This window comes from Sorex araneus, chromosome X (genome assembly GCF_027595985.1).
Source record: "Sorex araneus isolate mSorAra2 chromosome X, mSorAra2.pri, whole genome shotgun sequence".
Classification (NCBI taxonomy): Eukaryota; Metazoa; Chordata; class Mammalia; order Eulipotyphla; family Soricidae; genus Sorex; species Sorex araneus.
This window is the reverse complement of record NC_073313.1, coordinates 223,376,798-223,448,886: the sequence shown is the minus strand read 5'-3', so window position 1 is coordinate 223,448,886 and position 72,089 is coordinate 223,376,798. Positions and strand designations below refer to the sequence as shown.

The following is a 72,089-nucleotide window of genomic DNA, read 5'->3' as shown; positions in this document are numbered from 1 at the left end:
GACTGAAAGAGAGGGACAGACATAGTAATGACTGTACTCATTTGTGGAATGTAAAATAACATATTATGAGACTAATGCCCAAGGACAGTAGAGACAAAGACCAGGAAGATTGTTCTGTGGTTGGAAGCCTGCCTCATGAACTGAAGGAGAAGGTAGCTGGGATAGAAAAGTTGTCACTAAGTCGATGATGGTTGGAAGGATCGTCCGGGATGGGAGATGTGAGCTGAAATTAGATAAAGGACCAAACATGATGGCCTCTCAGTATCTGTAATGCAAAACATAATGCCCCAAAGTAGAGAGAGACTAATAAGGAAATTGTCTGCTGTAGAAGCTGGGGTGGGGGCGGTGGGGGAATGGGAGGGATACTGGGGACATTGGTGATGGAAAATGTACACTGGTGGAGGGATGGGTGTTTGATCATTGTATGACTGAAACTCAAACATGAAAGCTTTGTAACTGTATCTCATGGTGATTTAATTAAAAACAAAGGCACTGACTGAATGGTAGTTATTATCATAGAGGACATTGCCTGAGACTCTATAATATAACATCTTCATATTATCTTATAAATTCTGAGAAAAATTGAAGACAGTCAAGATATGCATGGTTATGTCTCAATAACAGACAGTTCCTAAGTCTCAGCCACTTAATAGAATCAAAATTTGTGTCTTCCTCAAAGATTTGTTTCTGTCAAATATTGACTTGGGGCTCTGCTCTGTGCCAGCGAAATTCCTAGGACTCATTTAAAGAGCTAATATGATCCCTTCATATGGCAAAGAGAAAAAAGAATGGGGGAAAAAGAATGCAGATGATTCAGATATATGCTGACAGAGGACAAATGTTACTTTGCTTCCATTTCACTAGCTAAATAAAATCACATGGTCTTACCCATCTCAAAGGGCTAAGGAATAGCATTTTAACACATGTGTAGAAGATGATAAAACAACATTTTTCAAAAAGTTGATAATTACCATGCATCATTATGAATCTTTTTCAAATAAAGAATACAAGGTATAGAAATACTAAGTACTTTCCTTCAGCTGTATGACTAAGTAATAGCACAAGAAGTGATTCAAACCCAGATTGTTTCATGATCATTCTAACCAGGTTCTGAAAACTGAAAATATTCCACTACAAGGATATGTGACTATGTCTCTCTCTCCACATTCATAGAAAAATAATTGTGCACTTTTCTCTTGGGAACCTATTGGTACTGTCTTCTCAGAAGTCAATTTGGAACAAAAACAATGAGAATCATAAACTGTTCACACACCCTTTGACCTAGTAATCCTAGCTCTGGGAATTTATCCTAAGGGAATCATCTCAAGAAGATGACAAAATTATACTTTTGAAAAGATCTATTGTGACATTGCTTATAAAAACTGGAAAGAATTTATATTTTTAACAATAGGAGCAAAATTTATGGATTATACACTCAAGTAATTATTATAAAGCAAACTATGTATACTCATGAATACCGTGTCGTAGCACAAAATAATAAAAATTTTGATATAATGTTAAGTAAAAAGTGAAATTGAATTGCTTTTACTAGATTGCAAATATGTGATATACTGTTCTGCAAAGACTGCTAATACATACCATATTTGTCACTCCTGTCTACTTTATAATAATATCCTGACCTCCACATGGAGACCTAACTTCAGGCCACATTTTCCAGTCTCCCTGAATTCTATCAATGAAATATGAGCAGCAGGAATGTATGTAACTTCCCAGTTTTTCCAGAAAAACGATGAGGAACTTGAATTTTCGCATGTTTTCCCTCTCTGCTAAAGAAATGGTAGCTCGAGAAGAAATTTCCTTAGGTCCAAAGAAGAAAGCCACAGGTTCACGAGGAAATTTCTTTTTTAACTTTTTCCTAAAATCTTCTTAATATCGTTTTATTGAGTGAAGGAGGAGGAAATATTTTAACTATCAAGTCAATGCAATTTACCATCAAAATTTTACTTATGTATTGTTTTTCTTAAAGGAAAAAGTATCCCTCATGTTTAACTATAAGCCAGGGGTTGGAGCACAGCAGAAAATGACAGAGATGTGTATGTAAATGACACTTTGCACCTACCTGGCAGTTAATGATTTTAACTTGTCAAAAATTATTTGAGAGCATAACTGGGTAGGGTTATAGGCAAGCCTTCTGTCATGTTGGGGATAAAGACCCAGAGAATCTAGACAGCCCTGGGACAATAGGGGATGGGGTCAGTGGTATCTCAGAGCAGTTTATTAAAAGGAAAAAGTGGGAAAAAAGAGTGGTCAGAGAGAAGCCAGACATTGTTCATTTTTATCAGTGCTTAATTCCTTTCCTTTTCAAAATGCAATTGTGGTTCTTAACACTTACTAGTCTAAGGCTGTTATGACTCTTAAGATCAGCATTTTTCAGGATGCACAAAATGTAAAGCCAGGAAACTGTTGCATACCTAGAAATTGTTAGTAGAGAATCAGGTTGTCACAACTACCTATGATCTTACAGAAAAAAGATTTTGAATTTAAGTAAATAAACGTCAGTAACTAGCATATGTTGTGCACTTACTATATGCTAGACAGCATTGTATGTTTATTCCTGTTTTAATTCATCTATCTATTCCTTCAAAATCCTATTAGAAAGTACTATTTATATCTCCACCTCACACACACACTCACAGATTTCTATGGCATAGAGCACTTAGCAATGTTCTCATGGAAGCCAACAGTCTGCTTCAGAATCTTATTTTTTAAGCCTGTTTGGCTTGCTCACAAATTATTAAATCTAGCAAAAATATGTACTCAAGTCATAAAAATTAATGTGCTATGAGACCTTCTGTGCTCGTGTCCATCTTTTTAGAATTACATGTAATTTGGCAGATTTTGTTTAAAATTAATTACATGGCAGCTAAACATATTTTTGAAACTGCTGTCTGCCTACAAAATATCCATTCTCTTCTTTCAAATTCATAAAACTTCTATTTTAAGCTGGACACATAGCCTTCAAAATGAAAGACCAGAATCTATAACCATAGCTATGTGGTCATGTGTCTCAATTCCTTACAATGAGATGAAAATTAGAAATCGATGTTAATTTCTGCAAAATCCCACCTACCCCCCTTCCCCAAGAAAGGACACACTTCTTCATCCTGTTCTCTGGAGATGGAGGGAGGAGGTGTTTGTTACTCATACCATATCAATAAAAAAAGCAAAACCCAATAGAGTCCTACCTATCTCAGATGATGATGAAAATACCATGTTCCACCATGCCAGCCTTGGACTACTTTTTCCAGAGTTCTTTAAATTTTTTTTTTATTTTAGGTACCACAGTTAACAATACTGTTAATGGAAGGGTGTCATGCATATAACATCCTAGTGCCACATTCTCCAGCAAGTGTCCACTTTCCTCCACCATTATCAAATGTTCCCCCATGCAATTCCCTCCTTCCGCCCCTATCCTTTTCCCCTCCCCCCACCTGCAAACTTCCTATTGAAGATCAGTTCTCAGGTTGGGCATTATTCTCTTACTATTTATATTCTTTATGTTCCAGATATGAGAGAGATTATTTTGTGTCTGTTCAGCAAAACTCTTTTTTTTTTCTTTTTGGGTCACACCTGGCGATGCACAGGGGTTACTCCTGGCTCTGCTCTCAGGAATTACTCCTGGTGGTGCTCAGGGGACCATGGGGGATGCTGGGAATCGAACTCGGGTCGGCCCTGTGCAAGGCAAACGCCCTACCTGCTGTGCTATTGCTCCAGCTCCTGTTCAGCAAAACTCTTAACTTCACTCAGCATGGTACTCTCCAGATCCATCCACAAAGCAACAAATTGCATGCTGTCATCTTTTTTTTAAGCTGAGTAGTATTCCATTATGTAAATATGCCATGCTTTCTTTATGCAGTCATCCTTTCTTGGAAACCTAAGTTGTTCCTAGATTTTGACTACTGAGGCTAATGCTGCAATGAGTTTAGGAGTGCAAGTGTTTTTTCTGAATAGAGTTTTTGGGCTCTTGGGGCAGATGCCAAGATGTGGAATTGCTGGGTGATATGGGAGCTCAATGCCTTGTATTTTGAGGACTATTTATATTGTTTTCCAAAAATGGATTGACCAATCTACATTCACACCAGCAATAAATGAGGGTCCCTTTATCCCCTCATCCGCACCAACACTGGTTGTTTTTGTTCTTTGTGATGTGTGCCAGTCTCACTGGTGTGAGATGATATCTCATTGTTGTTTTGATTTTGCATTTCCCTGATAATGAATGATGCCAAGAATTTTTTCATACACCCTTTGGCCATCTGTATGTCTTCTTTGAGGAATTTTCTGTTCATCTTTCCCCTCCCCCACCACACCATATTTTGATGGAGTTTTTTTTTTTTTTTTAAGTTTTACCAGTGTTTTATGTGTCTTGGAGTTAACCCATTGTCAGCTGTATGGTGGGCAAATACTTTTTCCTAGTCTGTGGGGTGTTTGTTTTGTTTTGTTTTCTGGTCATTATTTCTTTGGCATTGCAGAAACTTCTTAGTTGATATAGTTCTATTTGTTTATCTTTGCTTCCATTTGCTTGGCAGTGGTACATTGAAGATAACTCTAGATTCAATGTCATGAAGTTGTTCTACCTATGTTTTTACTGGAAAGAGAAATGATCTAATTGCTTAAATAGGTCTTTATCAAATTACTTGTAACTGAACTTAATCCAAGCTCTATAAACTTTCGTGTTTCATAATTGACATTCAGATTTGGAAACATCAAAAACACATTGCAAGGCATCAAAATTTCTTCTCATAAATCTAATAAGTCAGTAACTGAAAAATAATTTCCTAAGTAGTTCTCAGTCCTATACTGAGTTTTATGGTTTTAGGCAATGCTTCCCAATATTTTTATGACATAGAACTCAAAAAAATCATAATACTTGTACAGTTTTGTATAAAATAGTTTGCTTTGTCCAGCGAGTATTGATATAACGGGACTGCTTACTCTAAGAAATGGGGGGATCAAGTTCTGAGTTGCCTATTCCTAATACATTGCAAAAACCCTGCTTTAATGGCAGTCCTCAGGAGGGTTGGGCCTAATTAAAGTCACTGTATCACTGTCATCCTGTTCATTGATTTGCTCAAGTGGGTGCCAGTAATGTCTTTATTTGTCCCTGTTGCATGCTAGTGTAGCCCAATGACATCTGCTCACTCCAGGAACATGAAGAGCATGTTGTTATTACTGTTTTTGGCATATCAGATATGTCACGGGTAGCTCTCCAGGCACTGCCATGCGGGAAAAAAACTAATAATAATAAAAATTTTTTAATTAATAGATAAAAATAAAGAGGTCATGCAGTGGCAAATGCGGCCACGCACTCCAGGAAAATTTTTTTTTCTTTTCTGGGAACTTTGTTTTATAGTTTCTAGATCTTGGCCATTGATGAGATTACATGGTGCTGGGAGGAGTTTGTGGGTGTGACTGCCAAGCTACTGGAAAACTGGGGATCTGGGTGGAGGAGGCCCAGTCCTGATCTGAGCAAGCTTGGAGATCTCAGACACAGGTCCTGCATACCTGGTTCCTCTGTCAGTTCCTTCATGGGTGAGGCTCGTCCGAGTGTGTGGAGAGTGGCCTTGGGCATGGCTGTGGCTGGGTTCTGGAGGTTTTCGACTGCTGGGGCTCTGCTCGGGGCAGGGAGGGAAACTCAATGCCCCCCCCACCCCCGCCACCGCCGGGGGGCCCGGTAAAGACAGCCTGGCTCAGGGGCAGGAGATTCTGCATCACTCTCTTCTGGGAGCTTTGCTTGTCAAGTGAATAAACTATATAAACTATTGCATTTAATTATTGGAAAAATTGTCTCATTATAAGGCTAGCTGGTCATATTACATAATGTGCATTTTATACTTCATACAGAATTTTTGTTTGTTTTTTGTTTGGGTAACACCTAAAAGTGTTCAGGACTTACTCCTGACTGTGCTCAGAGGTCACTCCCAGTGGTGCTCAAAGGACAATGTAGTGGTAGGGATCGAACCAGGGTCAGCAGCATGCAAGGCCAGAATGTTAACCCCTGTTCTAGCTCTCTGACTCCCACACAGGTTATTTTTTAGAATGATCTCTTTACTCATGTGTAGATGGAACATTCCATGGTGTTACCGATGAGTCTTATAAATTTAGGAAAAGAAAGGTTTCAGAGAATGGGTTTACACTGCTGAAAACTATTGTGTACTGTGTAATTTTTTGTAAATGACAGAAAAGAAGGGGGAAAACTGCAGACATTTCAGTCTACCAGGGGCTTCATTTTCTCATTTACACCTTACCCTCAAAAAAAAAAGACGTTAAAGATTGTAAGTATTAAGAACCTATTAACAGCAGAGCGCAAGTTCAAAGCTCTTTACAAGAGTCTATATGTAGAACTCATTCCTGCAACTTACATTAATTTGAGTGAGGGAATGGGGTCATATCCCATGATTCTGAAAACTATTCCCATCTTCATAACGGAAGTTGCTCTTAGTGGTACTTAGGGGACCAGATGGTACTGGGAAATGAACCTGGTTGGCTACATGTAAGTCTGCACCTTAACCCCTATCTTATCTCTCTGGCCCCATGATTTTATTTGAAAAAAAATTTTAGTATAATATTCCCACACATCTGTTACTGTCACTGTCACTCAAGAGATCACCAGCAATGTCTCCACTGTGAGACTTGCTGTTACTGTTTTTGGCATATAGAATACGCCATGGGTAGCTTGCCAGGCTCTGCCATGCGGGCGAGATACTCTCAGTAGCTTGCCGAGCTCTCCCACATGTCTACAAGATCAAATGATTTAATAGTGTTTATAGTGAAGATCCACTCCTGTCCCTCTCCCCCAAACAACTTTCAGGCTTTTCCCATTTGCTTTCAGAAAGGTCACTTTCTATACCTCAAAAAAAAAAAAATCTCCCTGAGCTGGGGGTGTGGTTCACATGTTGAAGCATGAGCTTTGCATGTTCAGTACTCTGAGTTTGATCCCTGGCCCTGCAGGTGCCCCCTTCCCTATCCCCTGACCCCTTAGCATTGCCTGGAGTGCCCACCAATACTACTCCTACATTATCACTTTTCTTCTAGGATTCTTTAGAACCACCTGTTATAAATATATAGAGTTTAAAAGTCAAACATTTCTTTGAAGATTGAGATTAAGAAGTAGCCCCTTTTCCTTAAGATCTGCAAGTTCTAATTTTATTTTCACTTGCCAATGCAACCAGGCTCAATTCTTTCAGCAATTTCTCTTGTTATCTTCATATTTATACTTTCTATTCTTGATTTGTTAAGGTTCTACATAATATCAATGAATCACTTGTCTGGAAGAGAAGGAGTCTTTATAGTTTTACCCTATTTTCTCAATATAGTTAGGTTTTGGTGTTTACTTAGCTCACTATTCATTTGACCTCATTAAGATAAATTAATATTTGATATTGAGATATTAAGTCATCCTATATTAGACATATGTTGCCTTTTCTTGGTACAAATTAACTTTTCCTGTGCAATGTATGGTTATCGCACTGTCACTGTCACTGTCATCCCATTGCTCATCAATTTGTTCAAGCGGGCACCAGTAACGTCTCTCATTGTGAGACTTATTGTTACTGTTTTTGGCATATCAAATAGGCCATGGGTAGCTTGCCAGGCTCTGCTGTGTGGGCGCGATACTCTCGGTAGCTTGCCGGACTCTCCGAGAGGGGCGGAGGAATCGAACACGGGTTGGCCTCATGAAAGGTGAACGCCCTACCGCTGTGCTATCGCTCCAGCCCATGGTTATCTCACTTTCTTTATATGTGTAATTTTCTATTTACCTGTCACACATTCACTTCGCATTTTCTGCCAGAAGTGTAAATTTCCTTTTAAGACATTCACATTCAGGAAGCATTCTACAGTCTAGATTTTCTTGGAAACAACATTCTTGAAGTTGTAGTAATTTATGCTGCCTACAGAGCTGCTGTGTTCAAATCACCTTCGTAAGGATCATGTGGATTCCCTTTTCATTTTCAAGGTGATGCTCTCCCAATTTCTTAGATCTGATGTCCTCTTTCTGGTTTACTCCCATTCCCTTGTTTTTCTAGATCATATCCTAGAGAAGCTTCCTACATAAGATATATGAGAAGTAAATTTCAGACATCGTCTATGTCTGAAAACATCATTATTCTGGGGGCTGGAGCAATAGCACTGCAGGTAGGGCATTTTCCTTGCACTCTGCCAACCTGGGCTTGATTCCTACCATCCCATATGGTCCCCTGAGCACCACCAGGAGTGATTCTGAGTTCAGAGCCAGGAGTGACCCCTGAGCATGGCTGGGTGTGACCCAAAAAGAAAAATATATATTATTCTGTCCTCCACACTTTATTAGTAATTTGGCTGGATATTGCATTTTGGGTTTTTTGTTTGGTTTAATTATTTTTCATTAATTTGAAGGCATTAATCCATTGCTTTCCCAAGTGTGATATTATGGTTAAAAGTGTATATAAAAGTATATTCAGCTTCCACCTTTTTAGTGCAAGATTCATTTGCTTTCCTGTATCTAAAAGCTTTGGGGAATCTTTTATTAATCCTAAGGGCTAACACTTTTCTCAGCAAGGTACCCTTTTCATTTGTTTTGCTTGCTGGTTCTTGTTAAGCATTTTCAATTTTGAGAATTATGCCCTTCAGTTCTGAGAACTTTTCTTATCAATTTTTTTTTTTGCTCCATTTCTTTTACTCAGCCATTGCACTGACTGAACTGAATCTCTAAATGATCTTGATGATCTTTTGTTTCTTAATATTCACCTACTCAACTTTTGGTTCTATTTTCGGCAGACTTCCTTGATTTAATTTTCCAGGATTCCTATTGAAGATTTTAAAATTATTTTTATAATTTCCAAGAACACTTATTTATTTTTTATAATAACTTCTATCTTACATGTAAAATTTTCTCATAATGTTATTATTGTTGATTTACATTTAAAGAATATTCCCCTCCCCTCTTCCCGCTACCCCCACTCTCCAGTAGTTTCTTCTTTTGTTTTTTGTCTTGGGGGCACGCTCTGTGGTGCTCAGGGCTTACTCCTGGCTTTGTACTCAGTGATCACTCCTGGTTGGCTCAGGGAACCATATTGGTGTCAGGATCAAGCCCCAGTTGACTGTATGCAACATAAGTGTCTTTATTAATGTTGCTCTGGACCTTCTCCAGTTTCTTCTTGTATTCTGTTCTTAATACTGGGTCTAGATTAAATGGAGGGCTGGTGGTCTTTATTTGGCCATTCATATTTTTAAGTGGAGTGCTGAAGAGGTCATGAAGAGCTCTTTGTGGCTAGACTAATGCTGCAGAGTTGATGGGTTTCACTTTGATGGTAAGGAAAAAATATTTTTCTCTGAATCTGTTTCACTTTTTCAAGTCCTTGCGTATTTCTGAGAGTATGAAACGATGATTTCCTTACATTCTGCGTGTATGTGTGTGTGTGTGTGTGTGTGTGTGTGTGTGTGTGTGTAGGCAAAGAAATGTTTCATAAAGTTTTATTATATTTTGCTTTCATGAGCGTGATTTTGACAGATCTTATGAGGTACCTTTAAAGTCCCTGAGCGGGAAAGAAGTTTGCCTCTGTTGCTGAGGGTGTTGTTGGTGGACCATCTTCTACTTTCAGCTGTTGATCAGAAATTACCTCAGTGCAGCAAACTGCCATGCCTGGTTACACTTCCCAGCAAGGTTGCACTTCAAGGATGGTTCTGTATTAATTTGTTAGGTTCATCTTAATAAAATACCACAGATGGATGACATGTAGAAAAGAAAATATCCTGCACTCCAGATGAGACCCAGTGGCCACTATCTTCCAGAAGCAAAACCCAGGTATGCAGGTACAAGGACTAAGACTCCAGGTCATATGGCGGCAGCAGAGACAGGTTGGTCCTTCCCGTCTCCCCACCCAATCGGGTCCTGGCTGTCACACCCACAACTGCCTCGGGGTGCCATCTCAGTGCATCAAAGACCTTGACACAGAGACTCCCAAATGAACCTCAAAATGGATTATCTCCCAACAGAGATGTCTCTGGACCCCAACCATTTACAATTTTAGAATTCCAGGAGCACATCCTCTCATGATATTCATAATAAGCAAAAGAAAATAAGTTATCTAGCATCTGCCCCTGGCAGGCAGGCTTGAATGGTGGTGGGAAAATTCGAAATGGTGGTGGGAAGGGGTAATGGTGATGGGATTGGTGCTGAAATATTGATTGTAATCAATTAATGTGAATCACCTTTTAAATAAAAGTTTAAATAAAATTTTAAAAAAAAAGAAAGAGAAGTTCCGTAGGCTGGAAGTTTGAGGGATCAGCAGGCTCCTTTCCTCCTGAGGCTTCTCTCTTTGCCTTGCTGATGGCCACCCTCCCCTTAGGTCTTCAGGTGGTTGTTTTTATTCTGTGCCTGGTGCTGCTGGCATGCCCCTGTCCTTGTATAAGGACACCAATCATTTTGATTTACAGTTCTACCCTGAGAGCCACATTTTAATTTAACAGTTTATTTAGGTTCACCAAAGGTTCATTTTATTTATCTCCCAATAAAGGATAAAAGGATCAAAGGCCGGGCCATCTTGGCCTGTATTAGGTCCATTCTAAGGAGCTCATCTAGTTTCAGTTCACACCAGGGAGGGCCTTAGCTCATGAGGTCACTCGGGCCTTGAATCCCAACTCCACATCTTTATTTTGATTCTTTTTCCGGTGTTGATCCCAAGTCATGCCCTTACACTCCGGACTCTTTTTGTTGTTGTTCATCGCTTACTTCGTATTTGAACCACTGCCCAGTGATGCTCAATGGCAGTTCCTGATTGGCTGCGAGGGAATCACGCCTGTGGGTGTGGTGCCAGCGGCCAGCTCAGACCTCCTGAGTGCAACAGCGTGAGCTCCAGCTCCTTTGCGTCTCTCTCCAGGCCCTAAACACTCTGAACACTTAATGCTGTCTCGGCTGACTTCCTGGGGAACCTAGCCCAAGACAGAGTTGGCTCTGACTGATTTCCTAATCCACTGATCATAACTGATTTCCTAACCCAGTCTGAAAATCTCTGGCCTAGGGGTCAGTTTCCTGATTAATTGATTGTGTGGCAGGAAGGAGAGCCCCCAGATATCCAACCTTTCCTAGAGCAGATTTTAATTCCTATTCATTTTGGTCTTTTTTCCGCAGAGCTGATTTCTCTAGGGTCAGTTTTTTGGTGTTTTTTTTTTTTTGTTTTGGTTTTTTTTTTAAGCAGCTGTGTCCAGGAAACCAACCTCCCATTTCTTCCTAGGGTGGAGGGAGCATCCTGGCTGCTGACTGCCTACGCCCTAGGAGGGTATGAGAAAGTTAACTATTCCTTGCATGAGCTTTCAATGTATCTCTTATTTTTTCACCCCACATCTCAGTTTAAGTGTCTGTCAAATCTGGAGACGCCTAGTCTTGAATCTTGAGTCTCAGGTTCTTCAGAACAAAGTATGCTGCTCCTGCTCCCCCCACCCCAACCCCATTACCTTCACTGCTTCTGTGGTTTCCTTTCCCTTTGTTCAGCCTACTCCTTCTTTTTTCTTTTTCTGTCAAATGCTCACAGAAACCTCTCATTCACTCCTGATGCTCGGCTGCCTTCTCAGAGCAGCTACGTGTCTGTGTTTATTCCTCTTTGGTTTAAGGTCAGCAGTTTGGAAATTGGTGGTGGTGGGCCCATTACCATGGTGGCTGTGAAATGAGCTAGAAGAAAGTTTTTTCCTTGTCCCCCACACCACTACCACCACTTTTTTTTTAGTACTTTGTTTTCATTTTGTATGAGAAACTTTGCTTTATCTGAGGATTTAAGTTGAATTGTACAAAGATCAGACTCACAAATGAATCTCGGAACCAAACAGTTTGCTGCAGAGATGTCTCCGGACCTTGCGCCAGGCTGATTTCAGCAGGGCATCTCAGACGAGAGCGGGAGTTCTCTCTCCGCCTGCCCCAAGTGAACCCCTGAACCTCCAGAACCCAAACACCACCACCCTCATAGCTGGTCTTCACAGGCTTGTCCTGGGCCCCCCACACAAGAGAATAAATCTGCTGAAAAACCCAGGTATGCAGGACCAGTGACTGAAAACGGGTCAGGACTGGGCCACCCCTACCCATCTCTCTGCCCTTCCGGGGTCCTGGCTGTCACACCCATGCACTACCTCCAGGTGCCATTTAAGTGCATTCACGGCCATGGTCCAGAAACTCAGAAATGAATCTAGGAACTGATTCAGTGAGCAACTCACTGCAGAGATGTCTCTGGAACCTAATTATTTAAAATTTTAGAATTCCAGGACATCCCATAGTAATTTTTTTCTAACTTTTTTGTTGAATCACTTATTAATTTTTTCTAACTTTTTTGTTGAATCACTGTGAGATAGACCCTTACAGACATCTCATACTATTCATAACAAGCAATACAAAATAAACTATCTAGCATCTGCCTGTGGGGCAGGGTTAAGTGGTGGTGGTGGTGGTGGTGGTGGCAGTGAAATTCTAAATAATGGTGGTGGGAAGGTGTAATGGTGGTGGGATTGGTGTTGAAATATTAAATGCAACCTATTATTGTGAACAGCTTTACGAAAATTAAATTCAAAAGTTTTAAAAAATTGTGCAAAGTTCTCGAAGATTAAATATTATGCAAGAAAGCCATAAGTACACAAAACAGCTGGCCAAGAGTTGAGGAGATTTCAAGGAAACCATATCACTGTATCGCTGTCATCCCGTTGCTCATCCATTTGCTCGAGCGGGCATCAGTAACCTCTCCATTGTGAGACTTGTTGTTACTGTTTTTGGCATATTGAATATGCCACGGGGAGGTTGCCAGGCTCTACCGTGCAGGTGAGATACTCTTGGTAGCTTGCCAGGCTGTCCGAGGGGGTGGGGGAATTGAACCTGGGTCGGCAACGTGCAAGGCAAACGCCCTACCCATTGTGCTATTTCCCAGCTCCAGGAAACCATAATTGTATTCAAATTAAAAACCAAAATTGTATTTTAAAAAATATTGGTAGCTATAGAGCAGAATAAAATTAACCCTAAGGTTTAAAATCTGCCGTAAGGCTTAGCGCTGGTGAGAAGTTACCAAAGATAGGAGATAATTTTCCAGTCAGGATTGAGCAGCACCACATATCCTATGCAATCTGTACCACAGAGAGGTCACTGAGTAAAACTAGCCCCTTCCTCCATTCCAGAAGTCCATATCAGTAATAATACTGAGCAAATAGCAGCACACTTTCAGACTCCTTAAAGTCCACTGTGAGGCACATTATTTCCTATCGACGAGGAGATCTGTACTAGTTCTGAATAGATTCTGTTCACACCATGTGGCATATAATCTGAGCTTCTTGAAAAGATAAAAATAGTTGCCACAAATGGGAAGGAGCTCCTGCAATGTTTTTCTAATTCTTCTTACTTTAAATACTCAGAAGACTCAGGACTCTTGAACACTGGTATTTTAGGCAGAAGAGCATCAAGGTGAGGGTGAATCAGGAATGACCTCGAGTGTAGCCTTAAACACAGTATAGCAGAGATGGGCCTTCTCGTCGCCCTTTCTCTATCTCCCTTTCTACGAGTGGGTAGGCCTTGGCAGGGCTTTGCTGAGTGTGCTTGCCTTGTTCCCAGTGTTGGCTCAGGAACTACTCCGACATAATTCATAGCCAATTAATCTCTCAGGCAGCCTGTCAATTCCTGAGGTAGAGCTCTAACTCTCTCGTTACAATTAACCATCCCAATGAACCATTGTCTCACTGGCGCACCCATTCACTTCAGAGTGTGAGTAAAATATTTCAGTGTGGACAAAAGATACTGCCATCTGTTTTCACTGAAGGAAAAAAAAAAAGTTACAATACCCAAAGTGCTCTTAAATTTTGATAGAGTTTTCAAAAATAGAAAATCCAATTATTGTGTCTGAAAAAAGCAGGCATAAAGGAACTGCTTATCAGCTACTCATTGTGGCTAGAGCTTGTTAATTAAAAAAGAAGAGACTCATAATAGTCATGGGAGGAATGAGACAAACCCCCTCGCCCCCTGGATGCGAGAGGCTTTAGCTGCTGAGCAGTGAGCCTGTACGTCTGTCTACCTGTGTGAGGGAGAGAAGATGAGCTGGAGGATCTGTGGGAGAACAAAGCAGAGGGAGGAGAGCGGGTGCCAGGTCACCGTGCACATGTGTGGGCTCAGGCTGGCCCTATGAGTCAGCAAGAATAGGAGGCCAGGTATGTGTGGGTGATGAGTAGGCAGAGGAAGAAAACAGCACAGAGCCATTTTGCAAATGTGAATGTCTTAAGAAAATAGCCATAGGATCATACTCACTTTTCCAACAAAGCGTGCTATAAAGCAATCGAATGTTAAAAGAATTCTAAAAAAAAAATCCTAATGTTAAAAATGCAAAGCTTGGCTGGTAATCCCATTATAGAGAGACATTTTACTTCTTTCATTTTCTTTCTTTTTATTTTTTTTTAGAATCACATAATTCTTTAGCTTGATAATTAGCAGCAAACCTGCCATTGTAATTGACAGGAATGTTTTAATTTAGATGAAATTTTAAGAGGGACCTCATAATTGCTTTGATGGACGGGGTGGACCAAGGAGGAGCTGTAGAATGCTGAGTGACTGACTCGTCATGGAGAGGCACTTCCATCCTCCAGCTAGAACCTTAAAGCCTTCGAAAGAAAGGGCACGTCTCCTTTCCTATCTGTGTTGAACAAAGGCTTTTCTTTCTCTTTCCCCTGCCAACTCCTCCCCTCCCCTCTCCTCTCCTCCCCACTTCGTTTCCCTTCCCTTCTTCTCTCTTTTTTTCTTGCTTTTTTGGGTTCACAACCAGTAATACTGGAAGGTTACTCCCAGATCAGTGCTCAGAAATCTCTTCTAGTGGTGCTAGGGGAACTATGTAGTGCCTGGGCTCCTGTATGCACAGTATGTAAATCCAGTACAATGAGCTATCTCTCTGTACCCAAAGACTTTTATATTAGACTTCTTTTGCAACTATAAGTGGATTTTTTTTTTAAATCTGATTAAAGTCTGAAATCGAAGCATTAGATTCTTATAGCATAGGGTGAAAAGGAATCATAGAGATCATCTTTATGGACAGCTTTTATAGAATGAATTCAACTAACACTCAGAGAACTGGAAAGGATCCAGCCACTTTGTGGGACAGGGAATCTGTAGTTTGATGGATCAGTCAACCAATCAACAAACAAGGATAATCAACCAATCAACAAACAGGGATGGGAAGGAAGGACACCACCCCTCTCTCCTTGCCCACCCACCCCATCCTCACTCCCCACTAGCTGGGTGAAATAAATCCAAATGGGAAACTCAGGCCAAGCTGAGGAATGTTTGTGAGGTTATGGGGTGGATGGAGGGTGGGGCAAGGGAGTGGTGGGGATGGAAAATTGTGTGCAGAACAGAGTCCCAGGGGAACTGCAGATCTGGGTGGCCGAGAGAGGGGACTGAAAAAACCTAATGCAGCTCACTCTGAAAAATGTGCGTTTCCTGGCTAGGAAGTGACCTTAAATTGGAGCTCAGAATGTCTCAGAACTCATGTCCCATTTCATTGTCTGTTTCTTTTTGAGGTAATTCACATCTGCTGTGTTTGCTTCTTGTTCAATTTCCCAAAGATGGGAAGGAATATTTGGGTTTTCTCTTTGCAGTGAATCCCAAACCAAAATGTTTTTGCCCACATTGGTGGAGGGCACTAGGGTGTGGGTGTGGTGTTAGAACTATTCATGCATAAACTATTGTTAGTATTATAACCCATAGTACCTAATAAAAATGGAGGGAATTCTTGTCCTTTCCTTCTCTTTCACACAAGTTCTTTGATTGTCCTTTAAAGCTGGAGTTTTTGTTTTAGTTTGCTTTCAGTGGAGGTCAGGGATACACTTGGTCATGCTCGGGACTCACCCCTGATTCTTTGCTCAGGGTTACTCCTGGTGGTGCTTGGGGGACCGTATGCAATATGGAAGATGAACCCTGATTGGCCACATGCAAGACTCCCTGTACTATTTCTCCAGTCCTAAAGCTAGTACTGGAGATTTGGTCTCTACACTATCTTCCTATGTTTTAGGATACCCAGTCAAGGGCATGATGAAGCAGTTGTGCTGCAAAATAAGATTGCCTCATTTTAAACAATTCTAGTTGGCAATCTTTAGACTCTTCAAGGGGCCAGTAAAATAGAAATTATATGTGTCCACAGTTCAATTAAGTCACTGAATTCATGAGAACTTATGACAATAGCTAAGATGTTATTTGTAAAGCTGGCATTTTGGTAATTGTTTTGCACATACAAATGCCTATATCTGATCTTTAAGAAATACATATGTTTTTGTTAGTGCTATTGGCTGAACAGAGCACAACCATAATTCTCTTCATCTCCAAACATATATTGTAGCCCTATAGTCAGTAATACTTCAACATGTGATGGGTTTTGGAGAAGGACTTTTAAAGAGATAAATTAAAATGAGGTCATATAAGTCTAAAATTAGCCCTTAACACAACAAAATCAGTTCTAGGATACAGACACAAGCAGAGGAAAAACCTTAAGAAGACAAAGGAAGAAATTGGTCAGCTAAAAACCAGAGAGATAGGTCGACCCCACTGACATCTTTATATAATTATTGTATTTGAGTCAACATGGGCTGGAGCGATAGCATAGCAGTAGGGCATTCATCTTGCGCGCAACCAACCCAGGTTCGATTCCTCTGCCCCTCTCGGAGAGCCTGGCAAACTGCTGAGAGTATCCCGCCTACATGGCAGAACCTGGCAAGCTCCCCGTGGCATATTCAATATGCCAAAAACAGTAACAAGTCTCACAATGGAGACTTACTGGTGCCCCCTGAGCAAATCAATGAGCAACAGGATGACAGTGATACAGTGATACAGTGAGGCAACATGAATGCAGGTTGATATGGATACATTTATGCTATATGAAGTTACTCGACCATCAGAACCAAAGTTCTAAAGGCCCTCCACTACTTTCCTTATGTCAGAGTTCATAATTGTGTACCCCCATTGACTTCTTGATCTTGGATCTCTAGCCTCCATTATGAACAAAAATAAATTTCTGGTGTTTAACCCCTGGGTCCATGGTACTTTGTTAAGGCTGCCTCAGCTATCTGCTGTACACAGTCTTCGTTATGTGCTAGACTTTGTCTTTGGGTCTTCTCTGTCAAAAAAAGGTTTGAGTCAAAAAAGAAAAAAAAAGAACAGTGATTACCTTCTCCAACTTCTTGAGACTTCTTAAATGGAATTATTGAAAAAGGTTCTGTTTCAAGTAAAATATTCTAGGATAAAAGGGAGAGACTGTAAAAGAATGAATAATATTGAGGGGGAAGCAGAGATTGGGCTCCAGAGAAAGGGTGTGTAGGCTCATTGGAAGATGGGGGTTGCCCTGTCAGCAAACTGAATTTAGGTTAAATCTATGGCACTTCTGAACCAAAGACACTTTAACTAGTACAAGCTCCTTACCCATTGTCCTATTTCTCAGCCCCTTATTATACTTTGTTCAGAAGATAATAGATGCAAGCTACTCGTCTGAGTAGGTTCTCAGTAATACTCGTTGTGTTAACAAGAATGTATCACCTAAAATCAAATAGCATATTTGTTTGAAAGTTCAAGCCTAATCCGGATTTTTGTTGTTGCATTTGGTGGAGGTTCCCCGGCAGTTCTCAGAGCAACCCCAGGGACCTAACTGGAACACGAATCTCTCAATTTGGCCTCCTGTTTCAGTCTCACCATCCTCCAAAGGCAATGTGCACCTCACTGACAGCTTTCCCAGGCACCAGGTACTTCCCTGGAGCACCAGAACCTTCCCAGGAGGTTTCGGGGTACTCCCTCTCTCTCCTTTTAGGACAGCATACCCATAGATTCTTTTCTTTGTGGGGCCCGGGGTGGGTGGGTTAAGCCAAGGCCAGCAGTGCTCAAGTTTTCTCTCTTGGATTAGGGCTCAGGGATAACTGCTGGGGTGCTCGGGAGACCACCTCTGGTACCAGGGATCAAGCTGGAATTGGCCGCGTGCAGGGCAAGTTAATTAAAGCCCTGTACTATCTCTGCAACCTCCATACCTATAATTTGTATGATCTTCTTCAACACCACAACTGTTCTCCCCAAACCACCCCCTCCTTTCCTTGCTAATTTGCAAAGTGTGATGACCTCATACTTGCTAAATCTTGCTAGACCTTCCTTAGTTTTGGACTCTTGTAGCCTACTCCTTAAACTTTCTTTTTCCTTAACCTTGATGACACTTCGCTTTCCTGGCTTGCTTTTCAATTTCTGTTCCAAGTTCTCCTTTCCTGCGCTAGTCTTTTCACCGGTGGGAAGGTGAGCACACCTGTCATGCTCAGGGGCTACTCCAGCTCTGAACTGAAAGACCATCTGGTGCTGGGGACAGAATCCAGACTCCTGCATGCAAAGCCTGGGATCTGGGATGCTGGGTCATTTTCCTGGCCCTTCCTGCCTTCCTTTTATTTATTTATTTTTATTTATTTATTTTTTTAATTGAATCACCATGGAAAAAGTTACAAAGCTTTCAGGTTAAATTCTCAGTCACTCAATGACCAGGCTCCCATCTGTTTACCAGGGCACATGTTCCACCACCAAGAACCCCAGTATATCCCCCATCCCACCCCCCCTCCCCACGTGTGGCTAATCTTCACTTTATTCTCTCTCTTTACATTGAATACATTCAATATTTCAATAGAAAACTTACTATTATTATTTGAAATTTTCTCCCAACAATCAAACCTGCTGAAAAGGCATCATTGGATAATTCATTTTCCATTGCTGAGAATGAAGAATATATGAGCTTGCGGCCGCGCGGTTTTGGATGTCTGATATTTTAGCTCATTTCACAGTCTAGATGCATTTCTATAAGAAGCTGCTGGGTGCCAAAAGTGGTTAGTAAACCTCCAAGATCATAGTCTCTAAGGAGCAGAGGAGCCGTTTTTGTGTGTAGCTGCTCCGGATCTCATCTGGTTGGAGAGTGTGCCAGTAACACCCCCATCCCATGATCTCCTGCGCACCGCCTTTTTTTTAAATGCAGGTGTTCTTCAGAGACCTGTCCTTGCCTATTCATTAAACTCTTTCAATCAATGCTGGTTACTTTATTCTCATTGTTTTGTCTTCAGTTTGGTCTTGCATATGTAAAGGTCTCGTCTTTTCAGCTCATATTGCCCTGAGCACCAACTCTACTTCCTAAATACTTATTGAAGGTTTTATATAAACTTCAAAAGCACTTTCAAATGCAATTTGTAATTGCTCTTTCTGAACTTGGATTTATTTTTTGTTTTCTTAGTCTTGTTGATGTGGTCAATTTCGTTGTGGGACATGGGAGTCTCCACCTGGAGACTCCCATGTCCAACGTTTAGATTCAGCCTTCTGGAACTGTGGGTTACCATGGATGGTCTTGGTCGACATGATGAACTCAGACAGTCTCTCACCCTGTTCGTTCCATTCTAGGCCATGGGTCGTAATGTGGAGTTCTTCGGGCAACCTTCTCGGTCCTATTTTGGCATTGAAATCACTGACAATTATCTTGTGGAAGGTGTGGTCTTCTTTATAGAACTTTTCCAGCTCCATGTAGAACTTCTCAATTTCTTCTTCATACTAGCTGGATGTTGGTGCGTAGATGACGAAGATAGAAACTGCTGGCAGTGAGTCACATTTGTTCAAGTGTAATCGTCCGATTCAGGTTGTTAGGCATTTGAATGAATCAAGGCTCATAACTAGATTAGAATGAAAAAAATAGGGTAAGTCAAGTGTCACCAACTTTTCACTTTATATACATATTATATACATATTCATACATTTATGTAATTCACACAATATGTATATAAATTGCCATTTAAAATGTATTCATAATTATAACCGATGATCAAAGAAGTTCAAAACTAACACAAAGCCAATCAGATCACGTTCTCTATTTTGGAGACACACTCATGGTGCTCAGGAGTTACTCCTATCTCAGTGCTCCAGGTGTGTTCTCTGGCAATGCTTCAGTGATTTGCAGCACTTAGATTGAGCTTGGGTCTCCCACATACAAAGCACATGCTCCAGTTCTTTATCTGCCTCTCCTCAAAATGTAATGAATTTGTGTGTGTGTGTGTGTATGTATGTGAGAGAGAGAGAGAATGAAAGAGAGAGAGAGAGAGAGGCCCAGGTTCTCACACCTGAAAGGCAAAAGCTCTACCATTGAGTGGCATCCTTTGTCATAAATCAGGTCACTTTCTTTCTTGAAATGCCTCACTGGTTTCCCATGTTTATATAGGACAAAGTCTAAAACAAAGAATTAGCAAAGCCTCCACACTCTGATGATGGAACCACCATCTACTTCTCTCTGCTTCTTCTCATGTTTCAAACTGAGGAACACTGCAGGAGTGTATGGTAATATGAGAGGAGATATTAAGAGCCGCTCCACTAGAGGGGCCCAAGAGTTAGTACTGTTGGGAAAGCCTTTCTTTGCATGCAGTTCACTGGGGTTCAATCCCCCGCATCCCATATGGTCTTCCAATCCTGAATGCAGAGCCAGGAGTAACCCCCCTAAAAACAAAACAACAAAAAAGAGCCACTAGAAACATTCTATATCTTTCTATAACTGTAGTGCTGGCAAGTAAAAATTTAAGAAAAAATAGACTTTTTTATTGTTTGTATGAATAGCTTGGATATATATCAAAGCAGACTTTAAAAGTTGCGTGAATTTTAAAATAAAGTTAAAAGGGAATGACTCCCTGGGGGTACAGAGGCAGGGCTCTCTTATGCCATTCAGAATACTCAAGAGTAGCCAGATGTCCCAAAATCACTGTCCAAGCATGAGAATGCTCTGACGCTCTTTCTACATCTAACATGAATCCAAGCTACTGTGATCCACAGAGGTATGACAACGTCAGGGGAGTTTCCATGTGTCACAGGCCATGAAGAGCTGAAGAAAAAAGATGACAAGATAAAAGCAAAGAAGAGATTCTCCAGTGTGAAAATCTAGGAATAAATGCCAGTCACTGACAGTGTTTAATGTGCTAGGCAGGATCTTAGCTAAACAGCACGAGAGATCATTCTGCAGCATCTATTACCCTAAGGATCTGCAGAAGATGTGGCTGACAGAGCTGGCTAGCTAATTAGGTTGGAATTCCAAGCGAAGGCATTCTCCAAAACTGAACCTTTACTGCAAGGGGGGAAAGGCCTTCTTTTATATTCAGTGATAGTCCTTCCTGATATGACCTTAAATCAAAACGTTTAAGTCCTCTAAGATCCTTTTGTTCTGCAGCCAGAGATGTAGCTCTGTGACAGAGCACTTACCTTGTATGTGTGAGGCCCTGGGTTTAATCTCTGACACTGAAAAACAAAACAAAACTACCCAACTTGGTTTTTGGTTTTTTTTTGTTTTGTTTTTTGTTTTATGGTTTTTTGGTTTTTTTTTTTTTTTTTTTTTTTTGCTTTTTGGGTCACACCCGTCGATGCACAGGGGTTACTCTTGGCTCATGCACTCAGAAATTACTCCTGGCAGTGCTCAGGGGACCATATGGGATGCTGGGAATCAAACCCCAGTCAGCTTCTTGCAATCACATGCCCTACCTGCTGTGCTATCACTCCAGCCCCCAAAATACTCAACTTGTGAATGGAAGACTTTATTATAATGCATCCCTGGAATCCTGTGTCAGGGATATGGCTCAGATGCAGGCTTCTTGAACTTTTACGAGTTATGATCCATTTTTCACTCTTTTTTGTAAGTTTTGTAAGTTTTATGCAACACTGGGTATACAAAACAAATATTTACTGATAGTCATAAATGTATTTTAAGGCAAATTTCTAGGGACACTCATATTCACTTAGATGACTCTATATGGGCTCTGAACTTATAGTTTTAGACATTAGGTGGTAGAGTGCCTGCCTTATTGGATTCAATCCCCAGAACCACATGACATGCCCACCCCTACTACAAACAAGTGATAGAATATGTCTTCTCAACAATAAAAATAATAAAATGATAAACATACCCTAAAGGATTATGTTGAATATAAAAATTAAATAGATAAAGACAATAAAATATTACACAGTAAAAAGAAACATTTTTGTAATAATTCATCATATATACTTTATACCTAAGTTTTATATAAGTTGGTTTCCATTAATGCATGGAACATAGAGTATTTTTAATTGGTTTAAGGACACAGAAACTTTCTCCCTTCGATTGTACCAAAAGCACACTGAAAAAAAAAATCTATTGCTCTTGGAGAATTTTCCAACATTAAAAATACATTCCCTAATACCCTGCCAAAGTTATAATAAAATTATCAAAGCTAAGGAAATGACTAGCAATTTGCCATCTCCAATTATTATGGAAATATGGATTCTACTTAAACAAGAAAATATTCTCAATTTTTTTTTTTGGTGGGTTCCGGTAGGATGAGAAAGGCCACAGTGTCACAGTTAAATTCAAATCCCAACAAAAAGTCGGCTAACTGAGCAACTGTCTAATCAAAGGAAAAGACCTGCGACGGGCATGTGGTACTGGGAATTGATGACAACATGAACACTGACTCTAAGTGACAATATCATCCACTGGGACTTCACAATGCATATGAGGGAGGACAGACCACCGTCAGCTGAGTCCTATTAGCCTGTGAGCAGGTCAAGCGGCGAGAAATAGCACAGCTTGACAGACTTGGACAGTCTGGAGGGAGCAACCCAGAACAGCAATGACTATTTTCAGTAAATAGGCTAATAGGACTCAGCTGATGGTGGTTTGTTCTCCCTCACATGCAATGTGAAAAGCACATGGGGAGGTTCTACCTAAGCCTGGGTCTGTTACCAAGACAGAAGTTAGGTTCCCATCTTAGACCTGATGATCTGAAGCCATCACAGAGTGTCACATTACAGAGAAACGAGGAGGGTAAAATCAAAATTGAGTTGGATCCACAACAGGCCAAAGTGGGGGAAGAATTTGACCCAGCAATACCACTCCTGGGAATATATCCCGGAGAGGCAAAAAGGTATAGTAGAGATGGCATATGTATTTCTATGTTCATTGCAGCACTGTTTACAATAGCCAGAATCTGGAAAAAACCAGAGTGCCCCAAAACAGATGACTGGTTAAAGAAACTCTGGTACATCTACACAGTGGAATACTATGTAGCCGTCAGAAAACATGAAGTCATGAAATTTGCATATAAATGGATCAACATGGAAAGTATCATGTTGAGTGAAATGAGTCAGAAAGAAAGAGACAGACATAGAAAGATTGCACTCATATGTGGAATATAATGTAACTGAGAAGTACAAGTTGGCAACGATGCAACTTCTGGCAGATATCTCTCTGGACTTAGTTACTAAAATACTAAAATACAGAAACCCAAAACCGAGAGGCCGCTAAGTGTGGTCACTCAACCTCATACCTCTTCATCCACAGCAATGGAAAACAAATTATCTAATGCTTCCTTTTCAGCAGGTCTGACTTTAGGGGAGAGACTCTCCAAACAATAATAGTGAGTTTTGTTGAAATATTGAATGCAATCAAAATGAAAGTAAAGTGAAATGTATTAGTTACACAGGCGGGGGAGCTAAGGGTGGGGGGACTAGGGCATGGGGGAGTTAGGGGTGTGGGGGTGCGGGGTGGAGCTATACTGGGATTCTTAGTGGTGGAATATGTGCACTGGTGAAGGGATGGGTATTCGAGCATTGTATAACTGAGATTTAAACCTGAAAACTTTGCAACTTTCCACATGGTGACTCAAAAAAATTAAAATAAAAAAAAGTGGGGGAAGAGAACAGAACCTCGTTCATAAGGCAAGGGACCCTCCTGAATAATACACCAGGGGAAAAACAGTGTGTGGGGTTTCAGGACTTACCCCCGGTGCATCTCCTGCTGAAAGTTCTGGCAGCCATTTTCAAATTAAAGTGAGAAAGGATGGCTACTGATCCCAACCTCTTTATCAAATTACCTCTTTATAAAAATAGAAGAAATGAGAGCCCTTCTCCAGAAAGATTCACTGTCACTGCATCGACCAAAGCTTTAGCCTTCTGTATCAATAGACACTCAAGTACATTAAGTAAAGGACACATGACATGAAATTAAAACATTATTCAGGATTTGTAAAACTCATAAAATTTAATAAACTTTGCCACTGTGGTGGAAGAAGGTGGGAGACAATTAGAAGTAAAGGGGTGAAAATCACATCAGTTGTGAAATTAAATAGAATGAACCAGGAGCAAATATAATAAAACACATATCCTAAAGAAAGACGCAGGATTAAATAGAATTTTTTTAATTAAAAGTTTAGAAAACACTCAAGAGAAAGTGAAAAAGCATTGAAGAGAGGCAACGAAGATCCAGCCACAAATAATCTGGGTACTTGAAGAGGAACCACAGTACCAATATCAAGAACTATAGTTAAAGAGAAATTTCTTTAAGAAAAGACACTGTGGGAAACTCTAAAAAACACACTATCAAGACTAGGAAGATGGCATTGGAGCTATGACCCAAGACCATGGGGAACCCAACTATTTTTTGACTCCTAGTAACCACGTGGCCCTCACATTGGCTGGTAACCCCAAACCCCACCAAAGTGACCTGAGTAATCCAGGTACTGCAGAACCTGAGTTGTACCATATATATATTCTCAGGCCTTCCCTCTGCTCTGTGGGTCAGTTGGCCAAGAATCACCTGACTGTGTTCTCTGAACATCTCTTAGGAGGCCTCCCCATAAAATAAGTTGGGAGATATACATATACATATACATATACATATACATATACATATACATATATGTGTATGTATATGTATATATACATATATATATACACACACACAATGGAAACCCACTTAGCCATAAGAAAAAGTGAAATCTTGCTTTTTGCTAATCATAGATGCAACTAGAGGGTGCCATGCTAAGTGAAATTAGTCAGAGGGTGAAGGACAAATGCCAGATGTTCTGACTCATATATTGTATACAGAGAAACAAAGCCAGGGAATGGGCAGTGTTCAATGGAAACAAACCCTTGGACTCTCACCTCAGAGCTGAGGTTCTTAAGCAAGAGTGCGAGTCGTGTGGGTGGAGAGGGAGGAATGGGGGCAGACTAGAAGGGACCTAGGAACAGAGATGCCAAATTTACGAACATGAATATTTTCTATTGCAAACCATGTCACCCCAATAAATTTTTTAATATAGATAAGTAACTAAATAAAATCTTAAAAGTACAATTCTGACTTATTATACCTGTCTCAAGTATCTGACCTGAGAGATGTTTATTACATTTTAAATTTTCAACAGGAAGAATAGAGTAGGTTTAGATGAGTGGTTTTTCCTTAAGACCGGCTTAGATTTTTATCTAGAGAATAGATCTCTTTAATACCCAGATCACTTGGAAGGTCTGGTCCTTGAAACTTGGAGCCTGAAAACTTCCTGTGTCTCTTCTAACCTGATATTAATCACTGCAGAGAGAATTAAGCGCCTGAAATATTTAGATGGATTACTGGAAACATCATTGCTTTGTGAATTACCTTAAAATGAAGAGAGAGGGGGGAAAAACAGTGCATCAGAATACTGCTGCCAAGTTCTATGAACATGCATTTCCAGGGACACACCTGCAGTGTGGTTAGGACAGACAAATTCTGACCTGCAGAATGCATGCCTGAGAGAGGAGTTGGCTTCCTCCCCCTTTCCTACTATTTGCTCCTTGTATTAATGGCTTATCCTGCCCATCATTTCAAGTGGCAGGTGACCTACTTAACCGAATTCTCTCACATCAGACCTTCTATATTAGTCACTGCTCAGTCTGCTCCACCCCTACTTCATTCCTTGCCTTTGCCTTTTCCTATTGTTCCTATTATACTATTGGAATCTCTACCCCTTGTCTGATTTTTCTTCTCTTATAGAATATAAAATATTTGCTCTTTAGGAAGTTGGATGATTTAAACAAATATTTTACGTAAGTCTTGGAACATTGATGAAAGGAAGTAGGCATTGATAAAGGGATTGGTGTTGGGATATTGTATGCCTAACTCAATCATGAATAACTGCAATTCACAGTGATTCATTAAAAATATGTTTTTAAGACTTCTAAAAGGACTGGACAGATTTCATTGTAATAAAATGTCTACTGGCTTTTCGTTTATAATCTTTTAAAAAAATATGCATGTGAGTGCACGAAGCATGATCATGAAAGAAAAAAAAATACACAACCAGTATAGAAGCAACTCCCATGATGAATCACGGTGTAAATGTCAAGTGAGATAACACTTCATCTAAATTTAAAATAATAAATTTAATTTTTGAGTCAGCATATAATTTCAGACTTCCGTTTTCAAGCACTCAAGAAGACTTTTTGGGAACAGCTACAAATATTACTATAATGATTTCTGCACCCCTACTATTGTTCAAGTTCTGTGTTCTGTAGTACTGCCTCCCCCTAGCCCCCACATTGAGACGGAAAATGTCACTCATCCGACCGCATCTAGTGAGGACATGTACGTATAACTTACAAATGGGATGTAAAGGGACGTTACTGCTGAGTACATCTAAGAATGACTTCACCTAGAAGAAATATGTCCCCTGCCTTTTGTTCATGCTGTCAGTGACAATTTTTTTACTTTTGACAACACAGCTTAGGGACAAAAATTGAACAGGCTTGAGAGTGGTGGAGTAGAAAAGCTGAAAACAAACCTGAGTTTTTGACTGTGTTTTTGAGCTGCCAAACCAACCAACTTGGGATTTAGCTCCAGGGGATGCAATGAATGTCTTCTTCCTTCAACTTTCAGTAGAAATTCTGTTATTCATAGTTGGAAATATATCACATACTCTGATACTACTGGTGGACTTCTTAACCTTATCCATTAATTCAGGGCTCTAAAGTCTTAGCCACTAAATGTTAAGGAGTTGCTGAAATGTACTAAATAATATTCTTTTTCATTCTGTCTTACTGTAAGCAAAATTCCTTATAAGTTCAAGCGGTGAGATATAGGCAAATTATGTTTAATATGTTAGCAAAAATAAGAAGTATGTTAGCGGAGTTATTTATGCTTTCCATTTCTCATAATTTGTTGAAATATGACTGATCCAGAAGTTATAATTTTGTTATAAAACAATTAGAACAAATAGGCTGTCCTGTGTCATCTTGCTTTGTAAAATTAAATAATTTAGGGGGATTGGACAGAACAATGGTAAAGGGTTATTAGCACTATGGTAGTGGGTATAGTGTGGTAGCATTATACTCTTAAAATGTATAATAAACACACACTTATAAAATATATAAAAATAAATTAATTTAAAAGAATTTTTATTACAAAATATAATTTTATAAGAATCACTATTAATACCTTCCCACAGTCACCTATACTTTTATGGATATGATCAATAAAATTTTGGAAAAATAAATAAGAATATTTGAATAACAACTGCATAACACTTTTCTGTAATCAGATAAAGACTACAAAAATAAGGTAATATTGGAAATAGAGGCCACTGAAATCTGACTTAGAAGAGGTGGCAACTAACAAGGAGGAAAAACATGATGAAGCTCATATTTTTCTCCATCTCCCATTTCCCACATGCTCTTTTAAAAAATATATTTAATTCCTTTCCAAAACTATGTTAGATTGACAAGTTTTCTGGACAGTGGTTACTACTTGGGACATTCTGATGTGTCCATGATCAGGCACTGAAAGCATGAAAATAAAATTCCTTTTTTAGCTGAATTGAAAGACTCTTAAATCAAATTTTCTTCATTGTAAATAAATGACTAACAAAGGCAGATAAAGAATTTAAACTAAAGAATACCTACAGTTTATAGCTCTCCCTGAAAGGCAAAAAAATAAAAAGACTTTGAAGTGTAATTATCTTGCTATAAATTATTTTAATGGTAATTATTCTGATGGGGGAAGAAAAAAAGATCGTAGAGAATAGCTGATTAAGAAAAATGCTTCCTAAGGGAATGTTGGCAAAAGAAGAAAAAAAAATCTTTGGCAGAGATTCTTTAAGAATGACTCAAGTAAAGTAGTATGATGGACTGAATAAACTAAGTACCAAATAGTAGAAAAATGTATTTACAGTGAAATTTTAAGGTCACTCTTTGTAATTTAAAACTTTTTGCCCCTGGGGCTGGAGGGATAGCACAGTGGGTAGGGCGTTTGCCTTGCACGCGGCGGACCCGGTTTTGATTCCCAGCATCCCATATGATCTCCTGAGCACTGCCAGGGGTAATTTCTGAGTGTAGAGCCAGGAGTAACCCCTGTGCATCGCCAGGTGTGACCCAAAAAGGAAAAAAAAAACGAAAATAAAAAGTAAAACTTTTTGCTCCTTTTTTTGGAAAGCATAACAAATAGTTGTTAACTAGTTTTCTGTAGACTAATTCCTTAAATTAACTCTTACATATGGTGTAACTCTACAGCCTTCCTTTTTTCAGATGAATTCATTACACTGATATTTCCCATAGATATTAGTTTCCAACCACCACTATCCATTAATTCTAAACTACTCTGGGATATTTTTTCCCACCACTAACACAGTAAACCCAAAAGACTGACTCAGAATTCTTAATAGGGATTCAAGGCCACACACACTGTACTGACGGAATAAAATTCTTTGGAATTGGGGACTTTGATTTATACCAAAATTTGAAGACCACAACTTTAAAGAATTCCACATGTCTCAATTTAAATGAAAAGATCTGAATTTAATTCAATGAATTATTTTTAACCCAGGACATTGGCATTTTAGTATACAGAACATATTATCTATTTTAATAAATTATAATTATTCTAATCACTCCAAATATCATTAATTCATACCTAAAAGGTATCAATCATTTTAACTTTAATCTCTATTAATATTACTGAAATTTTTTCTTTTTTTTTTCTTTTTTCTTTTTTGGATCACACCTGGCGATGCACAGGGGTCACTCCTGGCTCTGCACTCAGGAATTACTCCTGGCGGTGCTCAGGGGACCATATGGGACGCTGGGAATCGAACCCGGGTCGGCCGTGTGCAAGGCAAATGCCCTACCCGATCTGCTATCGCTCCAGCCCCAATATTACTGAAATTTTTTATGGCAAGTTGATTTTTGAAGAATTTGAGATGAAGAAAAATAAGAGCTAAAGAGTCAACCTGCATTTGTATTATTTTGTAGAAACAAAGAAAAGTCTTCAGTGATGTGTTGTGTATGAAGTTCTTAAACAGTATTCTTTAGCCTTTCTACACCTGTGTATGGGCTTGATCACCTGTCTGCATACCTGTCTGTGGAATGGCAATTATAACCAAGGCAGTAGACTAGTGGTTTTCTACCTACCTATCGCTTTGAACTGGCACAGGTTTGCAAACCAGTAGTTGAAGACCAGGATCTTAAAATAAGAACTTTGAAAAAAATTTTTTAAATTTAATTAAAGAACTGTGGTTTACAAGGGTATTGGGAGTTGATATTTAGGCATAATTTCATTTCAACACCAATCCCATCCCCAGTGTCAACTGCCCAACACTAGTGTTTCCATACTCCATGCCTCCATTCTGTTTGGGTGGGGTAGGCACATTTCAAAAACTCATGGTTGCATCTTAGATCCCATGTTTTCAGTGTTGTTGAGTCTATGCTTTGAATATATAGCTCTTCCACTCTCCTATGTCACTGGTATAACTGAAGCTCTGACCTCTCTTCCCCCATTACATCCCTTTCTCAATAAGCAAATGTAATGTAGTAAAAGGGGGTTGTTGACCCCAGAGCACAGGGAGGAGAAGGAAAGAGTAGGAAAGAAATCAAGGGTGGAGGGAAGTAAGAAGATGATAAAAGAAAGTAAAATATGAACTTTTTTTTTCTTTTTGGGTCACACCCAGCAATGCACAGGGGTTACACCTGGCTCTGCACTCAGGAATTATCCCTGGTGGTGCTCAGGGGACCATATGGGATGCTGGGAATCAAACCCGGGTCAGTCACGTGCAAGGCAAATGCCCTACCTGCTGTGCTATTGCTCCAGCCCCGTAAAATATGAACTTTTTAAAGGAAGATGACATATAGATCTCTATGGCATCAGGAGCTATCATTTCAGTAATTGGATAAGTAATCTTCACGACAGAAACCAAAGTAGAACTTTGCTGTTTTATTCTAATTTACTTAATTAAACACCCTACCTACAGAGAAACCAAGTGAAAGCTCCTAAATAATTTCTGACAAGAGCTAAATTTTATGTCTGATTCATTATGACTGATTATTACCCTATGACAGTCACAGAAAATTAATTAGTTATAAAGAACAAGGACTCTAGAAATAAAAATGCAGAGGATGAAAATTAAATTGTAATCTTTTTCACACTAGGTGGAAACAGTCAAATAGAATAAAGAATTTAGGTCACTAATGTTAAGGAAGCTCTTTACAATTGCTTTTCTCATAAATGTCATATAGCAACATGAATTACCTAAAGAGCATACACAGTATTTTAGCTGTACTTACAAACTTGCCCTGAAAAGCTAGTTACTGTTAGATATGAAATATACAAAACCCACAGTAAGTTCCTATTACTCATGGGGGGGGGGGGTAGGGGAGTGTTTTATTGGGCCACAGCCAATGGTGCTCAGATCTTACTCCTGACTCTACTCTCAAGAAGAGGGACTTGAGGACCTTACAGGGTGCCGGAAATTAAACCTGTGTTGGCTGCATGTAAGGCAAGAGCCCTACCTGCTGTACTATGCTCCAGCCTCTAAACTCCTAATACTATAATATATATATATATATATTACACACACATATATAATTAATATAGTCTTTAGTTGTCTGTCAAACCCAGATCCAACAATTTTCCCCAGGCTGCCTGGGTAAGCTCAGGGAAAGGAACATATAGGCAGATGAGACCAAAGGTAGGTGAGATAGCTCTTTCCCACAGCCAACAGGAGGCAGAACACAACCATCCCCACCACCATCAGACCCTCTGAGATTTGGACAAAGCCCAGCATGGCAAGAGAAGAGCCTTGCTTCAGAGAAGGGTCCTGGGCATCACAGATTCCCCACACAGCCTCCATTCCAGCCCCACAGCCATCTACCCTGCCTGGGACAGCTTTGGCTCAATTGTCTTGGCTTCTGTGTCCATCCATGCTCCTAAACAATGGTTTGGAAACTGGAGCTAGGGGCAAGGATGGTTAGGGTCTGAGGAAGTGCCTCTCCTCTGTTGGCTTGTCAGGTTGGTCCCCCCCCGCCCCGCCCCATTAAAGGCAGTCTGCTCAGCTGCTGAGAAAGGTGAGAGTAGAGAGGCACATGAGAGTGTTCTCAGAGGGTGAGGCAGGACCACAGCTACCAGTTCAGACTGGTCCCAATGCTTCAAAATCATTTAGGGCGCTTATTTGGGGTTTTACCTCTGCTGGGCTGTATTAGTGTCTGGAGGGCAGATCCTGGGTGTCTAACTTTACGTTGCTAAAATATTTACTTAGGGGCTGGAGCGACAGTACAGTGGGTGGGGCATTTGTTTTGCATGCAGCTGACCCAGGTTCAATCTCCAGCATCCCATATGGTCCCCCAAGCACTGTCAGGAGTAATTCCTGAGCACAGAGCCAGGAGTAACCCTTGAGCATCACTAGGTGTGACCCAAAAAGCAAATAAAAAATAAATAAAACATTTACTTATTACCCACACTCCTTTCTGCAAAAGTAGGTTGTCTTTTCACTTTTATGAGTTCTCTCACCGTGAAGAAGCTTTTCAGTCTGACGTAGTTCTGTTTGGTTTTGCTTTATTTCCTCTTGTCTTAGAAGAATGCATAAAGACAGTCCTGAGGCTGTCAATATGTTGCCTTTGTTTTCATCTCTGTGTTTCAGGACTTACATGCAATTAATTTTGAATTAACCTTTGCGTATGATGCAAGAAAGTGGTCAAGTTTTATTCTTCAGCATATAACTCTCACAATTCCCAACAGCATTTATTAAAAAGTCTTTTCTTGCTGTATTCACCATTCCTCTTTGTTCCTGCTTCAGAAAGTAATTATTTACATAGGTGTGGTTTTATTTCTGTGCTCTCAGTTCTGTTCTATTGATTGGTGTGCTTGCATTTCAATACCATGTTGTTGTGATTTCTGAAGCTTTGTGGTGTATAGTTTGAAGTAAGGCAGCATGCTACTCCCATTACTGTTCCTTTTGTCCCAGAGTTTCTTTCTTTGGCTGTTCCAAAGTCTTTTGTAATTTTATATAAATTTTAGGATTTATTTTTGTGTTATGTCTATGGAGAATGTTGCTGGAATTTTGAGAGTGATGACATTGAATCTGTATATTACTTTAGGTAAAATGGCCATTTCAACAATGTTCTCTTTTTTTTTTTTTTTTAAGAGAAACAAGTTCTTATTTTATTTTTATTTATTTATTTATTTATTTATTTGGATCACACCCGGCGATGCACAGGGGTTTCTTCCTGGCTCTGCACTCAGGAATTACCCCTGGCAGTGCTCAGGGAACCATATGGGATGCTGGGAATCGAACCCGGGTCGGCCGGTTGCAAGGCAAACGCCCTACCCGCTGTGCTATTGCTCCAGCCCCTCTCTTTTTTTTTTTTGACCCATGGTATAGGATGTTTTTCCATATTTTTGTGTCTTTTAAAATTTCCTTCAAAAATATGTATAGCTTTCAGTGGAGGTTTTTACCTCCCTGGTAAAACTCATTGCTAGGTATTCTATTCACTTTGGCACAATTGTCAACAGTATTGTTTTCTTCATTTCTATTTTTGATAATACATTTTTTGCATATAGAAATGCAACGAGCTACTTGTATATCGATTCTGTAGCTTCAACTTCTTCTGTTATGAATGTTTAGTGTGGGGTCTGGAGAGGTTTTTTTTTGTGTTCCTCAGGTTCTAGCAGTTCTAGCATGCTTGTGTGTCAGAGGGGTCTCTGCCCCACATCCTTCCCTCAGCAGAGGCTGCTATTACTTGTTCTTGGAGTTGGATGGTGGTGGGCTAAGCATGTCTCCATATTCCATACTTTATCATAGGCAGAGCCTGTGTGTGTTAGTGTTTAATTGCACAGAGGTGGGGATTTTCTCCGCATTTCTGCCCTCTGCTGTGTGGCTGCCAAATTCTGCTCATTATCTGTGGTATGTCTTGAATGAGAGAGGATTTCCCAGCAGTTACCAATCGTTCACTGGTGTCATGCAGGATGCTGAGTAGAGTGTTTCCTACCATGAGCAGAGCAGAGTGCTTCTGCTTTTCTCTCCCTCCCCAGAAGAGTGGTGCTTTACCGTGGAATCCTAATTAGTAGTTTTCTGCCTCTCTACCACTGACTTCTCTGACAGGAATATTTGTTTGGGGGAAGTTAGGTAGGGTTTCATAATTGTCTTCCAATAACAGAAGTGCCACCTTCTAATATTCTTGTTATCTCTAAAAAACATATTTACTACTTTTATAACAGAAAAATATTGTGGTGTTCCAATTTAGTTTCTGTACAGATACAAAGGATACATGAATGGCACCTTAACCATTCACTTTGTTTACTGTTCATTTATTTCTCTACGAAATACAGCTACAGGGGAACTCATTTGTCATCCAAGAATCAGTTTATTTTAGCCGTATTCCACAGTGCCATCCCCTTAATTAAATCAATGTGGATCTGGCTAATGGAAAAAGCCCTATGTTAGATGCAAACACAAACCTCACGCTTGGATCCAGCGTCCTGACTTTTCTCTGGAGCAATGTGCGGGGTCAAGCAGGGTGGGTGCTCCATTAATAAAATTTATTTGTAAAACCATGTCCCAGAGTCTCTCACAAGAAGACATTTTAACTTCCTAAGAGCCATTCATGCCTGAGCCCCTTATGCCAGGGTGCTGAGGGCACTTGACCCAGTCAAACTATACTTAGAAGTCAGGGGAAAATCTAAGTAGGGAGCCCTAGTTAGACAGAGAGTTGGAGGTTTGCACTATCTTCAGAGGTGGTTTCTATTGCACCTGAAATCTCTGAGGTGCTTCAGCAGACCGAATTAAAGAAGAGAAATGACTTTCTATTTTAGCAAATACTTAGTAGGAAATATTTAATCATATTAATAGGCTTCTGGGAGGGAGAATCTCCTATCCCCGCATCAGGTGATCTTCACTGGGGCCCCTTGGAGGGGGGGTGGGTTGAGTTTCCCTCCACACCCCAAGCAGAGCCCCAGCAGCCAAAAACCTCCAGAACCCAGCCACAGTCATGCTCAATGCCACTCTCCACACGATCAAATGAGCCTCATTCATGAAGGAAATAGCAACAGAGGAACCCAGGTATGCGGGACCCGAGCTGAGATCTCCAAGCTTGCTCAGATCAGGACTGGGCCTCCTCCACCCAGATCCCCCATTTTCCAGTAGCTTGGCAGCCATCCCCACAAACTGCCACCAGTGCCATGTAATCCCATCAACGGCCAAGATCCAGAGACTATAAAACAAAGCTCCCACAAGCTCATGGCCGCAAATGTGGCCATGCAACCTCTTATAGTCTAGCCCACTGATGTACCTAAAGCAGCACACATGCGTTTGGTTTTAACATACTTGCTTGTATTCTCTTATATACATTCTCCATCCCTCTCACAGAGCTAGCAAGCTACCGAGAGTATCCCACCCACACAGCAGAGCCTGGCAAGCTCCCTGTGGCATATTCAATATGCCAAAAACAATAACAATAATGGGTCTCATTACCCTGACCCTGAAAGAACCTCCAATACGGCACCATTGGGAAGGGCGAGTAAGGAGAGGCTACTAAAATCTCAGGGCTGGGACAAATGGAGACGTTACTGGTGCCTGCCCAGGCAAATTGATGAAAAACGGGATGACAGTGATACAGTGATACAGAATAGGCTTCTGGAGCTTGAAGAGGGTCCATTTCTGACGACCCAAATAAAACTAGTCATATTCTTATACCTCGAGAATTTTATTTCTCCTGTTACTGGAAGTTTGTACTTTATAATCAACTTCTCCCATAAGTCCTGCCCCACATCCCCTGCCTGATGTTCATCTAATCTGTACCCTGGATTTGTTTGGGGCTTTTTTATTTATTTTTTAATGACTTTTGATATTTCAAACCCAGCTGTGCTCAGGGAGCATTCCTGGAAGGTCTCTGCTCAGGGGACCATATGTGATGCATGGGATTAAACTGCACTGAGGCAAAAGTCTTAACCCTTGTATTATGCTTTGGCTCCTTCTTTTTATTTTTGTTGCAAGCTCCTTTGAAGGACTGCCTGCTGGGGAAAGAATGCCATAGAGGCCCCTTAAAGTGAGATGCAGAGAGTATATGAACTTGAAGCATACAAATCCATATGCCAACATCTTATGGTGGTTGTTTTTAACATTTTATCATTTGTATTGCAGTACTGGATTTGCAATAGTTAATTATGCTTTTTACACATACGTAATTCCAGCACTACACCCAGAGCCCACTTCCTTTCATCAGTGTCCCAAGGGGCCTACCCAGTGTTATAGCAGGTGCAGACGTTTAGGTTCTTGGCTTCAAGCAGTCAAAATTGAAAGCAAGGGACCAGAGAGCAGATCACAGAATTCAGTGAAAGATTTTAGTGAAAGGCAAAGGAAGGGAAAGAAAGGCAGGGAAGTTCCCAGATTATAGGAGGGATCTTCTAGAGCAGCGTTTGAAGAAAGGCTGAAGCCCTTTCCTTTTGTATCTTTGTGAAAGAAAAGTGGATGGGTGATCATATCCTTCTTATACTGCTGCTGTCCTTTAAGATGGGGGAGAGGATGCTGACATGACATGATTTTCTTTTGGTGTCGCATCCAGCAGGGCCTCCATCATCCATGTTATCAAGCACCACGGAGTTGTGACCTTCCATATGGGGTGATTCAGCAAGGACCATATCCCTAATGTTGCCCTGCCTGTTTCCCGTTTGTCTCTCTGTGTCTATCACCAGTTCCCATACGTGTCAGCTCAGGAGATAAAATCTCAAAGCTGGAGAGCGATAGCACAGCGTGTAGGGCGGTTGCTTTGCACGCGGCTGACACGGGTTCGATTCCCAGCATCCCATATGGTCCCCTGAGCACCGCCAGGAGTAGTTCCTGAGTGCAGAGCCTGGAATAACCCCTGAGCATTGCCGGGTGTGACGAGATAAAATCTCCAGTTTCGATGTCTTTGGCAGTTATTTATTTATTTATTTATTTATGCTTTGGGGCCGCACCTGGCCACAGTCAGGGTTGACTCCTGGCTGAGATCTGGAATTACTTCTGGCGTGCTCTGGAGGGTACCATCCGCGATGCCGTGGATCAAACCTGGGGGACCATATAGGATGCTGGTGATAGGATCCTTGCAAGCAAGCACCCTGCCTGCTGTACAATCTGGACTCCTCAGCCCAGTGTCATTCCCTTATTATGTTTCTTTATACCCCAAATATGAGGGATGGGGGGATGGGGTGGGCATATTACCTAGAACGTGCCCAACCCCATCTTACTGGTTTTTACCAAAAAACAAGAAACCCCCAAATGCAAAGCAAAAGGGGGAGTGATAAAGGAGCCCCATTTTTGGTGGCCGGCCGTAAGCCCCCACCCCCCTAAGGTGGTCGCCCGTAGGGTGCTCCCCAAACCCCGACGGCCAAGGACCAGGCAGATTCTCCAAGAAGCCCAGAGGTCCCGGAGTTCAGGGGCTCCTCGCTTCGGGTGAGGGAGGGGTGTGGGGGGGGGTCGCCTGCCCACAGGGCCGGGAGCGCGCCCCCAGGCCACCCCGGCATGCCCAGGAGCAGCTGCAGCGCCGCCGCCGCCGCCTCCTCCCACCCTCCCCTTCCCCTCCCCTCCCCTCCCCCTCCCTTCCCCTCCCCCTCCTCTTCCTCTTCCTCCGCCGGGACCGGGAGGCGGCGCCTGGGCCTTTCCCGCGCGCTTCTTCCTGGCCCGGCCATTTTAAGGACTCTCGGCCGGCCCGGCGGGATGCGCTGGCCCCTGCTCTGGCTGCCGCTCCTGGCCGCGCCGCCCAGGGCCGCGGCGCGCGGGGAGGAGGCGGCGGCGCAGCTCCCAGGTAACGCGGGCTCGGCGGGCGCGCTCGGGGCTGCGGGCGGCCCGGGAGCCGGTGGGCGTTGCCCGGCCTCGCCGCGGGCACCCGGGGCAGCGCCCCGCCGCCCTCCCCGCCCACGTGGGCCTTCCTGCCTCGCCCCTGCCCCCGGGGACTCGGGATGCTGCAGGACTCGGAGCCGCCCCGAAGTTCAGAGCCTGGCCCGATTCCCGGAAGCGGCGGCGAGGGGTTTAATTTGCTCCCCGCCCTCCACCCGACCCTGCTGGTCACCGACGCCTCCCACCCGGGCGTCGCCACCTATGGGGCTTTGGTGCATCAGTTCAGGTGGCAGAACTTAACTTCCTTCGCGATTCGTTTGGACTGGAGCGTGGAGAAATCAGACACCCCCTCCCCCGCCTCCCCCCCCCCCCCGCCCCGGGCAGGCTACCCGGACTTGCTCCGTGATCTTGAGTCCGTCGTGGTACTGGTCGCAAAACATGAACTCATAGACTACCTCTACTCTTGATCTCCGTGATGTTTCGTATAGGAATCGGTGCACAGTGACTGGAGCAAAAGGAGACCAGGAGCCGTAGTTGCTCCTAGAGTTTGCACGTGTCGTGCAAACGGAGCTCTCAGCCTATCTTAAGAGAAGTTGGGAAAGGGAGTTCCAAGCCCAGAATTACCTACTTGCCAAGAGCTTCACATTTCTGTTTCATTATTTCCCCCATAAAACACTTTATAAGAGATTTTCCGGAGTCACTACCAACTTCTCTTCCTCTTATTGGCCACTTAGTCTCCTTACACCCCGCCCCCCCACCCCTCCCGGCCAGGAAGTGTGGTCTTGCAGCTGGCAGAGCATACATCAGTAAAATCTGCAGGAAAATCAGGGTTCTTTGTCTGAAGATGCAGGTGATGCTCAACCTGCTGCAGCTGCCAGCCCTCAGGATTCTTGCTGAGCTGTTTCTTTTCTCATGGAAAGGACATTTCTGCTTATTTACTGTATGCATGGCTGTGTTAAAAGGTGTTAAAAGTGTTTAACTTCAGGATCTTGGAGCTGGAGCAATAGCATAGCAGGTAGGGCTTTTGCCTTGCACGAGGCCAACCTGGGGTGTGACCCAAAAAAAGCAAAAAAAAAAGTTTTTAACTTCGGGATCTTATTTAATACACATAATGCCTGTAAGGGAACCACTTTTTTTTAAGATATCCAATTTACAGATGAAGAAACAAAGGCCTAGTAGTCAGAAACATGTTATTTATTGATGAAAAAATAAGATCACATATATGTATGTATATATGTGTACATATATGTGTATGTATGTATACACATATATTTATGTTTGGGGGCCACACCAGACGATGCTCAGGGGTTACTCTAGGCTCTGCACTCAGAACTTACTCCTGACAGTGCTCAGGGGATCATTTGGGATGCCTGGGATTGAACCAGGGTCAGCCATGTGCAAGCAAGCTCCCTACATGCTCTACTATGGTCTTGGTACCCAAATCAGATCTTTTTTGGGGGGAGATGGAGGCACATACAGCAATGCTCAGGGTTACTCCTTGCTCTACACTCAGGAATCACTTCTTACGGTTCTCAGGGTACCATATGAGATGCCAGGGATCGAATCTGGGTCAGCTGCAACATGCTAACCTGCTGTACTATTGCTCTAGCCCCAAATCACAGATCTTTCTAAGAAGGAAGATCACTCAAAGGGCCAGAATACACACTATGATTGTGGAAGGCCTGAGTTCCATTTGTTTCCTGAGCACCACTGGGTATATCCCTCTGCCTCAATTCCAAAACCCCTCCCCACCTAAGTCCACTCCCCAACCCCCCAGAGGGAGAGGATTTCTGAGCATGGTAACTTCGGGCTAGTCATAGCCCTGGAACAACACCCAGAAGATCTGGTTCAGGGATTGTATTCCATCACCCATTTGTACATTTGCCTTGGTCTAGGCACAGGATCCTTATGGACCCTAGCTTTCTCAGTTGTCAGTTGAAGAGGGTCTATGACTGAGTCATTTCCAATATTTTCCTTACCTTTTCATTTTCAGTGAATTCAGTGTTTCTCAAGGTTTTGTTTAAGGATCAGTAATTTATTTTGCTATTTTATTCATCAAATACTCAGGAGATTTCAGTTTCACTTTAGTTACACAAAATGTCACATTGTCACTAAAGTTCCAGTGCAAGCTAAGAAGCAGGGTGACTTAGCTCTGTAGCTCTACTTGTACATTCCAGCTCTAAGTAGAGCTGGACTTTGGGGCATCCCAAATCCTGTCCTGGGCCAGCAACAACCTATGAACATTTAGACTAGAAGAGGTCCTGACTGCTCTGTGAGGGATCGGATATTTCAGTCATCACCTAAGACAGCCTGTCTCTACCATGAGAGACTTGGATCACACGGTGTTTCTCTAGGTGTCTTCTAGTACACACGCCCTGTCATGCCATGGGGCATATCCAGCTGAAACTTGTTACCTTATTAGGAGCCAAGTCTGAGACAGTTGACACAGGAAGGACAGGTAGTTGTCTGGTAGAGAAGAGAATCTCAAACCCAAAGTTACCTTATGTAGATGAGGTGCCAGGAAACAGTGTTGTCCTGAGCTGAAGTTCAGACCACTTTCATTAATTCCCTGTCTTGAACTCTAGCCATGAGCCACCGGAAACCACAGCATCCAGATTCTTCCATGGAGAAGACAAATCAGTTAACACTTGAAGTTAAAATCAGATGTGAATGTGCATTAGCATGTGTTGAATTATTTCATCCTCTGTGCTGGGTTCTTGACAAAATCAAGGCCGACTGGGCCTGTTGCTAGTATGTAACCAACCCTGGTTTGATTACTGATGGAGGCTCTGGATCTCTGCTGGGGGGAGCCTGGTAATCTCTTGTGTCTCAGGGCGTGACATTGAACTGCCTGCCCCATTGACTGAGAAGCTGGGGAAATCTCCCCAGGCCACCAGAATACCACTTGGGAGACCCCCACTTAACTAAAAGAAACGAATACATATTCAAGTCAGGTTTTTAAAAATAGGGTTAATAGAATAGAGAAGTTACTTGAGTGTTACATGCAGACTCCTTTGAAAATGTGCATTTACAAAATAATAGGAAAATTCTTAATACCTTAGAAGTTAAGGTGTGGTAGCGTTTTTGTTTTTTTTTTTGCGTTAATGAAATAATAACAAGAAAACTCTTCCATCTCTTAGAAGCTGTGGTGTGTTGAATATTTGCTTTTTAGAAAATCTGTTCTCCTTGTTTCTTGTCCCAGTAGAAAAGAAGCTATAGGCCAGGTGGGGAAATCGAAATGTAATTTAATAAGTGCTTTTATTATTCTGTTCATTTCATTTGAATATTTTTTTTTCTATGAGAGTCATGTAAGGTTAAACTTTGGGGGAGGAACATTATTGAAACATTTTTATGTTGGAGATTGTCTCCGATCTTCGAAGATTTGAGGAATGTTGGTGCTTTTTATTTTTAGCTTACTCTATAAGTAGACTTAACTACTACCTGCCTTTTCTGAAGTTTTGACTGAACATTTTTATCTGACATGTGACTAAACTCTAAATATATCCATATACATTTAGGGAAACTAATAAATGGCAAAAGTACTACAAGGAAACAGTTTAACTTATTAAAGCAGGTATTATGCAGCTTTTTTATTTATTATGTGTGGGGGCGGGGGTCACACCTGGTGATGCTCATGGGTTACACCTAGCTCTGCACTCAGGAATTATTCCTGGCGTTGCTTGGGGGAGTATATGGGATACCAGGGATCAAATCAACCCAGGTTGGCCACTTGCAAAGCAAATGCCCTACCTGTTGTACTATCACTCTGGCCCTATCAGCTATCTTTTTTTTTTTTTATAGAAGATAGGTGGTCTAAAAATTCGATTGAATAACATAAGTAGGATTTAAATGAAGGGACCAGTCTCCTTGGCTAAGATAGTGCTGTCTGAAAACCTTTGATAACGGGAACACTGTACTTTGTCCTGGCACTTTGGACAACTGTCTAGAGACAACACTTGTTTTCCTAAAAGTCAGACTTATCAGCAGGATTAAAACATTCTGTCAAGGATCGTAGGATGCTTGCAGGAAGCTAAGGACCACAATGCTTATTCCTGGGAACAGACTGCCTTGCTGGAATGGCAGCTGTGTGTGGACAGACACACTAGGGTTTTTTTTTGCTCTGATCCAAATCAGAGTAGAGGGCAGGAGTGTCCTCGGGGTGGACACCTACTTTAGCCTCTGCTAGCAGGAAGGAGATGCTCTGCACGTGCATGTTTCCCTGTCAATCTGGCCAGTGGGAGGCTGCTGATTACATTCTTAAGAATTCCTAGAAATTCCTTTTGTCTTCAGGGTTGTGTTGCAAGGGGATTGATTATACTGTGGAGGTGGTGGCGGTTGTGATGTGCTGGGGTTTGCCTGCCGCTCCCATGGGCCAGATTTGTCCTAACAGAATGAGTGGGCACAGGCTGGACCCAGTACCAAATGCCACCCACGGTGGCAACGGTGGTGACATGGCCTTCCAGGCCAGGCCTGCTGTGGTGATGGAGTCAGAGACACAGTCGGCCCTCTGCCTTTTCCGCTTCTCACCCTGTCGTGAATATGGGGAAACTAAGCAGTGATAGAGGGTGCTGAGGGGAGGAGACCCCGAGGGAAGACATAGCTTCTATCTGAATAGTCTGAGCTGAAACTGTTAGGGCGCGGACCGAGATCTCCCTATAACGACAAAAAGACTCCAGAGATTGCAAACAGCAAGCAGGGTTTTGTAAGACTGGCTAGCCAGGGTCTAGCCGCCTACACGGACACTCAGGTCCAGCAGGTTGGGCAAAAGACACCGAGCTTCTCCAAAAAAGATCTTATATAGGCCTTCCCTGGCTGTTACAGCAGAGCCCGCGCATTTCATAGCCAATAGATTTGTAATATTACAAACTTTCTTAACCAATCCATTTAAAAGGACATCACTCCCTAGCCTATGGTTTTAGAGATCAGTATTTGCGCCAATATTCAGGAATGTCCCGGTTCTGGGGGCAGTCCTGGGTCTTGTGATATGGGTCATGTGATATGGGTCTGGTTATCTGGTCTGACCACCACCTTTCTTGCGACCCAGGGTGCCTGTATCCAAATTCCTTGCTCAGGGACAGATAGACAAATTATTCTAGAATGCGGGCTCCTGTAAAAAGAGTCTTAAGAAAGCTAAATAGATTCCTGTGGTCTGTCCCGGGCCAGTTCCTCACAGAAACGATCTGGTTCTGGAGGGAGGTGGTAGGCTGAGTCACAGAGTCATCTTGATTGTCACATGCCACTGTTGGGGGCTTGTGCATTTCATCCATGGCTTAGGAGCCCCACATACCCCCTGGGATCAGGCTGGCGCCTTCTCTTGCCGGAGTTTCTTTCTGCATCCTTGGCTGTTTAGGAGTTCTTATGTGGGCTGATTGCAACGGGTTCATCTCAAGAGAGGTGATAGTGGTGCAAACAGCCAGAGGTATTCAGGAGGTAAATGCTGACTCCCTGTCTTTAATGTGTTGTGTACTGTGCAGATTCAGGGTCAGCTCCACCTCAAAAGCCAGGCCCTCTTTTGGAGAAGCCTCAGGGAGATCCTGCCATGCCTTCAGTCGGGTTCCTGTAGGTACCAGTAGTGAGGGCATTGCAGTTTGTTTTAATTAACCCCAGTCACGTGTGAGCCACTGGTGGTACACACTGATGTCAACAAGTATGAGCCTCTGGTGGTCCACGCTGGCATCCATGTGGTTGTCTAATGGAAGATCAAGGTGAGGTTCAGCGCAAGCTCTCACAGGTAGCTCTCTTACTCAGAACACACCATGCTTTTTTTTTTTTTTTTTTTTTTTTTTTTTTTTTGCTTTATGGGTCACACTTGGTAATGCAGAGGGGTTACTCCTGGCTCTGCACTCAGGAATCACCCCTGGCGGTGCTCAGAGGACCATATGAGATGCTGGGAATCAAATCCGGGTCGGCAAGGCAAACGCCCTACCCGCTGTACTATTGCTCCAGTCCCGGGCTTTCTTTTCTTTTCTTTCTTTTTTGTTTTTTTAACACACTGTGCTTGACATTCGAGTCAAACCCCAGACAAGCTTCCTGTCACCTCTTCTTATGTCCTCCCTCTTTTCTCTGAGGAGTTGGGAAAGAGGGTTCATAGCTGAGGGCTGTTCAGGGTCACAGCTCCCAACTATCGTGATGATGGAGTGGGTCAGGTGGAAACGTGTCTGTGAGTTCTGCAGAGGGCATGGCTCTGGCACAGGCTGGAGAGGGGCCCCGCCATACCTCAGGGGCCTCCTCAATGCTCACTGGCACTGATCAGAGGCTCTTAAAAACAAGACTGGCCGGCTTTTACCGACTCCACTGCCTCTGCGTGAATCACCCACCAATCCTTTGGAATTATAAGCCATACCAAAAAAGACTAAAAACATATACTTAAATGTTGGGGATTCAGTAATGAAGATGTACAATCCTAACTTGATGGGGAGACAGGATAAACGAATCAGTAATATGTAATCTGAAGACAAAAACAGCAGTGCGAGAAGATAGCAGGCGATTGTGTGGTGATTGCTTTTTAGAGCATGGCAGCAAAAAAAAAAAAAAGACTTTGTTGGAAGGACCCAGTTCTGCCAGGATGTGGTGAAGCTGCAAGCCAAGGAATCTGCAAGTAGGTAAACCCCAGATGGGCTGACTTGGTCTCTTAAGGACAGGAGGGTTGATGGGTTGGGAGAGCCGAGGATGGGCAGGCAAAGTTAGAGGTCCATGGTCTCTGGAAAGTCTGGGGGTTGTATCACGGATATGATGGGAAGTCCCAGGAGGGGGAGTTCTGATTCAGTAAATAATGTGCTGTGATCGAAAAGGCTCTCAGTGCTACTGGAGTTTACTTAGATGAGGGTTGTAACAGTGATCATGGGAGCAGGGGTACCAGTAGAAGGCTATTACAGAATCTGAGTGTGCAGATTTTGTGTCTTGGACAACAAAGGAGCTTTACTCTGAATTTAAATGATTGCGATGTGCTTCAATGCATCTTCTTCCTCTTAGGAGCTTTAGATACCAGATGATGGTCTAAGACAAATCTTCAGGGGCTGGAGCAATAGCACAGTGGGTAGCACATTTACTTTGCACGTGACCGATTCTGAGTTCGATTCCTAGCATCCCATATGGTTCCCCAAGCACCGCCAGGAGTAATTCCTGAGTGCATGAGCCAGGAGTAACCCCTGTGCATTGCCGGGTGACCCAAAAAGCAAAAACAAACAAAGACAATCTTGAGACTAAATTGAGGGGTGCAGGAGAAACATACCTTCCTTTGATGGTAACATTTTTTTTTTTTTTTGCAGAACTCACTCTCCACAAAGAGGATATTTCCTTAGGAGCATTTAAAAAAATATATAAATTTTTTATTAGTGAATCACTGTGAGGTACAGTTACAGACTTATAACTTTTCGTGCTTGTGTTTTAGTCATACAATGCTCAAGTATCCATCTCTCCACCAGTGCCCATTCTCCACCACTGATGATCCCAATATCCTCCCCCCCACCCCATCCACCCCACCCCACCCTGCCTCTGTGGCAGGGCATTCTCTCCTTTTGGGTGTTGTGGTTTGCAATAGAGGTATTGAGTGGCCATCATGTTTGATCTGTAGTCTACTTTCAGCGCACATCTCATGGCCATCCCCAGCGGGTCCTCGAACCACACTTTACCTGGTGTTCCCTCCTCTATCTGAGCTGCCTTTTCCTCCAGGATATGAGGCCAGCTTCCAAGCCTTAGGTCCAACCTTCTGGTACTTATCTCTACTATTCTTGGTGCCTGTCTTACTATTCTACTAGTCTCCCATTCTTGTGTTTCAGTCATACAATGCTCGAGTACAATGCTTTATATTCCACAGATGAGTGCAATCTTTCTGTGTCTGTCTCTCTTTCTGACTCATTTCACTTAGCATGATACTTTCCATGTTGATCCACTTATATGCAGAGTTCATGGCTTCATCTTTTCTAACAGCTGCATAGTATTCCATTGTGTAGATGTTACAAAGTTTCTTTAACCAGTCATCTGTTCTTGGGCACTAGGGTTTTTTCCAGATTCTGGCTATTGTAAACAGTACTGCGGATGAACATACAAGTGTAGATGTCATTTTGACTATGCTTTTTTGCCTCTCTGGGATATATTCCCAGGAGTGGTATTGCTGAGTCAAATGGGAGCTCAATTTCTAATTTTTTGAGAAGCGTCCATACTGGTTTCCAAAAGGGCTGAACCAGTCGGCATTCCCACCAGCAGTGTAGGAGAGTCCCTTTCTCCCCACATCCACACCAACACCGGTTGTTTTTGTTCTTTTGGATGTGTTCCAGTCTCTCGTGTGACGTATCTCATAGTTGTTTTGATCTGCATCTCTCTGATGATTAGTGATGAAGAGCATTTTTTTCATGTGCCTTTTGGCCATTCGTGTTTCTTCCTTGAGAAAGTTTCTGTTCATTTCATTGTCCCTTTTTTTGATGGGGTTGGGTGTTTTCTTCTTGCAGATTCCAACCAGTGCCTTGTATATCCTTGATATCAACCCCTTATCAGATGGGTATTGGGTGAATATCCTTTCCCATTCTGTAGATTGTCTTTGTATTTTGGTCACTGTATCTTTTGCGGTACAGAAACTTCTTAGTTAAATACAGTCCCATTTGTTTATCTCTGTTTCCACTTGGTTGGTCAGTGGCGTGTCATCATTGAAGATACTGTTAGCCTCAGTATTGTGGAGGGTTTTGCAGACCTTGTCTTCAGTGTATGGATTATGGATTCTGGTCTAATGTTGAGGTCATTAATGCATTTTGATCTGATTTTTGTGCACGGTGTTAGGTAGAGGTCTAAGCCCTTTTTTTTTTTTTTTTTTTTGCATGTAGCTGTCCAGTTATGCCAGCACCATTTGTTAAAGAGGCTTTCCTTGCTCCACTTCACATTTCTTGCTCCCTTATCAAAGATTAGATGTTCATACATTTGGGGTTGTGGGCAGGAATATTCCACCCTGTTCCATTGGTCTGCGGCTCTGCCTTTGCTCCAGCGCAGTCCTTTTCTTTAAGGGAAGTGATTTAGCCCTTGAAGGAGTAGAGCCCACTAGAAGTAGGGAGGGTCAGTGCCTGTGAGGGCCAGAAGGAAAAAGTGGCCCATTCAGTGATGACTAGGAAACTACCTTTATTCCAGGTCAGACTGTGCAAACAGCTCTAGGAATAGAGGTCTGTAAAATCTGCTTTAAGTCACAAATTTTCAGGGCCTGTTTTCAGCTTTCATGAACACTACTTTTGATTAGGATTGCTTCTACCCGCATAGATTGCTGGAGTCACATGATTGCTATCAGAGAATAGTCTCTTAGAACACATGCTAACCCAGAGTCTTAAGGAAATCCACCCTTGTGGTCATAAATATTAATGTTTTCAAATGAGTAATCAGCTTTGAATTTTCTCTCATTTCTGTGTTGTGATTTTATGCCTAGGAGATGATACATTACATAATTACATCTCACACCACCATCTTAACAAACCACCAGGTTCATCCTTGAGTTTTATGTGCGTTTTCATTGTTCATTGTAGATTCCAGCTAATGTGGTTGATTTAAAAAAAAAAAAAATCTCATGCTAAGGTGCTGCAGACAAATAGAAGCCCCCTCAACTGTGGATATGTGTGGGATTAGAGGTAGCCCTAAGACCTCATGCTCCTCACCCTCTCACCCCCTCACTACTGGAATCTGCTCCTTTTTTCCATCCCGTCTGATCCGTGGGAATTCCTTCCTGTTTTGCCAAGGGGCTCCCTGCTTAGAATCCTTGCGTCTGAATTTGCCTGGTGCTTGCTTGCTCAGGGACCCTAACAGGAGGTTGCATGGAGGCAGAAAATGGGGTACTGGGCAAGGCAAAGGAGAACTGGAGCCCCTTCTCACTGTTGCTGTCTCTAGCCACGCCTCAGAATGTATCGGTACACCCCCCAGTTTCATTGTTCAGACTCCTGGCTCTCCTCTGGCTCCGCGGTCATAATTATCTCTCCTACAGCAGTGCTCCCTCCCTGTGCATCGGGTCTAGGCCTCATTTGCATTTCAGCTCTACCCCAGAGCCTGTCTCAGCATTGGCTGCTTTGTGTATCAATAGAAGTGGATCTGCGTTTCCCTTGACTGTAACTGGGCTCCTGTCTATAATAAGCCCTGCCAAATCAAAGGCCCTTGGAATTTTAAGTGTCCCTTGTTTAAGAGCTCCTGTGTCTTCTAAAAATCTGCCTCTTAAGCTGGGTTCTTAGGATTTCTCCCCGCCCTCTGCTGAGGTTGTGACGGCCTGGGGTGACATCCATGCCTGTTTGGTACTCTGCTGTGGAACTTGTCCCTGGGCTCCCTACAGGCCACACGTTAGTCAGAGTGGTCACACACATGTGGTTTCAGTGCTGTCTGCTGGAAATCACTTGAGCTACCTGGATTGTATTCGGTGGTGTGTGGGTGGCTCTGGGGCTTACAACTCCCAGCCTCACACTTGGAACACAGGCGCATTGCGCATTCGCCACAGAGTCCTCTCTGGGCCCCTTAGCCTGGATTCCTGTATTTGCGTCTCAGACTCTCAGAAATCTGCAGATCTGCTGCCATGTTTGAACGCATGTGCATTTTCCTCCAGTGTTAAGAATACATGATTTGTCAGTGTCACCTTGGAAACCGACCCATGAGTAACTTTCCTACCTTGTGTAGCCCTGAGAAATCTGCTGGGTTTTTTTGTTTTGTTTTTTGGCTTCACCCAGTAGCTCTCAGGGACTACTCCTGGCTCAGTGCTCAAAGTCATATACTCTGGGAACCATATGAGGTGCTGGGTATAGAACCTAGGCTCTGACATGGGTCATATCCCCAGCTTTCCCTCCAGTCATAGAAACCTGCTTTTATGCACTTGTGTTTCAGGGACTGTGACTTTTCACAGCATCTCTGCACCGTCACCTCCAGTATGGTACACTTTTCACTTAACATTAAGGGCCTATCTGGCCTTATTTAATATTATTCCCTAAATGGATGTAATTGTTGACTAGCTATTACTGGTTACCCAATTCTCCCTAATTTTGTTGTAGCAGGTTGTTCCAGCTTCATTTCAGGTTTTTCTGGAGAAGCAGCTGACCAGACTTTTCTTAGAGGTGTTAGAGGTCCCAACCCCATTTCTCATAAAGGTCCCCTGTTCCTCTCTCCTGGGAGAAGATGTAGTGGTAACACCTGTTTCATATCCGGAAAGCTTTTCCATCACTTTATTTCCAATTCAAATACAGCAGTAGCTGCATAAAAAAAATGAACCCTGCTCATTTATGATATTCTCATGGCATTTACCAGATGTACCCTCTGTAATGCAGCACCTGTCTCTCTGTCCCTGTGTCTGATTCTGTGTTGGATTTTATGATAGTTATATATAGCATATAACATCACTATATTGCATCCATCACATCTATTTATGTGCATAGACCCATGTCGTGGACCTCCGTCTGTCTCCAGCCAGATTTCTCCTGTGCTGCAGATCTACCTGTTTTTCCACTTGGTCCCACTGACCAAAACTCAGTATGTCGATGGCAAATGCATCCCCTCCCCACACGAGCTTGCTTCTTCCCCATTCCTCGTCTGAGCCAGCAGCCTCTCACTGTCTCTCACCAGGACCTTCATTTCATCTTCTTGCTCTCCCTCAGCTAATGACTCACCAGAGTCTGTGGATTCTCCCTCTTAAGTACCCTTTAATCAGTTCTCTCCGTCCTGTGTGGGCTTACTCAGATGGCTGCCACAGCCTCCTGACGTGGTCCCTCTGCTTTCATTCTTCACCGCCGATATTTGACGAGGCTTGTAACATGCTCCTTCCAAAAACTCAGCTGCGGTTTGCTTACCGAAGCGGTTTCTCTCTGCTCTGCACATCCCCGCTTTGCTCTGTTTGTCTGTGCTCGGTGCCTGGAGGCTGTGCACTGCCCGCCCTGTTTTTGCCCATTGGCTTCCCCCGGGGTGGGTTTAGCCGATGAGAGGCCTTGCGGGAGGGCTGGCCAAGCACAGCCACAGAAGTTCCCAGCCATTGTCTTCCCACCTCTGTTAGCTCCACTGACACCAGGCTCCTGTCTTGCCGCTTCGTGCCTAGGGCTATTCCTGCTGGGGGCTGGGCCTGGGAACTTCCAGGTACCTTATTAGAATTCATAACCGAATTAACCAGCCGGTATCTTCACAACATCCTTTTTGGTTAAACCCATTTTCCTGCTGAGACATTGATATTGAAGTTAAAATTCCTCAGTTCTCTGCCCTGGGCAGGAAGTCCCCATTTCTTAGCGTCACAGGGACCAGGGCTTATCTTGAAGCTGCATTGCTTGCTACCATGTCTTTCCTTTGAAAGGCTGAACCACTTTCAGGATTCCCCTCCGCTCCGTGGATCTCACACACTTGTCCCCCTGACTCCCTGACTTCTGTCTCACTGCTCTGACTTTTCCCTCCATGCTTCCCTCACATTTCTTCTTTTCCAGGAAGCCGCCTTCAGTTCCTGCCCTCTGGTACAAAAGAGTCTGTTCACTTACAGTGCCCTCTGTATGTTGCAAGAGTATTGACATAGCACCCTGATTTTTTGTCTCTCTTTTCGGACAGATGAAGGACTGTCAGTTGCAAGGTGTAAAACTTTGAAGGAAATGGATTTAATTAAAACGTCTGAAGTAAAATGCTACTGCTACCATCAAAATTTACAGCTGGAGTGGAAGTACATTTGGTCAACTCTGCAAGTAAGAGTCTAGTTTCAAACATGTCTTGGGAACAAGGAATTATTTTGAGAATGAAAGTAACTTTGTATGACAGAGAACTGTGTCTCAGGATGAAAGCTGACTCGGGATCCCATATATTTAAGAGGGGTTGGGGGTCTGTGTAGGAAAGGACATTAATGTCCCATCTCTTCATTAGCCCTTCTCCAGACCACTCCAAGTAAATAGCTATGTAAACTATGTAACAGTAGGACGCCTGCTGTTTAGACACAAGACAACAGCCCTCCCACTCATCAAAATAATTGCTATCCCCTCTAAGCAGAAATTTGGAGTTAACCTCCAGTGTCAGGTATGACCAAGTTAGTTCTTCAGCATTTAACAAATGTTAATTTGGTATCTAAGTGTCAAGAACTATTCTAAGCTCTGTGATACATCGGTAAACAAGCCAGTTCCCTTCCTCCTATAAGGCAGTTACTTTGGGGGAATAAAGTTAAATGGCATAAGCCATAAATGTTATAGAGAAGGAAATTATAAATTAGTATGTGCTATGTGTAGAATAACATTGGTATGTCCTTTCTCCCTTGCCACAGGGAGCTTAGGTTTATTGGGTTGCACCCATCACAGTGCTCCTGAGGCTCTCCTGTTCCTCTGTGTTTATTTGTAACCTCTTCTCTGTGCTCTCTTCCCTAACCAGTTAATCACCATTTTCCCTTAAGCAGTACCTGTGACTAGTAAAGTCAAATTCCTCCAAAATCTCTGCTTTTGTAAATATTGGTTTTCTATTCTGCTTATGTCCTTTGCATAGTTACTTTAGAGCAATGTCCTTTTTGTATAGACACAGGAAGACAGTTAATGCTATGCTTTTATAACTTGGGGGTTAATTAATTCCGAATAATACTCACTCCTGAGCATCTGTTTTCTCGACTTAAGCCTCAATTGCCCTTAGTTCCTAGCACCCCAAAATCAGGGTCTTGACAAGGGACTGGATGGATCCAGGGCAAGCTGTGAGCTACCCTGGCATCGAAATGGGCCAGGCCAACTCGCCATAATATTTAACTATAAGTTAAGAGCATGGTCATGGACAAATTCTGTCATGGTCCAAAAAGTAATAACTAGATTAGGACCCTGCTAGGTGTAGGAAAGGCTAATCTGACCTGAGCACTGTAGTCTGAGATCTATAGCAAGATATCCCAAGGAGAGCAATCCTATAAGCTTAATGTATCTCTTACTGTGTCCATACAAAATAAATAACATTAAGAAGTAGAATTAAGATGAATGTTTATTATTGAACTAAGGAAAGGAGAAACGCACTCATAAGATGGTATTTTGCCCTTAAGTGGGTTGTCTTGCTGAATGAGAATCTTTCATAGAAGTTTCCCCTGAGGGAAAGACTTTATATCTGTTGATTGTATGACCATACCTGTGTGTAATTGTAACCCCAACCCCTCATGGTTTGGGACATAACTAAGCTCATGAGAGCGGGCAAGCAGAGAAAAGAGGAGAATGAGGGAGCAGGATCTGGAGAGGGGGAAAAGGAGAATCAGCGTAGGAGAATCAGGAGAGAATGGAGGTAAGATTGGAATAAGCTGCAGTTGATACAAACCAACCTGGACCTTTTGTCCGCCCACCGCCATCAGCCGTCTCAGGTGGGGGAAGCTGCCTGAGACCACCAGACGCAGGTGGCGAGAGAGAGCACACTTTTTTATTTGTTTTTTGAATACAGACTATGAGACAGAACAGTAAGGTAATTGAATGGAACTAGACAGAGCAAATGGTAGGTTAGGAGACTTCTCATTGGAAAGGTGGCTTTTGAGGAAGTGTCACTAAGTCAGTGAGTTATAAATGATTGGAGAAAGAGTGTTCTAGGCTGAGGAAACATCTTGAACCTTTCATGAGGCACAGGATGTGGGTTCATTCATTACTGATAACATACACTATTTTAATCAGTTGGTTAAGTAAGAGTCTGTTGATTTGTAGTTTACCACAGTAAAATGAGGTATTTTTTTTATTTATTTTTATTTTTTTTATTTTTATTTTTTTAAAAATTTTATCACCATGTGGAAAGTTACAGAGTTCTCAGGTTTATGTCTCAGTTATACCGTATTCAAACACCATCCCTTCACCAGTGCCCATATTCCACCACCAAAATCCCCGGTATAACCCCCGCCCCCACCCCAACTGTATAACTGATGAATTTCACTTTATTTTCTCTTCACCTTGATTACGTTCCATATTTCAACACAAAACTCACTATTGTTGTGGGAGTTATATCCTCAAACAAGATAACCCTAATAAGGAGGCATTTGATAATTAGTTTTCCATTAAAAGATTGTATGTTTTCAGGTTTTAGAAAAGGTCGCTCGGCTCGGATCTGTCCCAGTCCCAAATCCTGGAGCCCTGTTAGTTGCTGCTCAGTGTCGCCAGGGTTCCATCCGGAGAAGGTGTGCTGGCGGCACCTCCTCCTTCCGGCCCCCCAGTGTTGCTGGCCCCGATTCGGGTCCGGAGCATGGTCCGGGCTGCGTTGCTCACCAGAATGCCTGCCGCTTCTCTGTGGATTGTGGCATCAAGATGGCGCCGAGGGTGGGTCGAGGGCGTGACTTTCGGCGGCAGGGACCACTTGGAGTTTGGGGCTGGCACCGCCCCACTCCAGTGCCTCCCACAAAATGAGGTATTTTGAGGAGGTATTTTAAAACTTGATAATTCAGTCTTTTCCATTCTAGTTTTGATGTCCATCGATGATGTTTGCCTGAATCAGATAATGTCTGTCACCTGTTGGTTTTTATTGTCATGCCTTTTACGTTGATTGATTTATTGTCATACTTCTATAGGGAAGAGTTTTTTTTTTAATTTTTTTAAAATTTGGGGACCATACTTGGCAGTACTCAGGACTTAGTCCTGGCTCTACTCTCAGGAATCACTCCTGGTGGGCTCAGGGGACAATACAGGGTGCTGGGGATTGATCTTGAGCCAGCTGTGTTCGAGGCAAGCGCCATATGCCCTCTCCTACTGCTCAGGCCCAAGGGAAGAGTTTTTGTAGAACAATGAATGTTTATAAATTCTTCCCACATAAGGCCACATCCATGTAAAGTCATGGATTGCCAGTTCATTCAGCCACCCATGACTCTAGTTATTAATTTTGATATTTATCCTGCCTTAGAGTTGTTCAGTAAGCACCCCTCCAGTCTAGCTCCTCTCTTGGTTTGAGCATTTCTCTACCTGCTGGCAAACAAGCATTGAATGTTAGGTGTGATTTTGTGAGTGGGACATCATTGTCACCTAAGTGTATCCACTCACACACCTTCACATATGTCTGTTTCTATCCATTTGTGAAAGTCGTGGGTTCTGATATCTGAAGTACCACTGGATTCATTCTCATCTCCCTTCTTTCCTTATTTATGACTTCCCTTTCTGATCAGAAACACGGATCCCTATTTTTCTAGCTATATTGAGTTATTTACCTTATCTTGGAATGCACTGAAAGTAATTTCAGAAAATCTAAGCTGTGTCATTGTGAAAAACAAATGTCATAACAGGTGTTCAGTATTCTTCTGTGTCTACAATATTTTACAGTGTCATGTGCTTTAGCTTTATTTTGAGGGTCTATGGCCTGAATGAAGCACTCAGGAGATACTTAGGCTCATTCATTCCCACCCATGTACCCTACAAATACAGTTCTGTTATTTAATTGAAAAAAATTTGTTTATATATTTTTATTTTACAGTTTTCCCCATCCTAGTTGATTTTTATTATAACTTTTTAGTATTTATATTATTTATGGGACCCAAAAGTCTAATCTCTACCAAAGTTATTCTCAAAAATCCTTCCTCTTTCATTTTGTTCACTCCTTTCTAGTACTTGCAGGTGATACCAGGAACTAGGTACTTTACTAGGAACCTAGTATATCTTTTCCTGTGTCTCTTTTCTGGAAAACGAAGCAGTGATACGTGTAGATGACATTTAAAGCCTTGAAACTAAAAAATGAGTTTGAATGAGAAACTAGAACCCACAATGGACTCTGGGCCGGTCTCATGTAATAAGTCAAGGAGGCAGCCATTGAGGAATGAGAGGAGGAGTAAATAGTGGAAAAGGAGAGGTTCTGGAAGCCTCACAAAGAAAGCATCACAAGGAGGACGGAATGATCAGCAGTACTAAATATTGTTCGGGGCTGAAGTGATAGTATAGCCCATAGGGCACTTACCTTGCACGTGGTCAAGATCGATCCCTGGCACCCTATAAACCCCACCAGGAGTGATCCCTCAGTGCAGAACCAGGGGTAACCCTGGAGCACTGCCAGGTGTGTCCCCCAGTCAAACAAACATTGTTCAAGTGGACTGGCTGCATATGAACTGCATGCTCAGAGAATGGAAGGAGGCATTTGGTGACTGCAGGCACGGCTGGCTTGAAAGAAAATTTTTATTGCTACCGGAAGCAAGGAAAGGGGGTAATAATTGGAGGGGAAAGTGGATCTGTGTGAGAGGAAAGGAGGGAGGGAGGGAAAGAGAGAGAGAGAGGGAAAGAGGGAGGGAGGAAAGGGAGAGAGAGAGAGAGAGAGAGAGAGAGAGAGAGAGAGAGAGAGAGAGAGAGAGAGAGAGAGAGAGAGAGAGAGAGAGAGAGAGAGCGATTGAGGGCTTGCCTTTAGAACTAGGTCTAAGTCTCTGAGGCAGGCACTCCCTCCCTGTGGCAGGAAGCAGAGCTTGTGCCTGCAGATGTTGCTGGCTGGGTGGGAGTGGAGCCAGGGCTAGGTCCATGTTCCCTTCATGCCCTGACTATGGACGGGGACTGGTGGTGCGGTGTTGAGGATGGAGGAGTTGGAAATCCTGGTTGGAGAGGGACTGCGTGGCCAGGCGGCCTGTGTGGAAAGGCTTTTAGGGCTCTTGGATCTGCAGTCACGGCTTGAGGCTGTCTCCTTCTGCACACCAGTTTGTGTGGTCATAAAAGGGGAATAGGTGGAGAGTTTGACAAAGCACAAGGGATGTAAAGGAACTAAGTGGACATGCAGGGGAATGGTTTATAACATACAGAATTTGGAACCAAAGGGGACAGAGTGGCTGGGGAGATGGGAGAGGGCTGAGGGTGTATGCCTTGTGTGCATCCAATTTGGGTTTGATCCCTGGCACCACACGCTGTACCCTCAGCACTATGGGGGTAGCCCTGGGGACCCCTGAGCATGAGCAGGTGTGGCCCTGGTGGCCTCAGGCAGCACAGGACCCAGGTAGCCCACATCCCCGGGCCCTATGGTCTGAGTAATGCTGGGAGTGGAGCTTGGGCCCTCAGAGCAGCTTTGAGAGGTTCCTCTCCCCTCCCTCCAGCTCCAGAAGTGCTAAGGACATCAAGGAAGAGGAGGGAGGAGAGCTGTTTGATTCATGGTGGGCTTGTTGGACAAGAGTTAGTTGGGGGCTGGAGCAATAGCACAGTGGGTAGGGCGTTTCCTTGTACACGGCTGACCTGGGTTCAATTCCCAGCATCCCATATGGTCCCCCCGAGCACCTCCAGGAGTAATTCCTGAGTGCAGAGCCAGGAGTAACCTCTGAGCATCACCGGGTGTGACCTAAAAAGAAAACAAAAACAAAAACAAAAAAACAGTTAGTTGATAATTACCCAGGGGGACCACAGGAAATGCAGCCTGTTTGGGCGCTGATAAAAGTGTGTTGGTCATTTGAGTGGTTATCCAAGGTGGGGTGAGGGGCAGGAGCAGAAGAGGAGAAGATATCAAAGAATCGGAAGGCCAGGGTTCGGGAAGGAGTTTGGTGTGTGTGTTAATGTACATCAAGTCCCCAAGCAGCATGTAAAGAGGTGATGGGGAGAGAGCAGCAGTGATCCAGGAGCTACAGTGCAGGAGAAGCGAGGGCAGGTCAGCCCAGTGACAGAGACTCGCAGCTGCTGGACTCCCTGCCGGCCTGCCCTAGTCCTGCAGACAAAAGGGAAATACAGAGGGACAACCAAAGGCTGCGGCAGAGTTGTTGTTTCTTGATCCTTGGGTTGTCACCATCCGCTCAGCACGGTAGCTAGTGCTTGCTGGTGAGACTTGACGACAGCTTGAAGGTTGGTTATGGTCCTCCTTCAGGAGGCCTGGGGTGAGAAGCCTGAATTATCCATGACCAGCCGATCCAAAGGGAAGCACCTTCTCCATCACAGTAAACAAGTGTTAGTGATAACAATTCTGTTCTCATTGTGTTTAGAACCAAATGGTCTGCCTCCTACCACTTTCTGTCTCATCCTTTTACATATGTCCTTTGGCTGTAATAACCTTCTGGAAGAGTCAGATCAAACACAGTCCAGGGGAGGGAATAACCACTTTCTTTTTAAAAAAAATTATTATTATTTTTTAATTGAATCATCGTGAGATACAGTTACAAAGCTTTCGTCATCGGGTTTCAGTCATACAATGTTCCAACACCCACCTTCCACCAGTGTACATTTCCCACCACCAGTATCCCCCATATCCCTCCTGCCAATCCCGCCCCTTCCCCAGCCTACTCTATGGCACCCAGTTTTTCTCCCTCTCCCTCTCCCTCCCTTCTCTCCCTCTCCCTCTCCCTCTCTCCCCCTTTGGGAATTATGGTTTGCAGTACACATACTGAGAGGCTGTCATGTTTGTTCCTTTGCCCACTTTCAGCACACGTCTGTGGGTAAAGGAGAGGGATCCAGAGTGATCCCTTCCAACCATCATTGTCAAAATGGTCCCTTCTCTGTCCCAACTGCAGAAGACACTTTTTGACACTTTCTAAAGGTGTCTGTACTGTAGCGTGTGTTGGCACTAAACACACACTTGTAGGTTCAGCTTGGGATCAGAACGCCAACATGTGTTTCAGCATGGCCTCACTCTGCGGCTCGCTTTACTCCTCTCTGCGCTTGACTTTGAGGCGCGCCTTCAGGACTGGAGGGCCCGTTCAGTGGGCTGAGCCCACACTCTGTGTGTGGGAGACCTTGTTTCTGTCCTCTTGCCACATGGGCTCCCTAAGCACTGCTGGGAAGTGACCCATGAGGACAGAGCTGCAAGTAGCCCCCAAGCACGGCTGGGTATGTCCCCTCCTAAACTCATCCCCTTCCCCCCCACCTCCCACCCAAGAAGAAGATACTTGACAAAGTTGTAACTGCTGCGTATATGGATTTGTTTTTCTTGCTTTCTAGGTGGACATTACCAGCTCGGGTCTGTTCAGTATTACAGACATCACAAAAAACCATAATTGCCAGTTTCCAGAGACCCTTCTATCTTTCATCAGATGTGTGATTCAGACATTTTGGATGCCAAAGGAATCTAAGGAAATAACCATGGTGATCAATCCATACGGGGAGACCGTGTGCTTCTCTGTGAAGCCTGTCTGGAAGGAATTTGTCTATACACTTAGTGTGACTCGGAACAGTAAGTCCCTTGCCACTCTCCTAGACTTTCTCAATTTGCTTTTTATGGACATTTCAGTAAATTCTCTTTTCTTTGACTAAACAACACACTGATGGGGTGTGTGTATCTGTGTGTCTTTTCTTCCAGTTGTGGATTTCAGACTCTTCCTTGTGTTTGTGGTGGGTGTTTTCATCTTCTTTTATGCAAAGACTTTGAGTCAGTAAGTACTCACTTTTACTTCTGAACTCCATGAAGCAGAAAGACTGTAGGCCTTTCCTGTCTACATGTTTGTAGTTTTTTAGGTTTTGCAAACAAGAGATTTCAAATAGTGTTTGAAAGGCCTTTAAAACCAGAAATAGTTATTTGTACAGCGTGATCTATATGCATATGTGTGTGGCATGGTACTTTCAGATGCTTGATGCTGTATCTTTTATTACTATGCATTATTTTGTTTTATCTTCTTAACGCTATAGGATTTTATTATTTTTCTTACTTTATAGGCGAGAAAATCAGTATCTGGCATTGCATGACTAATTTTTGCCGGGGCTGAGATTTCTTATTCTCAGCTTTCAGATATCAGATGTCTTGCTCTTGCTCTTCTTTTATTGGTGCTAGTCCACATTTGTGGTTCTGATACAAAAGGTTGAGTTTAACTTCTGATTCCTGGATAAACATATTGTCCCAGTTTTGTTTTTTTTTTAAACTCCTCTCGTGAGAAAGAAGTCTTTTTCACAAAATGTTTTGCTTCTTGACTCACTGTTCTTGACATGGTTCATTTCTGAGTTTTTCCTTGTCCGGTAATCAGTTGTATTTAATGTCTGTGGTCTTTAAACCTGATGTGACTTATGTTGCCCCAAAGCGTTTGGACCCAGAGCAATCAGGCTGTGAGTTCCATTAGCAGACACTTAACCCGGGGAAGGTTTTGCACTGTCTTTGTGTTTGCTTTGTTGCCACTGTGAAATGTCGGCAGACGTGACCGTTTCACAGGCAGCCTGGCGTGCTTGGAAAGCTTTCCGAGTGTCTGCAGCATGATAGCGACGCAGGGATTGTTGTTGGGTGACATTCTGAATGTAGAAGACCACTCTGTTTTGAGTTAGCAGCAGGGCAGTCACCATCACTTCTAAATAGAAATTTCATTTTTCAAAAGAGTCTGGAATGTACTTAAAGCCGCCTTCTGAGATTTTTCTCCTTGTTATTTTTCGTAGCTGCTGTTGTCAGGTTAAACACGCTAAACCAAAGGTGTGACTGTATTAAAAGGCTTTTATCTGCTTGTCTCGACAGAAGCCCTGTTTTCTATTATGCTTCGGGGACTCTACTAGGTATTCTAATGACGCTAGTCTTTGTCCTGCTGCTGGTGAAGAGGTTCATTTCTAAGGTAGGTGTGCTCGGCGCGAATGAATAAAAAAGGGGGAAACTATGATCTCATAGACATGAAAAATGAACAAAATTAATTCATGTTGATTATGAAAACACTGAAACCCTATCTCAATACTGTGTAAATTGGCTTTTAAGCACTTATGTCTTTAGTTTCTAGAGAGTGTGTCTTTGTTATTATAAGTAGCCAGTGTTAAGGTTTTTTTGACTCTTTTGGAAACCCTTTTATTCCCTAGGTGTGTTGTCCTTATGAGTGACGAGCTAATTCTGTGCTGAGTGAAATTTTTTCTCATCTTGACAGAGCTAAGCCATTTCATGATGCTAAACCATTGGGATCTTGAATAATAGCATCACTACATCAGGGGACTTCTTTATTTTTAGTTCCCTGAAACACCTTCACCCAAAGAATGCTGTGCTCTTAGAGGCGAAATAAATTCCCCAATACTGTCCCAGATCCTGTGGTTGAAGCTGGCAGCACAGCTTACTTTGAGATAGACTCATCCATTAGAACAGTGTTTCTCCAACTTGGACTGGGCATTCCGCGAAGTGCGAATTGAAATTCAGGAGCCCCGAGTGGGTCCTGCGAGTCCCATTCCAGCCGGCTCCCAGTGGGCATCACTGTTGCTGCTGCTGTGTCCATACTCTTTCTTTATGGCAACTCAAGAATCTCTTAAATTGACTTCTGTTTTGTTTGATGTGGAAGTGTCTGTCACAAAGGATTGATTTATTTTCCTTTTAATGAGAGTGAATAAAACAAAAAAATGTGTTATTTTCTTCCACACACAGTATAGCACCTTTGGGGCTCTAATGATTGGTTGTTGGTTTGCTTCAGTTTATATTGTGTGCCAATTGATGGAAGACCTGAAGTGGCTGTCTTATGAATACAGAATATATTTATTAGGTAGGTAAATTAACAAAAAAGCGTTCTGTTACTGGTAAAGGTAAGACGTACAACGTTTACCGAAAGTAAAGGTTGGCATACCTTTTTGGCATGCCTTTCTCTTGGGCATCTCAGATTCCATTTTGAATGAAGAGGTGCTGCTAAAAGTATTTCATTTTGGAGTTTGGGATGCGGTTCAAACGGTCGAGCTCTGGTTCAATCACTGGTACCTCCCGGCCTTTCTGAGCACTGTCCAGTGTGCCCTGCAACCTACAGCCGCCCCCCCCCCAGCCCCACCATATATATAAACACACACACACACACACACACACACACACATACACACATACATATTATTCCCATAGTTTGGTGATTTCAAGTTAGTCAATCTCACTTTTAAACCATTTCCCTATAATCACTTTCTCAGTTTTTAATACTAATGATCACACGAGAAAAAAATAGTTTTTTTTTTCATCTCATTCTGTTTTTGACTGGCATTATGCTGTGGCCACACAAATAGCTTGTAATGAAAGAATTTTCTGGAATGTGACTGGCTATTTTTTCTTAATGTATTCCCTATGAAAGGAGAGAAATTCTAAATATAAATGACTAATGAGATTTGACTTTCAGAAAGAGAGGTTATTGGGAAACCACTTGGTCTTGTTTTGTATTACTTTAAAAAAAAACCTTTTAAATGTTGGTTTTAATAGGGAAGTCATGAACAAGAGTAGAGTCTATTTTCTCCTAATTCCTTAGCATCAGATTTCTTGTTTTAAGTGCACACACCCAAATAAAGCAATCAGGTTTTCATTTTAATTAAAGGTTTTGTTTTTAGCTTGTTTTCCTTTTTATACTGTCACTGTATCACTGTCATCCCATTGCTCATCCATTTGCTCAAACGGGCACTAGTAACGTCTCCATTTTGAGACTTATTGTTACTGTTTTGGCCTTTTTATACTAAGTTTTAGATATTCTGAACATTTATGATCCCTTAAATATTCATTAAACAATTTTTTTAAAAGTTTTTTGCTCTTGAAATAATGATTAAATCTATAAAATTGATAATTGCATAAAATCATCTCTCACCAAGCCAGGCCATGTTTAAGCTTTATGAGTATTCTTCCTGTTACCACACCAAGCAGGGCTTGGAGCTACTCCCAGCTTGCTGCTCAGGGATCCATGTGGTGCTGGGAATTGAACCAGAACTCCTGTATGCAAAGCAAGTGCTCCAGCCTTTGAGTTAAGACAAACCTCTTAAACGTTTTTCTTTTTTCTGTTCTTTCTTTTCCTTCCTTCTCTTCCCTCCCTCCCCCACTTTTTTCCATCCCTCCCCTCCCCCCCGCCCTTCCTCCCCCAACCCTTCCCTCTCTCCCTCCCTTCCTCCCTCCCTCCCTCCCTCCCTCCCTCCCTCCCTCCCTCCCTCCCTCCCTCCCTCCCTTCCTTCCTTCCTTCCTTCCTTCCTTCCTTCCTTCCTTCCTTCCTTCCTTCCTTCCTTCCTTCCTTCCTTCTTTCTTTTTCCTTTCTTCCTTCCTCTTGTCCAAACCCAGTTCTCATGCATGCAAGGCCTGTGCTTTACTTCTAACCACATCCCTAACTCTTCCTAACTATTTCTATTTGAGGGGAGGTTGGGAGTAGGAAGTTGGTTTGGGCCATAACCCCGGTGGCATTCAGGCTCACTCCTGGCTTTGTGCTCAGGGATCACTTCTGGTGATGCTCAGGGTACCATATGTGGTGCCAGGGATTGAACTGAGTTAGCCATTTTGGGGGTAGGGACATTTGGTTTTTTGTTTGTTTTGGGGCCACACCAGGTAATGCTTAGGGGTTACTCCTTGCTTTATTCAGAAATCTCTCCTGGCTGTGCACAGGGGACCATATGGGATGCCAGGGATTGAACCTGGGTTGGCTATGTGCAAGGCAAAAACCTTACCGACAGTACTATCTTCTATCTTTCCAGTCGGGTTTGTTTTTTTTTTGCAAGGGAGTAAGGGAGTGGGGCGTGAGGTGGGGTGGGAAGGACAGTATTCAGTAATGCTCAGGGCTTACTCCTGGCTCTGTGCACAGGGATCACTCTTGGAGGGACTCAGTGGACGGTATGCGATGCCAGGAATCAAACCCTGGTTGGCCACATACAAAACAAGGGCCCTACGCACTGTACTGTCTCTCAGGCTCCTCCTTCCTAAATATCTGATGGTTGGTTGGTACAGAGATGTGGTCCAGAGCCACATTTTGCATCAGTCATTTCCTATATGTCATTTTTACACTCTAACAGCTCATGTTTATTATCACAAATGTGCTAGAGCCCAAACTAGTTCTCAGTAAAGGTCATACTGTTGAATTTCTTTTAATTGCTCCTTTATGGTGGAATTTAATTTCTCTTTTGTATTTCTTGCAAGCTGGAAATTAAATCTTGAGACTTGCTGCATAAAAATGAAAAAAACCCCTTTTGGGTTTTCATTCAGAAGAGGCAGTGTGCACTTCACATAGATTCCCAACAGAATAGAATATTTTATCATTCTTCCACTAGTTGATGCAGAGTCTTGAGAACTGGATTACGAGGGTGACAGTCCGATCTCTCTGGTGGAAAATTTTGTTTTCCTTTTGTGATCAGAAAGTAAAAACCCTTTTAAACAGGGTTCACCGCCTAACACATGATGAGGCTTATCTGGACGACAGCTGCTGAGAGCGCATTTACCCATCTCGGGCCTTGGACTAGAAAGCACTAGGTAGATCATCGTCATGTATTGAACACCCACCATTACTACAAAATGCAGCTGCTGTCTCAGACAGAAGGAACACCTGAGCCCAGGATGCGTTTTCAAGCTCCTTCACTGGAAAAGGGAAATCAGAGTGAAATTTGACTGCCCCTTGCAGCTCCTGCTGGGTTTTTCCTCACAGCCTTCCACGGTGGAATCTGCATGATTTTCTTCCTCTGCTTTTGCAGGCTATGTCTTGATTGCTGGATTTCTCAGCTTCGCAGTTTGTTACAAACGTGGGCCACTAGTGGATGCGAAGAACATAAACCTTCTGACCTGGACGCTACGGCTCCTCTCCTTGCTTCTGGTCTACTGGGGAGTTTCTGCACCCCGGTTTGCCCTGGCAGCTGTGGGCTTCTTGCTCTTGGCCAGGGGTCTGCGCTACCCATGGAAGGCTGTCAGTCACCTGAAGAGGTGCGTGACTTCTCCTCTTCATGGTCACCATGGTTTTGAGATGGGGGGATGGTCTTGGTTGCATCATATTTAATCTCATCCGTTCCTCTTGGGGGAAGGGCGTGGGGATAGAGAACCAACAAAGCCGATGCCTGACTCATCCGCGTTCATGTTTTCATTACCTGTTACTCAGGAATTACAGACTACATGCAATTCACTAAAATTGGTAGCAAATTAGATGGGCGCTGGATTGCCTAAAGTTTTCTACTTTTATTCTGTATTTCCGTCTCTTAAAGCCCAGGACAGTTTTAGAAATATTTGTCGTACTTATAAGAGTCAGGGATAGTAGGATCAGAATGGTAGTAGAGCAGGTCAGGCACGTGCCTTGGACACAGCTGACCCAAGTTCGATCCCTGGCATCTCCTAGGGTCCCCTGAGCCTACCAGACTGCCGGAAGTGCTCCCTGAGCACAGAGCCAGGAGTAAGCCCTGAGCATCCCGCCCAAACTAAAGAGTTAGGGAACAGAAATGAATCAAGTGGTTGGGGAAAAAAGGATATTTTTACATTTAGGACTTTAATTTCTCTGAAGTTGTAAGTTAAGGCCTAAACCTTTTCAAAGTACAGAAAGTGGGGCCAAGAGATAGCACAGTAGGTAAGGCACCTGCCCTGCATGTGGGCAGCCTTGGTTTGATTCCCAGCACCTCCTGGTTCTCTGAGCACAGAGCCAGGGGTAGCTCATTCCCCCTCCATTATCACTTGTATCACTTATCCCATTGATCTTCGATTTGCTTGTGAGGGCGCCAGTAATGTCTCCATTTGTCCCTGTCACTTGCTAGTGTAGCACAATGATATCTGCTTGCTCCAGGAACAGGAAGAGCCTCAAATCGTTCATTCAGGGTTTTGACAAGAAGTCTGACCATCTCGTTGGTGGGCGGCCACGCGGTCTTTTGACGTCCCGTGGAATCCAGCTTGTAACAGCTCTAGTCCAGCGGTTGTCTCTGAATCGCATTACATGTCTGGCCCATCTGATTTTTGATGCCTCCATTATAAAAGATAGAAAGAAAAGAAAAGAAAGTCCATACAAAAAGATGTGATATTTCTATTGTCAAAGCTTTGTGATCTGTTTCATACTCAGGTATACAGATGAAAGTTATGTTCCCTGTTAGCCACTTTTTGAGCCAGAGGCAAATATTTCTATAGGAAAGATGGAGGAGAAAGAGACAGAGAATTTGGGGGAGGGGGAATATTGCCACAGTGAATCTTTCTTTCCGGGGGCAGATTCCACTCAGTTGAGCCCATTAATCCATAAATATGAATTATAATGTAAATTATGATTTTTAGAAATATTTGCAATGAATGTCATGGAAATAAAAAATATATACAAGTAAAAGGGCTGGAGTGATAGCACAGCGGTAGGGCGTTCACCTTTCATGTGGCCGACCTATGTTCGATTCCTCCGCCCCTCTCAGAGAGCCTGGTAAGCTACCGAGAGTATCACGCCCGCACAGCAGAGCCTGGCAAGCAACCCGTGGCGTATTGGATATGCCAAAAACAGTAGCAATAAGTCTCGCAATGAGAGATGTTACTTGTGCCCGCTCGAACAAATCGATGAGCAACGGGATGACAGTGACAGTGACAGTGATACAAGTAAAAAAGAATTTCACCACAGAAACAACAGACACTCCTCAGGCAGTGGGATGTGACCCATTTGTCTTCTGTCACAGAAGGTGGCTGTAAGGAAGCCATGGCAGCCTGGTGGTCTAGGCAAGGAGTGAAGAGGACAGGAGTAGGGAGAGCAGAGCGGGAGGGCGGGGGCAGTGGAGGGAGGCAGTGAGGCCCAGATGGGAAGAGGGACTTGATAGACATTTCAGAAGTGCACTTGGCTCTGCAGAAGGAGACTCTGGTACCCGGTAGTTCATGGATTGTGTTTGTGGCAAGACGACAGGGTGAAAAATTTGTCAGTGGCAGGGCGGATTCCTTGTGTACTGGGTGTGAGGGCAGCTGAGGGGATGGTGCCAGCTGCGCTCTGCCACTCTCGGTACTGTGATGAGGGATCCTCAGGGCCCCTCTGCTTTGAGTCAGCCCCTCCAACCCTCAGGACTCAGTCTTTGACGGGCTCGTGGCCTGTAGAGCCCGGGACCGAATTGTTTTCTCTTTCCCATGAAACATCCAGCTGCCCTGCAAAAGCGAGTTATGTTCTGTTACCTGCAATGCTGGTACCTTTCTGGTATCTATTATACATTCATACAATTTATTATACAATTCATACAAGCATAATATTGTTTTCTCTATTATGTTAAAGTATTACGTCTTCCTCAGCTTCTCAGTTGCTTCTGAATAATTATGTGGACAGGAGCTAGGAAACAAAACAGGAACTTACAGGTAAAATAATGAACTAGAGCAATAATGCCTTGCTATGGAGAGTGCTTTCTAGTTTGCGAAGAGCTGCTTGAATGCATCTTAACAATAGCCTAGAGCGCCCGTCTTGATGGCCTTTTTGGAACACTCACTAGAGCTCACTCGCTGTGCCAGGCACTTTCCCCAGAACGTCTCCTTGTATTTGAACCATGACCCCATGAAGTGATTGCTTGCTTGCTTGCTTGCTTGCTTTTTTTTTTTTTCCTTCTCAATATGAGCAGAGTTAGGGAATTATTCCACTTCACACAGCAGGTAAGTTTAATGCCAGGATTGGGCCTTGAGGCATCTGTGCAGAGACCAGGGAGGCAGCTCACTTGCACACTGGCGAGCACTTGCCTTGCATAGGGCAGGCCCTGCTTCCATCTCAGCACCACTGAGAGAAAAGCGAGTCCTGTGCCTGGTCGCTGAGATCAGGTTGGGTGTGGAGGAGAAACGGCGTCACTGAACCCTTGATTCAGCTCAAAAGCCCCCAGAGGCTCTCTAAAAGGGGAAAGAGTTTTCAGGTTCCACACCTCCAGGAAACTCTTATTTTACAAGCTTCCTGGTGATTCTGATGCTCACTCAGACTTGGGATTCTGTTTAAATTAGACTTAAAGTATCCCCAAGCTCTTTTTCAGCTCATCAAGAAATGAAATCTATATTTTAAAAATCTTTTTTTTTTTTTTCATCATTTCAGACTTAATCGATTTTTAATCTCACTTGCTTGGGGAAAAACATTCAACTCACGAGCCCCTCAGCATGGGAAATAGAGTTGGAATTATGCATTTTGTGGGGCCGGAACGATAGTACAGTGGGTAGGTAAGGTGCTGGCTTTGCACGCAGCTGACTCAGGTTCAGTCGCTGCCAGGAGGAAGCCTCAGGAGCCTCACCAGGTGTGGCCCCAACACAAAAACAAAAATTGTACCTACTCAACCCTTGTCTGGTATTTATTTCTTCTCTAGGAGTAGTTACCACCACTAGGTGGAGACGAGAGCTCACAAATCCTGCACCTTTGTGTGAAGTGAGGTCTGTCTCCGTGGAAGGGTAAAAGGCCGTCCCAGAGCCTGCTTCTCCTAGCACCCAGGAAAAGCTGCCGGCCGAGCATTAAGAAAACAGGCTTTTTTAAAATGCATCTGATTGTGCGATTCGAAATGAGCAAGGAAAAAAAAGCAGTGAACTGCTTATTGAGCACCTTGGGGCCTTAGACTTTATTTAGGATGGTCCAGGAAGAGGGCAGAGAGTAAGGTAGGCCCAGACTGAATACTTCCGTCACCGTGACATAAATGAAACAGTATAGCTGTGCTCCAAAGGGTGGCACAGCGCTGTGATATAAAACACTACTGTTACTGTCTAAAAAAATGTACATAAGGACAGTGGGAGTCTCCCAAGCAGTGCTCAGGAGGCCCATCATGGTCTCTACTGGCCGTTCCCAGCCAACCAGGCCTGTAGTTCCGTGTAAGGGCCTCTGGGTGTGGTGCTGTTCAGGCTCTGGCATCTCGGGGAGACTTGGGCCACACCTGGGGGGTAGGGCTGAGGACCCAGGTCACACCTGATGGTGCCCAGGGCACCAGGTGGTGCCAGGAGTCGAACCTGGGCCATGCACCTGCTCTGCCATCTCCGGGCACCTGAAAAATAAACCTTTATAAATCCTAAGGGTTGGACTTAGGGATCAGATGCAGTCAGGAAGCCAGCAACTGAATGCTGCACATTGTAGGAAAATGAAGACGTGGATGGTGTCCCGGAAGCCACAGGTGAAGTTGCTGACGGAGGATGAGTACCGGGAGCAGGCAGACGCCGAGACCGCCCGCGCTCTGGAGGAGCTGCGCAGGGCCTGCCGGGGGCCCGACTTCCCATCCTGGCTGGCCGTCTCCAGGCTCCAGGCGCCTAAAAAGTAAGCCCTGCCCAGCTACTCGCACCACCCCCTGCGTGAAGGTTGCTGGGAGCGAGATAGGCCGGTGTAGACGGATATGTAAACTAAGAACCGAATTTCGCAGGAAACAGCCTGTGGGAGCTGTCAGCAGCCCTGGTGCCCTCACTGATGCCACAGACCCTTGTGTCAGAATGCGTAGTCTGCATCTATAATGCACACACACCAGATGTGCTTTCTTTTTTTTTTTTTTTTTTGGTCACATCCGGCGATGCACCTGGCTCTGCACTCAGGAATTACTCCTGGCAGTGCTGGGGCACCATATGGGATGCTGGGAGTCGAACCTGGGTCGACCATGTGCAAGGCAAAAATGCCCTACCCACTGTGCTATCTCTCCAGCCCCCACCAGATGTGCTTTCTAGGGGAGGCAATAACTTCCAGGTGGGAAGGGAAAAGTTAAGAGGTGGTGGTTGGAGTTTTCAAACCCTTTTGAATCATTTTAAAAGTCCACCAAGGACCTCTCTCTGCCCTGACATCTCTTCCTCCTTTCAAAGCCTTACCCTAACGGTGCCCTCAAGTGGAAAATGGAAGGGGGAGGAGGATTGCCAAGCCAAAGTAATGAATAAATGGTAACTCTAACTGAATCGGAATGAGAGAAGAGAAGGAGCTGGCAACTAGGAGTGGGTAGGCTTGGCAGAATGCGATGTTTATGTCTGGCTGCTTTTCTGCCCTTTCCCAGAGTATCTTGGGAAGGATCACATAAGCCATTCCTGTTTTTACACCCACTCTGTAAATGCCATCCTCTATTGATGCAAAGTTAAATTTAATTAAAGGAGATGAGTAGAAAGGGAACATGTTATCTTCCAAATAAGCCTTTTGGTGATAACAGTAACTTTATTTAAAGCAACAACAGCCAAAAAAAAAAAAAAACCAACCCCTTTTTAGGTTTGCAGACTTTGTTCTCGGAGGAAACCACGTGTCTCCTGAAGAAATGAGTCTGCACGAAGAGCAATATGGCCTTGGGGGCGCCTTCCTGGAGGAGCAGCTCTTTAACCTGCAGACTGCCTGACACCACCCGAATGGGACTTCGTGCTGGATCAGGCAGGGCCTGCGGGAACCACTTGCCTTGAGCACTCAGCGTCAAGGGACTTGTGCTGACCTAAATTTAAGGGGCCAGTGAGCCTGAATGGGTCCCTTGTCACCAGCAGGGTGTCTGTCTCAGTCCTCAGAACCTGTGCCAAGAGCGTAGGCATCGCTGGGCCTCCACACTCCCGTCCAAGTGCCCAGAGCTATGGACTAGGCACTGAGCAGTGTCTCCAGAAGCCGGGCCCACAGGACACCCGTAAGAGTGAAGCCAGTACAGATTTCTCAGCGCCGCTAGTGATGCAGGCGCACACTGTGAATCTCCCAGAGGAGAAATTGTTACCAGCGGTCCGTGACTTAGTTTGATCACAGAGCAACAACACCTCTCCCTGGTTTTTTTTTAGGCTTGGGGATTTGATTGTATTTTATTTTAACCTATGTATGGTTTATTTTTCCTCTTTTTTGTTGTTGTTTGTCATTTTTGAGCTACACACACAGAGATGCTCTGGGGTTACTCCTGGCTCTGCACTCAGGAATTACTCCTGGTGGGGCTCAGGGGACCATATGGGATGCCGGGGATTGAACCTGGGCTGGCCGCATGCATGGCCTCCACCTTACCTGCTGTACTGTCTCTCTGGCCCCTGTTTTTTCTTTGTAATTGAATTTTATTTTTAAAAATTGTGAAGGCACCTTGATTTACAAAGTTATTCCTAATTGAGTTTCAGGCATAGAATGTTCTAGCACCAATCCTATCACCAGTGGCCCTCCACCAGTGTCTCCAGTTCCCTTCTTCTGAGATGAATATGCCTTGAGATACATGTTTGAAAAAAAAAACGTTAATAATAGAGAAATCTGGGTGTAAGGACATTAAATAACTTTATCTTTATTTGGGGGCCATACCCAGCAATGCTCAGGGATCACTCCTAGTGGACTTAGGGGCTGAACCTTGGTCAGCTGTGTGCAGGGCAAGAACCCTACCCACTGAACTATCTCTCTGGCCCCTACATACCTTGAAGAACACACAGCTTAGCAGAGGCAGCCCTCTGTCTGGCTAGAACTGCAGTCCTGCTCTCTCCAACACTCAGGTGGAGAAAGAGCCCGTTAGAAGTGAGCCTAGCAACCTCTCCCCACCTCCCTGAGTCTCAAAAAGCAACCTATCAACTAGTTCTTTATTATAAAGAGAGAAACATTTTCTAAGATTCTGTGTTTGTTTTGATGAGGCTTATGTTAAAATTAGAGTTAGGATTACTTTTTACATTTTTCAGTATGTTGAAATGGAAAGTATCCTCTGTGTGTATGTGTGTGCGCGTGCGTGCGTGCGTGCGTGTGTGTGTGGGGGGGGGTGGGGGGAGGCCCTACCTGGCAGTTCTCAGGGCTTACTCCTGCTTCTGTGCTCAGGGATCATTCCTGGTGAGGCTCTGGGGACATATATGGTGCTAGGGATTGCCTTACCTCTCCAGTTCCACTCTCGGACTTTTTGAGATGACTGGCCTATTAAAATTTTTTTTTTTTAATTTTTACAAAACAGATTTGTGGGGCCTGAGAGATAGCACAGGGGTTAAGACACTCACTGTACATGAGACCAACCCAGGTTCAATCCCCAGCACCACATAGGGTTCCCCGAACCTCACCAGGAGTGATCAGGGGAGCACTACTGAGGCCTTAAAACTCAAACAAATGAAAAAACAGTACCAACAACCACATCAGGGGTTTCTTCAGACTCTATGTTTGGGGGTCACTTGCAACAGTATTCAGGGGACCATGTGTTGCCAGAATTGAACCCAGGCCTCCTGCAAGCAAAGGGTATATTCCAGCTATTTCTTCTGGAGAATAGATCTCTGTCTCTGTCTCTCCCTCCCGCCCTCCCTAGACCCCCTATCATTCCTATTAAACTATTAAACTCTGGCGAAATGAAGGGCTATCTGTAAGCTTTTACCTTGAGTAAAGGAAACAAAAAATACAGGTCTATGAAAAGATTTGAGAATGGCAGAACCATCAAAGGGTTTAAGTGTTGCTCAATTGTTTCTCTTTAAAAATCAAGCCCAACCATTTTTGCTGCCACAGGATCACATAGGGTAAAGGCATGAAGGACGAGAAATTGCACTGCTTTTTGAGCCAGCTTTAGAGGTTTCCTAGGTGTTGAATAAGAGTTTGACTACCATTTGGAACTTCTAAAATTGATTTTCAAGTGATTTCCCCACATTGGAACAGTGTGCTACTGTTTTAGAGGTCTCTTTTACCAGACACCTTTTTTTTTAACATTGCATATCCTATTTTTATAACTTTTACTAATTTTATAAAATTCACACAAGCTGTGCTTTTACATAATATCTCGATTTCAGAAATCAAAGTATCTTCCATTCAGGCATCCACTATGATGACGATCTGATAAATATAAATAGTTCTAACATTTTGTTAGTTTCCTCTGATTTATAATGAGTGTTACTTATTTTTTATTAATTGGTGGCATTTTGTGTATATATTACATATCGATGCTCATGCTCGTCCTGTTCACCTCCCAGGAGACAGCTTGTGAATCACGAGAGGTGTGTGTGAGTAACATGTGAACTCTGCCGGCTTTCCCTCGAGTCCTCTGGCCAGCACAGCCCCTGGGTTCTGGCCTATGCACAGCGGGTATAATTGTGACAAAAGAAGTCACTAAAGAGAAAATAACTAGTCTCCTGTGATGTTGTTCTTCATGTTTCTTTCTAGAACAACTATGCATTGAATGGTTTCTGTTATGTGAATACTGTGACACATTAAACAATTAAAAGAATTGCTTTTGTGGATTTCTGTTGTGTTCATTTGATTTGGGTCTGTTCAATAGCACTGGTCAGTAATAGAAAACACACCTCATCATCCATATTATAGAGGTAACATCCACAAGTGATCTTTTATTCTCTGCTGGACTTCCTCCTTCACTTTGTGTTTGTCTCTCTTCTCCCATTCTTGATTTAATGGCCTTTAAATGGCTTAAATGATCAGGTGGTGAAAGCCTGCTTTGTGCTTCCTCCACCATCGGTGTGCAGTTGGGTTACTGTGGGAGTTCGGGTTGCTGCTGATGCTTGGTACCTTACAAAAGCATGCTGTTAGCAGGCTGGACTGTGTGACATTAAAATATATGGGTGAAATGTAGTGTAGGTGGCTATGCTTAAACAATCATACCATTCAAATGTTATTTCTCGAAGGTTTTTAAACATATCACTTATCACAGATAGTGCTATGTGAATGAGTTGTACAATTTTCCAGTAATATGTAGGCTTGAATTACAGAGGTGTGTCTGACATTTAGGACCTTTAAGTATTTAAATGTATGACTTTCCTCTTCTGCACATTTAATAAGAAAATTTAGATTTTAAGAAGTTTGGAATAGGTAGATTACATCCATCTCTCTAAGCATGGGACTGAATTAATTGAATTTTAATAAATGAAATGATTGTCACTGTTACACCTTCTGTTCACAGGCCAAAACCCAGGGGCAATGTTGGCCAAAGGACTCAAGGAAACCAAAGTAGATCTCACATGCTTAGGAACCCTGAAATGAACTCAAGAAAAGATACAGAGGGGCTGGAGCAATAGCACAGCAGGTAGGGCATTTGCCTTGCACGCAGCCAACCCAGGTTCGATGCCCAGCATCCCATATGGTCCCCTGAGCACCGCCAGGAGTAACCCCTGTGCATCGCCAGGTGTGACCCAAAAAGCAAAAGAAAAGATACAGGGCCTTGTATTCTGTACATGATTATTTCCCAGAGTTACAGAAGTATAATTTTTAAAATGAGCTATTTGGAAGTGGGGAGAGAGGATGATTTGAGTCACGCCCAGAAGTGTACAGAATTTACTTTTGGCAGTACTCTGAGGACCATATTTGGTGCCAGCGATATAACGAGGACTGGCTGTTTGCTTTATCTGCTATACTATGTCTCTGGCCTCAGCTTTTGTTTTTTTGGTTTTTCTTGGTTGATCAAAGGAAAGGTCCTATTATAAGTAACACGATGGATGTGAAATTATGAGAGAAACCTGCAATAGGACAGAGAAGGAAGTATTTTCAGGTGCTGCAGGAGCAAGCTGCCTCTGAGAAATTACCCTTGCAGGATGGGTATGATGTTAACAAGCACACCAGGTAATGGACCTCAGCTTGATGGATTCAGAGCTTTGAGTTTGGTCACTTGGACCATCAGACGACCTATGTTACCCTAGCCTATAGTTTGTCTGCCAACTATTCAGCTGAACCTGATAGGACCAACAGATTCCCAGAAGACAGATCTACGACCAAATCTATGGTCTAGGATCAAATTACAACAACTTTCCCTAGTGAAAAGATTACAGAAAGAAGTTTTGTTAAATAATTTTGTGTTCATAGTCTAGAGCAGACACCACCCAGTGGTTCTAGCCTTGCTTGGGTGCTGAGGTCCCCAACTTTTGGCAGACATGACATGACCTCCAACCCTTTGACATTGGTCCTGCCATCTCTCTCT

General features: G+C 43.1%; 1 protein-coding gene across 1 annotated transcript; it reads left to right on the top strand.

Moving 5' to 3' along the window:
* The first annotated feature begins 36,773 nt into the window (after window positions 1–36,773).
* On the top strand, window positions 36,774–70,404 carry NEMP2 (nuclear envelope integral membrane protein 2). Its single transcript, XM_055121825.1, has 9 exons — window positions 36,774–36,862; window positions 49,420–49,550; window positions 56,658–56,889; window positions 57,016–57,088; window positions 58,150–58,243; window positions 59,029–59,143; window positions 62,064–62,289; window positions 66,380–66,556; window positions 67,478–70,404. The coding sequence occupies exons 1-9, from the start codon at window positions 36,775–36,777 to the stop codon at window positions 67,599–67,601; spliced, it is 1,260 nt and encodes a 419-aa protein (XP_054977800.1). The 5' UTR covers window position 36,774; the 3' UTR covers window positions 67,602–70,404.
* The last annotated feature ends 1,685 nt before the right edge of the window (window positions 70,405–72,089 follow it).

Coding starts and splice junctions, on each gene's coding strand:
- NEMP2 (XM_055121825.1), top strand. CDS start 36,775: ATGCGCTGGCCCCTGCTCTGGCTGCCGCTCCTGGCCGCGCCGCCCAGG. Junction 56,890..57,015: donor ACTTAGTGTGACTCGGAACA/GTAAGTCCCTTG, acceptor CTTTTCTTCCAG/TTGTGGATTTCAGACTCTTC. Junction 58,244..59,028: donor TGAAGAGGTTCATTTCTAAG/GTAGGTGTGCTC, acceptor TTCCACACACAG/TATAGCACCTTTGGGGCTCT.